This window comes from Centroberyx affinis, unplaced genomic scaffold, assembly GCF_046629955.1.
Source record: "Centroberyx affinis isolate AG114_WGS23_722 - 3 ecotype Tasmania unplaced genomic scaffold, CSIRO-AGI_Caff_v1 ptg003472l_1, whole genome shotgun sequence".
In the NCBI taxonomy this organism is placed as follows: domain Eukaryota; kingdom Metazoa; phylum Chordata; class Actinopteri; order Beryciformes; family Berycidae; genus Centroberyx; species Centroberyx affinis.
In genome coordinates, this window is record NW_027281433.1 from 5,972 (window position 1) to 78,060 (window position 72,089).

Below are 72,089 nucleotides of genomic sequence, written 5' to 3' on the forward strand. Positions count from 1 at the left end.
ATTCATGTTCCTGACAGCAGAATAACATGGAGCTGATATCACCATTCACACAGTAGGTATTTAGCTAACGCTCTAATCCAGAGCCACTTACAACTATAGGGCTGGGCAATAATTCAATATTATCGATTATCGTCATTCAGGGAAATCATATCATATGATATGATTTGACAAAATATCTTCACATCATCATATGATGATCATCATATGATGATGTGAAGATATTTTGTCATGACACACAATTTTACAATACAAGCACATTGTATTTCAAAACTCAGACAAAATGAAGTATAAACATTTGAAGGAATACTGGTTAATTTCTGTCTGTTTCTGACTGAACTGATCATTTCATCACTGATCCATCTGATTGATTTAGTGTTTAGATAATGTCAGCTTGTTAGCTAGCTAACCATAGCATCTGGTCAGCTAACCATCACTGTCTTGTTGTTAACACATCTGATTAGCACACTAGCTAACATAGCTAGTAGCAGCTAGCGTTAGCGTGTTCACATTAACATCAGTGTGTTTGCTGGCTAGTTAGCTAGCTAACAGTTTGTTCAGGTTAACTGAGCTGACTCTTCTCAAGCTCCAACTCTTCATGTTTTGGAGTAGAGACTAGGGCTAAAGACAAGACAGTTTACTGTGTCACAGTAACCTACATTTGGAAACAAATCCACCTTATCACACTATTCACTTTTACTGAGAACGTTACTGAATGGATCTACAGCCACACCACAACAAGCTGACTCAGCTGCTCTCTGCTGACAGCTGCTTCACACACATTTACACTTTATTCACTAACACACAGTTCACACTGTTCCTCCATCATGAGACTCAGCTGGTTGGTAGCAGATTTGTGACCTAATTGTAAAGCCTCTATATATTTCCATCTATGTTCCCCTGTAGTGACTGTCAGGGTGAACTGGTCCCTCCTGTTAACTCTTTAATCCCCTGGCTGGGAAACATCTGGCCTTGGTTGCCAGCAGAATTACACTCCAGCCAACGGTCGCACTCAGATGATTAAATCTCCCATGAACACTAAGTGCACTCAGTGCAATACATTAGACACTCAATGATTTATCTGTGGCTGAGAGGCCACCGTGCCGCTCAATATACACTCATCATAACTGTATTGTGCAGCCAGACACTGAAGGGCCGGAGCGTGTTAAGCTGCACGGGTTTATGAGTTAGATCCATCCTGAACACACACAACCTTCAACTGCCATCCTGTGAGGTTTGTCCAGCTGTATCAGGACCAGTCTGTACTGACACTGGGCCAAATACGCATGAGGTACAATCAGAGTCAGTATCATCTATAGAGACAGCTGCACTCTGTCAGTTTTGAATGGGAAAACCTGTAACACTAAAGACGCTAAAGACACTAAAGACACTAAAAACGCTAAAGACGCTAAAGACGCTAAAGACACTAAAGACGCTAAAGACGCCGACTTCTGACGTAAATTCATACACATTTCAGAAGCTAGGTATCAAATTTCATAAATATCTATACACATTTAAGCATATAAAACACTAAGTTACGAACTTAGTCACGAACAAGAAGCAGGAAGCCTTAAATCCCACTTTGGGCGACAGTTACTTCATGTAGAGAATCTGTATCGGCTGATAAATGGAAAAATAAGAGCTTTGAGTACAGAGCCTGCACTTCTTACAAGTATCTGTAACACTGGGAAGGTACAGGAAGGTTAATAAAGGGTTAATATGGAGTCTATGAATATACAGACACGGACAAAAGTAAGTGTCTGGAATTGGATACGAATTTTGAATCTCAAAAATAGGTGCTCTATCATCCATTTGCAGGGACTGGAAGAAAATCAATTGCAAGTTAAGGTAAAAGCGATATTGAACTTTAAAAAAGACAGATGGAGGATTGTTAATTTATGAGAAACTTCAGCGAAAACAGTACAGGATGAAATATATTGGTATATGATTGTGATTTTTTGGTCATATGCTGTCCGGAATTGGATACCCTGATGTTAGTTCCCGTCGAGTAATTTGATTGGACAAGAGGCATTCCATGAGTCCTGATATACAGCATAACAGCACTGGGACTTTTTACTGTACGTATCACTCCGCCTCACAGCTGGTCTAATGTAACCTGATCAGGCGGATCACACAGTCTGTCTGTGAGCAGAAAGCTGCCTGAGCTTCTTTGAGGAGAAATAAAAAGTGGATCACAACGTCATCTGATGTTAGCTGAGCAGCTGCTAGCCAGTGGTGGAAGAAGAACTGAGATGTTTTACTTCAGTAAAAGTAGCAATACAACAATGTAAAGATACTCCATTACAAGTAAAAGTCCTGCATTCAAAATCTTACTTAAGTAAAAGTACATAAGTATTGGCAGCAAAATGTACTTAGAGTATCAAAGTAAACGTACTCATTATGCAAACTGTCCCCATTTAGAGAGTTATATTTTTCATAAATTATTGGAATATTAATACTGATTTATTGACATACATGTACATGTAAGCAGCATTTTAAAGTTGTCAACGTGAAGCTAATCTTAATTAGCTTCACTTCAATTTTAACTTTAACTTAATTAATCTTAATCTAATTTAGCTATACTTTTGGGTAGTCTAATCTATAACAATGCAATTTTATAGTTATTTTATAAAGATGATCAGATGTTTTAAATATAAAATATTGATCTGAAAAGTAACTATAGCTGTGAAATAAATGTAATGGATTTCCCTCTAAAATGTAGTGGAGTATAAGTACAAAGTAGCATAAAATGGAAATAGTCAAGTAAAGTAGAAGTACCTCAAAATTGTACTTAAGTACAGTACTTGAGTAAATGTACTTAGTTACTGCTGCTAGCTAACAGCTGGTTAGCACTGCTAGCAGACAGTACAGTGTTGTGCAACAAACAAATGCTGACCAGATATTCCCAAAACACATCTACACTAAACTCTACCTTCATTCACAGCTAGCAGACAGCGACATGGAGACATTTGACCTGAAGTATGAACAGACAGAGGAGGAGGAGGGGGAAGGAAGCAGCTGAACTCGTCTGCTAGCCTCACAGCAGCAGCTAGCCTGCAGGCGGGAACAGCAACACCTGGCAGTGAATCCTGATGGAACTGATTCTGTTGAAAAAAAATCATCTGTTGTCTCAAATTACCATGACTTGATAAATAGCTTTGTTTATACATCTGTGATGATCTTCGGCCTACGATGGAATCACAGCCTGCTGATGTACACAACAGAACTCCCTCTCCTGTGATATTACTTACATAATATTTAGATTTTTTGTCAATATCTTTCAGCTCTAGTAATGATTTGTTGTGAGAAGCCTGTCTGTCTGTCTGTCTGTCTGTCTCTCTGTCTGTCTGTATCTCTACCTGTCTGTCTGTCTGTCTGTCTGTCTCTCTGCCTGTCTGTCTCTCTGTCTGTCTGTCTGTCTGTCTCTCTGTCTGTCTGTCTGTCTGTATCTCTACCTGTCTGTCTGTCTCTCTGTCTGTCTGTCTGTCTGTATCTCTACCTGTCTGTCTGTCTGTCTGTCTGTCTCTCTGCCTGTCTGTCTCTCTGTCTCTCTGTCTGTCTGTCTGTCTGTCTCTCTGCCTGTCTGTCTCTCTGTCTCTCTGTCTGTCTGTCTGTCTGTCTGTCTGTATCTCTACCCGTCTGTCTGTCTGTCTCTCTGTCTGTCTGTCTGTCTGTCTCTCTGTCTGTCTGTCTGTCTGTCTCTCTACCTGTCTGTCTCTCTGGCTGATACTGTCTCCCATCACTCAGATTACAGTCTGTCTGTCTCTTATTAGCTTCCTACAGTAACAGAAAATACAGCTTCTGCTATCAGAGGCTTGTAGCAACACATGATGTCATAACCTGTTAAAATGTAATAAAATCCCTCTAAATGGGTATAAAATGTAATAAAACCTGTTGATGTAATGAATTACCAAATAATATAAAAACATTATTACACCGTTACACTAACTGCTTAATCGCTGCTGTCGGGTGAAAACATCCCGCCTCCAAAATGTCAAGTTCTCATGCAGAAAACAGCTTTGATTTTAACTTAACGACCATGAAATCTGAGTTTATTTAATTGGTTTTGAAAACGTTTCATAAACCCGACGGTTGTCGAATTTTCTAAACTCTAAAGTCTCTAAATGCGACATTTAAGGAAAACATTTGATGAAAGTTTTGAACATTTATAAAATTAAATATTGAATTAAATTGTTTGCAACAGTATCAGAGTAGTATTGAAACTTTAGTTATTGTCACACGCTATAATAATACTAATACTACACGCAATACTACTACTATAATAATAATAATAATAATAATAATCCTGTAGCTCTTAAAAATGATCATAGCTTTTCAGTGCAAGCCAGTTTGGATAAGATCTTTGTCTAAATAGCAGCTGTTCTGTTGTGAATTCAGTCTCAGTCTCACAAAATTTGGTGAAATTAGCACAATGTCTAAAAATACAAATAAGTCGCTCTGTTCACAAAAAGTGTTAGACAGTCAGGACAGTCAGGGTGTGGAGGTCAGAGGTCGGAGGTCAGAGGTCGGAGGGCAGATGGTTCAACTCCCAACTCATGACAACAAGTTTTCATTAACTGAACCGTGAGCAAAACCTGAAGCTAACCTGAAGCACCTGAACTGTTTCAGCTGCTAAACTGAAGCATTAGCTAACCTGTTCATGAGACCAACAGGTGGAAATGTCCAGAACAATTCCTGCTGTTGGACCAGAATCCTTCACTGGAGGAGGAACCTGGTCTGAACTGGATTCCGATCTGAGGTTCATACTTCAGGCTCTCTTCACTAAATGTCCTGAGTCTGTTGTGTTGGTGTTGACAGCCGTCCGCCTGCTGGACTCATCAGCAGAACATCTGATCCAGCCGCCGGCGTGAAGTGAAACAGGCGGCGGCTGCTGACGTGCCGCTCATTAATAATTCACGGTGTGTGAGCGGAGCGTCTGTCGGCGGCCGCGGAGCCTCGTCTCTCCGCTGAGGGAAACGGCAGCTTGAGTTTTCCTCGCTCCGCTCCCCGAAGCGCCGCCGCTCTTTGTTAAATAACTCAGACAACTGGGTCTGACTTAATTATGAGGCGAGCGGTGACTGAACGGGTTCAGACCGTGACGAACGAGACCGAACCGTCCCGCTTCGCTCGGGCCGGCGTCCGAAAAACAACCGTGTGGTCGGGGTCGGGTGAAAACAAAATGTCAACTTTTCAGGAGCTAAGGACATCAGCCTCGTCCTCAGCCGGACCAGCAGGCAGTTCTGAGTTTATCTGAAGGGTTTTGGAGGAGTTTCATCAGCCTGAGTGTCGCAGAACGTTCTCAACCCATAGAGGAGCATGTTATCTTTCATTTTAAGTAAACAAAATCACCAAAACTGGAGTTACATGACAGCAGGACACACTCTGCCACCTGCAGAAACATGTTCAGACACTGTGGTACAGTTACTAATCACTGCTACTCTCAGAGCAGAAATAACATTTGCATTTACAGTGTGTCCCTCAGCGGAGTCATTCCTATGTTCCCAGGGTCCTATGTTCCCCAGATTTATATGGCACATAATGGGAACATGACAAAGGGTCCTATGTTCCCAAGGTCCTATGTTCCCCAGTTCTACATATGTGCTCTCCCAGGGTCCTATGTTCCCAGGGTCCTATGTTCCCCAGCTCTATATAGCACATAATGGGAACCTGAAAAAGATGTTCCCCAGCTCTGTATTCGCTTAATATGACATGGGCTATTGTGGGAACTCGTCAAAGGGGTTTTCTGTTCCCCAGCTCTGCCGTATGGCTCTCAATATAATAGGCCTACACTTGAGGGAACTTATCACTTATGGTTGGAGTCATGGAATCACCAAAGGTCATAGCTTAATGCTTCCTTAGATGAAAACTAGCCTAGTATATATATATATATAATACATGTTTTTGAATCTAACTCTCACACCACCCAGACTCTTTAATATTCTCTGCTGGGTCAGATTTGACCCGGAACACCACAGATGTAACAGAGACCTTCAAAATCAAATAAAATGAAAACCATTGGTTTTGTTGTGTTTATATAGCTGTTTTGAAGCCTTGTTCCAATAAAAAAAAACTGGATAATATTTATGAAATATTTTAACTTGAAACGGGTCAAATTTGACCCGAACACAATAGGAGGGTTAATGTGTGTTAACAGAATATTGAACTGGGGAACATAGGACCCTGGGAACATAGGACCTTGGGAACATAGGACCTTGGGAACATAGGACCCTGGGAACATAGGACCCTGGGAACATAGGACCCTGGGAACATAGGACCCTGGGAACATAGGACCTTGGGAACATAGGACCCTGGGAACATAGGACCTTGGGAACATAGGACCTTGGGAACATAGGACCTTGGGAACATAGGACCCTGGGAACATAGGACCCTGGGAACTTAGGACCCTGGGAACATAGGACCCTGGGAACTTAGGACCCTGGGAACATAGGACCCTGGGAACATAGGACCCTGGGAACTTAGGACCTTGGGAACATAGGACCCTGGGAACATAGGACCTTGGGAACATAGGACCTTGGGAACATAGGACCCTGGGAACTTAGGACCCTGGGAACATAGGACCCTGGGAACATAGGACCCTGGGAACTTAGGACCCTGGGAACATAGGACCCTGGGAACTTAGGACCCTGGGAACATAGGACCGTGGGAACATAGGACCTTGGGAACATAGGACCTTGGGAACATAGGACCCTGGTAACATAGAACCTTGGGAACATAGGACCTTGGGAACATAGGACCTTGGGAACATAGGACCCTGGGAACATAGATATGCTCCCCTTCAGCCCACAGTCTGATCCAGAGCGACTAGTGAGTGAGCAGGTCGGGGTCAGTGACCTGCAGCCTGGGAGGCCTCAAGTCTGAACTTAGTGAGAATGCATGGTGAACTCCGGTTCAGCTCCTGCAGGTGGAGTGAGGAAACAGGATGTGAACTGAACTGAATGACAGGAAACAGAACTGAATTCCATTAAATTCCATTTCTAAGAGAGTTTCTCTTGATATTCCGGCCTGAGATGTAATCTTAGTGATGTGAAATTTGAAAGTGTAATGATTGTAATGTAATGATGATTCGATGCAATAGAAAGAATATGAATTGTGTTTTAAGGTTTGAGGCTTCATGTATTACAGTACAGCAGAACTGGACAAAACAGCTCTGAGTTTATTTGATAGTTTCATTGTAAATTGAAATAGCTGAAGTTACATCAAATAACACCTGAAAAGCTGAAAGGTTCCTTTAACATTTTATGACATTCAGTATTGATAATATACTGTATACCACTATGTGTAATCTCAGATATGTGGTAAGAAAAAACAAAAAAAAACAGATAATTTCAGATAATTTCATTGAACTAAATTAAACTTCCTGACATTCCAATTCAATTCCAATTCTGTTTCCTGAAGGATTTTTCAAATTCCGATTCTAGTTCCTCAACTGAATTAGAATTGATGCCTTCAGTCATGAGTTGACCCAGGCTCTGGTAATCAGAAAGCGCAAAAACATAAAATCCAGATGTAAACGCACTGAAGATCTGATAATCCAAACCACCTCTGAAAGATCGAGACACATTTGACCTCATAAACAACAAAGTGTAAACAGAGTGATACTCCCGTCACACACAGGATCTACGAACACAGAAACAAACATTCGTCCAGCTGCATCTGATCATGGTGAGTAGATTATATTCTGCTTTTCAAATAAATAACTCCATGTTGAAACTGAGTGGAATATTGATTTAACCTCTGTGGCTGTTTCACACCATGAAGTCACGTGATGTTGTCTCTATTTTACAGCAGACGAGGAGTTTACTGTCAGTTTTAAGACAAAAAACAATGTTAGGAGAGGAAGTGACGGTGTCGGATGTCAGTGTAAATACTGGAGATGCATTTTAACATCAGAGTCTAATCCAGCTGCATCAGATCTAAACACCATCTGGATAGGAGACGCATGTTAAAGCAGGTGGAGCAGACTCTTCAGCAGGACACACGGCTGAAAAATCACTATAATATTCCTATAGGGATTTATAATGGAACTTTATTTAACTCTACATATCACTGATCATATAATGTAACTGTACTTAACACTTAACACTTAACACTGCACACTGCACACTGCTCATTGCACATATCGAGGGCTTGGAGCCAAAGGGGCCTAAGTGCGTTATAGTAGATTTTACAGGAGAGCAAAAACAAATTTTGATCAAACTTGGATCAGCTGCCGTTACCACATACTAAGCACAATATTTTAACTTGTTGTGTTATCATTGAACATTACTATAAAAACAATACTGCTACAGTTTAAGTTTAATTATATTTGTTAACGTTTTTAAAAATGGCAAAAGAGTGAAATACGCCTTTTTGGCACAAACATTGTCCCAATATGCAGAATATGGGCGTATGGAAGTAAACAATTGTAAAACACATTCATTTTAATACAAATCTAGCAATTACACTTCAATCAACACTGAAATATAAAACAAGATCAGAATGAATATCTTTATCTTGAAGTAATGCTCAGCAACTTTTCACCAAGGCCTTTAAAACTGTAGGAACATGGAACATATCAAATTGATTGATACATTTTTTCTGTTAAAAACTTTTAATAAACCTTTTTAATAAACCTCTATAGACATAAGAAACTACTTTTGATTCTAAACTACTGCTTTTTTTTTCTTTTGCTAGTATAACACATGTGTGTATGTGTCCCAGGACACATCACTTACTGAAGTGTCCTGGGACTCATTCAGACTGTAAAACTCCTCATAACACTGAGGGAGAACTTCAGCTCCCAGTCTGACTATCAGAGCTCATCTGGACCAGTTCACTCTCCTAACATTATAAAATAACATTTTGAATCTATAGGCCTAAGATTTTAATGGGAATATTAACATATTTACATTCATCTAATATTGAACTAGAATATTAACTAGGATATGAAAAGGATACTAAAAATGATGTGACCATGCTGCCATGTTAGCATTACTTATGTCAGCATGCATTTTGAGCTGACCTAAGTGCTGTTAGAGTCCTCTACCCACAATGCTGTTCAGTGTCAAAAGGGTTTTGCTAGGTGTCAAAAGGGCGTAAGTGCAGTTACACCCTTTTGACAGCAAACAAAACCCTACTTTTAAGTAGTAACCCTACTTTTAACCCAGTTTTTGTTTAATTAAAACTTATGGGTCATGATTTCAGTTGTGTCCTTTTGACACTGAAAAGATCTCACTGAGACCTTTCAATTGATATATAATACTCATATTCACCCAAAATCACACTTACGCCCCTTTGGCTCCAAGCTCTCGATATACACTACCAGTCAACAGTCTGGACACACCACATTTTTCTTTATTTTTTTACTATTTTCCACATTTCAGAATAACAGTAAAGACTCAAAACTATGAAATAACACAAACTGAATTATGCAGCGACCAAAAAAGTGTTAAACAAATCAAAACTATCTTGTATTTTAGATTATTTGCCTTGATGGAAAGGCAAAGGCTTTGGAAAGAAATTCATACATAGGATCAACTTCACTATTTATATTTGACTAAGAAACTCATTTCAAGACTTTAAGCAGAAAACTGAAGATCAGAATGAAACAGAACATTCAGTCAGGAGGGTCGAAATGTTTGACTAACTTTTGCACCAAGAGAAATGACTTGTACGTTGTATTTGGAGAATAAAGTTCTGATTCTGATTCTGATGATGCGTCTGTGATACTTAATATTAATTTTATAGTAACTGTACTTTGCTGTATTTTTTATGTCCTGTGGTATTACTGTAGTATTTTCTCTGGTATCGTCTCTTAACCCACAGCAGCTGCATGATAGTTTAATTTTTTGCTGTGATATCTGTATAGTATCCTTCTAAATTTACTATAGGATTACTGTAGCTGTTTTTCATGAAGGCTCAGCTGTGGCAGGGAGGAGTGATGACTGAATATTATCATTTATGGTCTTTCAGTGAATCATATGGTGATGATGTGGTGATTTTGGGGAAATCGTGACACAGAATTCTGCTGTCTGAACTGATGAGAACAAGCTTGTTTTATTTAAAAACTGACAAAATGAGGTATGAAACATTTTTAAAGGAACAGGCTATGATTTGAAAATTTGAGAGTTTTGTTTGACATCACACCGAACATTCAAAACAAACTGAACACCGGCACTCAGAACAATAGTCTTCTTATTTATTTTGGGATAAAAACAAACGCGTTTCAGCTAGAAGCATCATCAGCGTAATCAAAACAGCAGAAATGGTAATTTCTATAGACAGGTGAGCTTCACACACCAACCAGGAAAGAGAATACATAATTGCATGATAGGATCCATCTGTGAACGACCCGCCCAGATACAGCCTCTCTCTCCTAATGAAGCAGGTGTGACCACAACGATCAGGAAAAACAATGACTGGTGTCACAAGCTGGAAAGTAATGAATATAAAACTGAAGTCCCAAGACCGAGAGACTATATAAAAAGAGCTTTACAAACCAGATTAATAAATGAAGATGCACATAAATGCAGACTGCTACTTTTCACTATATCACACCTAACATTACCACTCAGTCCAATGGGATGAGCATCAATCTGAATGTCTAACATGTGATTTTGCACACATAAGCCATGATATATATACATATACTGTATACTGATATCGGGAAAAACTTGATTATTGTGATATCGATTTCAACCCGATCTAAGACAATCAGGGGAAACACATTTTCACAAAGTTTGGCACCTCATGGTCTTTAACCAGCAGGACACCAGACCAAGAAACTAAGCCGGCCTCAGGCTCTGGGTTCAGAGCAGACACAGGGAAAGGTCAAAGGTCAAAGGTCAAGGATCAAGCGGAAGAGTTTTGTTTTACTGCTGCAGGACATCTGGGAACAGATCTTCCTGCAGACTCACATCATCTCACCATTTCACTCTTTTATTCTGTGTATATACAGTATTATTTCGTTCTTATTCATTTTATATTTTTGAATCTTATACTCTATAGTGTTTATATTTTCTTATAGTTTTTATCCTTAATTAGGCATCTATAGGATTGCTCCAAACGACATTTCATTGTACTCGTACAGTGACAAGGTATCTATCTATCTATCTATCTATCTATCTATCTATCTATCTATCTATCTATCTATCTATCTATCTATCAGGTCTTTCTTGGAAAAGAGAGACAAGCTGGTAAAATAAAGATTAAATAAATGTCTTGTTCAGCTTTCAGAGCAGCACAGTGACTTCTGTCCATCTCAACAACAAACCTCTCTGTTGGTGTCAGACTTCATCACAGACAATAACCAATATCTGTGCAGGAGGGCTTTTTATTTTTGACCCCATACCTCCATATTGATAATGTGAGGATATTTTGGGTTTGAGTTCTGGTGCTTTCAGAAGATATTTTACACATGAGAACATTTTGGGAAGCGAGCTTTAGCAGGCTGATGTGGATCTGATGGAGAACCAGGTTTGAGGCGTTCACTGTTCACTTCACTCAGCTACAACCTAGAAACATATTTAAACTTATTCTAAATAAATGACTCATTTCTATCCTCTAATAACCTCTAATCCTGACTCTTCCTGAGGTCCAACACTTATCTGTATGCTATGGTGCTCTGGTGTGTTTGCATGTAAAATATCACCTTGCTCTCCTACATGTTGGTGTGCCAGCTGGTGTTTGTCAGACTGACTCATATCTGTTCAGTTGTCTGTCATGTTCTGTATCTGCATCCATACAAATGACTGCATGTTGTGTTTATATATGAACTTTTAACTTTAGTTTCTGGCAAATGCCATCTGGCCACAGGGAAATGAGCTCTGTCCCTGTTTAAAAACAAATAAATGAATGAATGAACTGAAATATCCACGTTACTTATTACTGATTACTAATAATCATTACTAATTTTCAAAATGTTCTTGTGTGTAAATATCTTATGAAAGCACAAATCCTCGTCCCCAAAATATCGCCACATCATCGATATCGAGGTATTCGGTCTAAAATATTGTGATATTTGATTTTGTCAACATCGCCCGGCCCTAGTCTGATGTTATCGATCAATATCATATTGATATATTGCCTACTGCCTGTCTGCTGTGCACAGGAGCCAATATTGCACCAATACAAAGCAGATAACACAGGAGTCCTGTCTGTGGCTCGGATCCAGACCGGACCGGCCTGCAGGAGGATCCTCCTGAACCTGAGAAACAAAACCAGGAGGATCCTCCGTCCTCCAGCTGCAGCATCACTTTCATCCTGATGATCTGATGAACATCTTCTGCTTTTCACTGATGTGATGCTGCATGTTACCATGACTCCCTGAGCACAGCTGCTGCTCAGTCACAAGGAGAATAAACTGACCTGCAGTCAGCGAGCAGCACAAGGCTGACAAACACCAATATGAACACAAATCATTCTATTATTAGGGATAAAAAATGATTTCTTAACGGTTTCCCCTCTTTAAAGGCCTCGTGCTCACACAACACACCGGGCTGATGCTGCCTGCTGTGATGCAGAATATGAATTTACACCATAAACATTAATGCAAGACTGTAAAAATGTAGTGAAACTCCATTCTGCCGTGAAAACAGGAGGCAGAGTGACTTCAGACGGGCTTCCCTGTCTGTCTGACACAATACAGGAATGAATGGAGCGTCTGTGAGTCTGAGCTGTCACCACCGACACACAGACATCCCGCTGCATCTGAGCCACCGACTGACGGGAAACGACGACAACCGACAAAATACTGAAACCGACCGAGTTTAACGGGGAAAATAAACGAAATAAAAGGCGTTTTAGCGGCGGCTCGCGCTGCGCTGCCGCCGGGCCTGCTCGGGACCCGCCGTGCGTTTTTGCACAAACCGACGCGTTTTTTCTGTCCGGTGTCTTTTGTCTGCGTGTTTTGTCGGTTGTATTTTCTCCGTTAAACGGCTGTGAGTCCCGGTGAACGGCGGTTTAACACGGAGATCTGCTGGATGCTCCACAGCCTGCAGCCGTTCCTCCCGCTGCAGACAGACAGGCTGACCGGGGGAACGGCGAGCTTTACCGTTAACCGGAGCTTTGGCTGGGTGATGTGTGTGTGTGTGTGTGTGTGTGTGTGTGTGTGTGTGTACCTGGTCCAGCGGCAGGTTGGTGATCTCGCTGACGGGCTGCAGCAGACTGGATCCAGTGCAGGCCGGAGATCTGCTGCCTTCAGCGGCCATGGTTCAGTCTGAGCTGCTGCCTCCTCCTCCTCTTCCTCCTCCTCCCTCTGCTCCTCCTCTTCCTCCTCCCTCTGCTCCTCCTCCTCTTCCTCCTCCCTCTGCTCGTCCTCTTTCTCCTCCTCCTGCTGCTCCTCCTCCTCTTCCTCTTCTTCCTCCTCCTCCCTCTGCTCTTCTTCTTCCTCCTCCTCCCTCTGCTCCTCCTCCTCTTCTTCCTCCTCCCCCCTCTGCTCCTCCTCTTCCTCCTCCTCCCTCTTCTCTTCCTCCTCTCTCTGCTCCTCCTCTTCCTCCTGCTCCTCTGCTCCTCCTCTTCCTCCTCCCTCTCTTTCCTCCTCCTCCCTCTTCTCTTCCTCCTCTCTCTGCTCCTCCTGCTCCTCTGCTCTTCCTCCTCCTCTTCCTTCTATTATCCTTCCTCCAATATCTCCTGCTCTTCTTCCTCCTCCTCCTCAACCTATCTGTCTCTCTTCCTCCTTCTATTCATCTGCTTCCTCCTCCTTCTGTCCTCTTCCTCCTGCTCTTCCTCCTCTTTCTTTCTTTTCCTCCTCTTCCTTCCCCTTCTGTCCTCTTCCTCCCTTTCTTCTTCCTTCTCCTCCTCCTCCTCCCCTTCTCCTCTACATTTTATCCCCATTTATATTTGCAGCAGTAGAGTTTTCCACATTTTGACCCTGACATGAATCATTATTAGATCCTTAATGATCTCTGTGGGGAAACTGGGTCGCTGCTGCAGCAGAGAGAAGCTCAGGGAGAAGAAGAAGAAGAAACAGTATAATAAAGAAAATAATTACAATATGTTGAAAATGATCCAGCAAATAAATCAATAATTTAATAGCATATCATTGCTGACAGATTTGCAGGTGGAGGTGGATGATGCAAATTCGATCACAATTCAAAAAGACTCACAACACTGTGGCAGCTCCCAATATTTTGCTCACTTTATTCTACATTAAAAAAACAGGTTCTTTGTCAGGTCGGTTTTGCAATGAATCAGACAGGTTCAGGGGTTCACCTTACAGAATGGATATAGGTCCCACCCACAGGTGTGATCATCAGAAATCCTGATTAACCATCGCTAGAAAAACCCCCAATTAATTTATATTTGAGTATAATTCACCTAAGTAGGTAGCATACTATACATATCAAAAAGCATTCACAGTATAAAGATGGGCCTATTTATTAATATAAATTAATTGGTTAATCAGGATTTCCGGGTTATATTTTTTTCTATTTTTTCTTTTTTATACTTTCACTGGTTTCTCCATGATCACACCTATGGGTCAGACCTATATCCATTCTGTAAATGAGGAACCCCTGAACCTGTGTGATTCATCGCAAAACCGACCTGATGAAGAACCTGTGAGGACTCGAAACGTTGTGTTTTTTTAATGTTGAATAAAGTAAGCAAAATACTGGGAGCTGCCACAGTGTTGCGAGTCTTTTTGAATTTGCATGAAGTAACTAGTAACTATTTCGACTCAGCACCTGGAAAAGAGATGTGTGTGTGCTCACTCTGACTTCAAATGTGCATCACTGACATTTCACATTATGGGGAATATGATGTTTATGTGATGATGCAGAAATGTGCTGCTGACATCATCAGGTGAGCAGATGGAGGAAACATGCAGAAATATGTTCAGAGTGTCGGCCGACACCTTCAGGACAGAAATGAGACCGTAATGCAAATGTGCATCGTTAGCATTAATGATATGCAAGATGTGTAGAGGAATCTGTGCAGGTCATGTGCAGAGATGCAGGCCAGTGGAAATACTGACATGAAGTCAAACCTGTATGACCTGAACTCATAGTAGAAATCGTAGTAAGTGAGATCAGACTGATGTAAGTTATATGAGGAGAGGCAGTGGTTCTCAACTTGGGGTCCGGGGACCACAAGGGGTCCTTGAGGGGGTTGCAGGGGGTCCCCAGCAAATTCATGAATTGTTAAACTTCAGCATTACTTCATTTACAAGAAGTGAACACAATTAGAGAATGTAGAAGAATGACTGTTTTCATCATAGTTTCACTGTTATCTCCTACAACACAGACAGTCATGAAATTCTGGACAAAATCATATCTAACAATACAAATATTCTCAAATTTGGGTTCGAGAGACAACATCTCATCAAATGGGGGTCCGTGGCCCTAATGTGGACTAAATTAGGGTCCTTGATATGAAAAAGGTTGAGAATCACTATTTTAAGGAAAAAAGAGGCATAAATTAGTGCTTTTCTGAAAATAAAATTTTTGGTTTATATTGGTGTTTGTTTGCTTTCTGATGATAGACCATCCAGAGTCCTGCAGAACACACAAACCAAAGTTAGCATATAGCCTAGCTACAGATCTGTTCTCACTTACTTGGATTTTGAATTAAACGTATAACATAATAATCCAAGTGTTGACATTTGACATAACTTTCTATTTCTGTCAGAACAATAAAAAGTGACTTGATTCAGGGTCACAAAATTGACAAAACAGGCCAAGCTAGCGGTAGCGCCCAGTGTCATCCTGTGAATCCTGCTTTAAAATGCCAGATATATTCTATTCACCTACAATTACACAAAACTCTCCAAATACAGACAATATATATAGAGAACATATGCTTTTGTCTCATTATGTGACCGACTTTTGTTAAATGTAGTTAGCCAGTTAGCATTTCAGTGGTTGAAGAATAAGATTTTAATAGTCATGGGATTGTTTCTAAACAATAACAACACAATATGTGACAGAAAAGACAAACATGTCGAATTTATTGTCAGAATACATGAAAAGTACGAGAGACTCAACAGGAGAAGAGGAAAGACGTGAATTTAGGAAATTAATGTATCTTTGTCTAACAAGATGGGCTGGAACAGGAAATGAAATCTTGATAGTTATTTCATCTTTGGCTCGTGCCGGGTGCGTGACACCGGTGCGTACGTGTTCCGTCCAACTTCCGGGTGTGAGTTTGTTGTGGTTGTCTTGGTAGCCGCTGTACACACCAAGCTAACAAGCTAACAAGCTAACATGTCTGCCGCGGAGGACGACACCGAGCTGCGGGATCTGCTGATCCAGAACCTGGAGAACAACGGAGTGCTGAACAAACTGAAGGTTTGAGTCTGATTTACATACCGGTCACGGTACCGAGCCGGTTATCTGGCGCGCGCTGCATCAGCTGACTAGACTGGCGACACTAGCTGGGCCTAGCTAAGCTAACGTCAGCTAACTAGCTAACAGCCTCCTGTCGGTTGGCTTTAGCTAACAAACTTCACTTTAATGATGCTCGCGCCAAATGAAGTTACTGAGAGTGATTTCGACAGTTCCAGAACAAAGAGGTTTATGTCTTCTACAGCTAGCTAGCACACCTAGCTATTCTGTCGTAGGCTAACGTTGTGGTTTCCAGCTAGCTAACTCTCCCACTTTCTTCAAGTTTAATTTAGCACTTAGCCCCTATGTGAGCTCTTTTCTCACATATGGAGTTAACATCTTGCCAACATACAATAACAGATCTATAATGGAACAAAGAAGAAAAACTGCAAAAAATGGTGCAAAGTGTCCAAAAAAAAAAACCTTCCAAAGAAGCTGCTGTTTGGTTTGGAGTGTAATTTAAGTGAAATCCAAGGCACTCTTCTTTGAAAAACTTTGGATAAGGTTTTCAAAGAGGAGGAGAAGAGTGCCTTGGACTTTTGTTTCATTAGATCTTTAATTGTAATGTTCCCTTCTTATGGGAATTAACATACGACCTGATTAGAACCTGACTCAAGACTGTGTGTGTGTTGGAAGTGAAGAGCGGCTGTTCATATTTCATGAAAGTTTTCGTGTGTGTGTGTGTGTGTGTGTGAGATCCCTAATGAGCGTTAAACTGCCAGATATTTGACAGGAGTTTGGTGAGACAGTGTTGTGTTTGTTTCTCACATCAGTCTCTCCTCCTCCTCCTCTCTCCCCTGCAGGCGGAGATGCGAGCTGCTGTGTTTCTGGCGATGGATGAGCAGGACAAGGTGGAGGTGAGTGATGGAGTCGGCCTCAGCTCCTGTCTGCTGTCAGCACCAACCTGCTCATGCTAACTTCCACTTCTTATTCTCGTTCTCCTCCTCAGAACAAAACTCCGCTCGTCAATGAAAACCTGAAGAAATGCCTCAGTACCAGAGAGGGTGAGTGGATCTCTGCCTGCCCGGCCTCCACAGGTCGGCTGATAACAGACACTTTATATCTGGCTCCTAACCGACCGACTTCGGCTGGTAAACAGTGAGTGGGCTAGTGAGCTGTAGGGTTTACTGGTGAACAGAAAGGTGAATTCTCTTCCCTGCTTCCCTCACTGTAGAGGTCTTCACGGGTCCAAAATGACGGACCCGAACCCGTAATGGACCTGGGAAATTCGTTTCGAGATCCGATTGGACCCGATGATTTTTAAAAATATATATATATATATACCGACCCGTTTCTGCCCGAGATATTACAGACCCGACCCGGTGCATGTCCGAGAGGAGAGAGACCCGACAAACCCGGTAATTAAAGTTGCTACTAAAAATGGCGTTCTCCTGCTAAAAGCGTTTATCATGTGGGATACAACATATGATAGGCTAATAAAAGGAGATCAAAATAACAGAAAGACTTGCCGAGTTGTGCCGTTCTACAGTTTGTCCAGTAGATGGCAGTGAGACTCTATAATGGAATCTAGCAGCTGAGTAGCTACAATAGGCTGAGTGACAAGGAAATTAAATTGCATGTTAAATGGATGATTAAAACAATAGTTGCAGGACATTGTTTCTATTGGTCAGTTTTGCGTTCCTGTGGTGATAAATTGGTCGTGATGTCACGTCTGGCTCTTCAGATGAGGAGGACCGAACTCCTGGCCGTCACGTGATCAGCGCTGATCACGGGTCTTCTGGGATCCACTCGGGTATTACACATAATGATAAACAGACCCGGGACCCGCGGTAATAGAACGGGACCCGACCCGGACCCGACTGACCATAATAAAACGTGGACCCGGGTCTCGGATCCTAGGGTCCGGGTGGACCTGTGAAGACCTCTACCTCACTGCGGTGTTCCGGGTGAAGGGGGGTTGGAGTCACTGTCTGGTCCAGCCGGCCTGGTCAGCTGAGGCTCGGTGCCTTGCTCAACAGGCACGCGGTCAATAGTTTCTCGTTCACTCCGTCATTTTCCTCAGGTGACGTTCTGCTCCGCAGCAGCTGAACATCAGACTGTCATGTCGGCTCAGGTCGCTCTGCTGGAGGTTTCCCCCCCGCTGATTTTCCATCCAGATGTTTTTTTTTTTTTTTTTTTATAATATTTTATAAATTTTTTTACACAACCAAACAAAGAACCAGACAACACAGATATTGCCAAATTGCAAAACAAGAATAAATAAATAAGTTTAAATGGGGTTGAAAAGTGAAAGTTTATTTGGTCTAAAATAGGTCTATACATAGCTGTAATGATCCTGGGCGATATGAGAGCTAAAGCATAGAGGAGACGTTGAAATCACGTCTTGTGCTCAGTGGGAAAGTGCGGGCGCCCCCTCTGCAGCAGGCCAACAACATCACCAGGAAGATGATCAAGGAAGGGCCAGATATTATAAAAGAAGTTGACATTACTCTTTAATGAAGCACTGAGGTGTTCCATAGGAAAAACCTTAAATGTTTCTCTGTCCCACTGTGTGAGTGAGGGAGGAGTCTCCCTGATCCACTGGAACAGAAGGCAGCACCTCGCTAGAAGCAGAAGTTTACCAGTAAAGTCATAAAGTCATAAAGTCATAAAGTCAGCTGTCCGGCATCTATCTATTTATCTATCTATCTATCTATCTATCTATCTATCTAAAGTCATAAAGACATAAAGTCATAAAGTCATAAAGTCAGCTGTCCGGCATCTATCTATCTATCTATCTATCTATCTATCTATCTAAAGTCATAAAGTCATAAAGTCATAAAGTCAGCTGTCCAGCAGAAAGAGAACTGCCCCGCAGGTTTAATCAAGAGAAACAAACCTGGTTCCATCCAGATGTTTTTTCTGTCTGAACTCTCTGGCTGCAGAGCAGCTGCTGCCTGGTGAACATTTTTATCCTCCAGCTGTGATCAGACTGGAGCGTCGCTGCTAACAGAGAGTGCAAGGTCAAAGGTCACAAGGATTCTGGTTGCTATGCAACACAAAGTCTGACAACAACAGGCGAGCCATCTAATTAGCATTAGGCTGTACGTCTTTTAGCCTAATTAATCGAGGCTGATGTGATGGCGGCCATTTTAAATGATCTAATCTCATCCAGTGAACTCGGCTCTTTGAACGCAGCCGGCTGATTTGTCAAACTTCTATTTTTATTTTATCTCGTGTTTTGAAACAAAGGGAACATGACTGGGGTCTAAACTGTGATGGGTCATGTGATGGGTCATGTGATGGGTCATGTGATGGGTCATGTGATCGGTCATGTGATCGGCCGCTCGGCTCCACAGCAGCTTCCACTGCAGCTGAGCCACAGAAAATAACTGAAGGAACAGAAACATTTCTTCACATGAAACACAAAACTGATGGGAGAGCAGCTGTGGGAGAACATTTCAGATAACTTAAATGTGCAAAAAAGATTTATTTACAATCAACTTTATTATTTTATTTACAATCACATCTATAGGCCATTTTGCCTATAGATGTGATTGTATAGGCAATCACATCATGCGATTTAGGTATTTAACTCATTTCATTGTGTAAATTATTCAAAATGGCGGGATATGATTTCTTCTTCCCTGTAAAGAGCCTCAGCCTGTGATTTCCCTCTCAGAGCCAAAAGGCTGTGACAACAAATCACAACTAAATCTAAAATATTCTCCAGACTGCTGAACCGAAACTAATCCCTGCTGGACTGAACCTGCTTCAAACACCTCAGGATCTGGACTAGTCTCATTATAACAGCTCCTTGATCCATCTGCTGCTCTGGAAGGAAAGAGCAGCTGTCCGGTGATGACGGGTTTTCACCGATATTAGAAGTATCAATCAATCAATCAATCAAACTTTATCTATATAGCACCTTTCAAACAAATCAAATGCAATTCAAAGTGCTTTACAAGTGACTGACAAAACGTTGGATGTTAAAAATGGATTCAGAGACTAATACACACCAAAACAACCAAAACCCCACAAAAAAGTTAATTGAATAAGACAACAATAAAAGATGGGTAGTTAAGATAATAAAAGATAAACAATAAAAGATAATACAAGCAATAAAAATAACAATAAAATTTAAATTATGAAATACTACACAAAATAAATTGATTATAGTAAAACAGTAAAATGTTAATAAAATAGAATAAATAAATAAATAATAATGATAATAAATAAAATAAGTATAAATACTAAAACCATAAAATTATAAAACACTATAAAAGCCAGACTGAATAGATGAGTTTTTAGTTTACGTTTAAAAATATCAATATGTTCAGATCCTCTCAGGCTGAAAGCAGCATCACCAAATTTCCAAAGCAGACTCCCTGGAGGTTTGTAAGTCTCTCAGATCCTGCAGCTGCACCTGGTTCAGGTCTCAGTTCGTCCCTCTCACCACAGGAGGGAGCCGTGGGGCCGTGGGGCTGCAGCTGATGTGAAGGAGACCGAATGTTCCTCTGAAGAAGTCTGACTGCACTCTGAACAAAGAGGGTTCTGTATAGCAGTGGTTCTCAACATGGGCTCCGGGGACCACCAGGGGTCCTTGAGGGAGTTCCAGGGGGTCCCCAGAAAATTGATGAATTGTTGTTGTTCATTTACAAGAAGTTAGAGAATGTAGAAGAATGACTATTTTGATCACAGTTTCACTGTTATCTCTCTAGCTACAATACAGATAGAAGTGGAATTCCAATAAAAATATTCTCAGATTTGGGTCAGAGAGACAAAATCTCTTCAAATGGGGGTCCGTGGACCTAATGTGGACTACATTAGGGGTCCTTGATATGAAAAAGGTTGAGAATCACTGCTGTATAGCACCAGAAAATGTCTCTTTAATGAATTCTACCACAGCAGAACCCTTTATGGTGCCGTAAAGAACCTGTTAAGAACGTATGAAACGTCCCAGTCCAGCCAGATTAAAAGAACCTTTTAACAGCCACACAGGGTTCTTTACTCTGATTTATCAAATTATTCATTTTAACAAATCAGACGGTTCTTTGAGTCGTTTTGGTTCCACGTAGAACCAGTAAGCTAACTAAAGAACGCTTGAAGAACCCTCTTTTTTCAGGGTGAAGCAGGTGCTGCCTCAGAGTAGGGCTGGGCGATATGGTTGAAATCAATATCATGATAATCATAAGGATTTTTCTCGATATCAATATATATCACGATATGGTTCATGTATGCAAAATCACGTTAAATAATCAAATTAATGTTCATCTCATTGAACCGGATGGTGTGTGAGAAATATTCCAATAATATTCCTACCATACCTCATTTTATCAGAGTTTTTACGTAAAATTTGCTTGTCATCATCAATTCAGACAGCAGAAATGTGTCACGATATCAAAATATCTTCATATCATCACCATATGATTCCACTGAAAGATGATAAATGATAATATTGAATTATCGCCCGGCCCTACTTCAGAAATTGAGATCACCAGCAGGAGAATCACCAAAACTGAAACCAGTCACTCTGATATAAAAGCTTCTCCTCCAGGGCTGGGTGCTGATGTCTTGTTTTTTAAACTGTGTTAAACTAAATTTGTACGTGAACGCACAGTAAAACTCAGCTGCTCTTGACATTCTTGAAATAGCTCTAAATGTGCCGTTTTGTTCTGGCTGGTTTGTTTCCCATCAGGCCATCTGGTCGCCAGTCTGATCATCGACTTCCTGCAGGTCTTCAGTCTGGACTTCACGCTCGCCGTCTTCCAGCCGGAGATCAACTCAGTGAGTTTCCAACTGCTGCTGTCTACTGAGGACAGTGGTGCTCAACGTGGGGTCCGGGAACCACCAGGGGTCCTTGAGGGGGTTCCAGGGGGTCCCCAGCAAACTGATGAATTGTTAAACATTGCCATTATTTCATTTACAAGAAGTTAACACAGTTAGAGAATGTAGAAGAATGACTGTTCTGATCATAGTTTCTCTGTTATCTCTCTGCCTACAATACAGACAGTCATGGAGTTCTGGACAAAATCAGATCTGACAATAAAAATATTCTCAGATTTGTGACAGATCAGACGAAGCTGTTTATCATGCTTTTGTCCAAATAGAAGATATTGTGATTTAGTCTAGTTCAGCTGGAGAAAGTCTCTCCTCCTCATCGTCCTCTGACTCCAGGTGTTTCTGTCCTCCTCCCTGCAGCTGAACGGTCTGGACAGCAGGGACCAGGTCTGCAGAGAGCTGGGCTTCTCCGAGTCCGAGGTGAACAGGAACTCTCCTCTGCTGCTGGAGCTGGCCAGGAGGGGAAGACACAAGGACAAGTCGGCCATCTTGAGCGAGGTGAGGCTCCGCCGCAGGGCCGACACGATGAGGCTCGAGTCCCGAGTGAGGTCAGAGGTCAGAGGTCAGAGGTCGGCAGGAGGATCAGATTCAGTTCCTAGATCAGTAACATTACAAGACGTGACTTGGACTCGAGTCACAGTTTGAATTGCTTGAGACTCGACTTGATGCATGAAGAGAAGACTTGAGACTGGACTTGACTTGGGTTCTGGTGCCTTGGGACTTGACTCTGACTTGTACTCTGATGACTTGAAAAGGTTTCTAAAGTCTTGACTTGAGATCTTGTGTTTGTGTAAATGACTTAGATTGAAAGTGATGAGATTTGTTCCAGCAGACGACTGAATTTAAATTCTGTTTTCTGAATTTGTATGGAATGATTGAATTTATTGAAGTTGAAACTGATTATAGAAATCAAACTCATGATGCTCTTACCAAGTTTTTATCCTATTAAAACCATATTGCATTGAAAAGTCCTAGATATTTAGTTTTCTTTAAGATATTAAATTGATACTGGACTCTTGATTTGTTCTGACTTGACTTGCTGTTCTACATTTAGACTTGAGACTTGACATTAATGACTTGGACTCGACTTGGTAATCTCCATTTAGACTTGGGACTTGACTTGAGACTTGTGCCTCAAGACTTGAGACTGACTTGGGACTCGAGCGAAGTTGACTTGGTCACTCCTCTGGATCGGTGAGTTTGAGGATGGAGTCAGAAAATATTAAATAAACAGTTGGTAATGAACGGCTGTTCTGAGGTCAGAGGTTTAATGCTGGTTCCCATGTCAACAAGGCTAATAATCATGATTTGTAATGAGATCATTTTAGCAATAATCATTCAGCCTTAACCTGTAGAGTTTGGGGATTTTTATTTTACTTCCATGTGCGTCAGCTCCCAGTTGTAGTGATAAAATGCTAAAACTGCTTTTCTTTGGAAACTTTACTATTATAAAAGTCTCATTTTGAACAGCAGCTGTAGCTGTGTGTGTTGGTGTGGCGTTTATCAGAATGTTTCCCCTGTCCCACTGCTGCATTAATGTCGTTAAAATTAATGTCATCTTAATTTCTCTATTGTTTTCTCTCTCTTTATGTGAACCTGACCCACTGATCTGTCAGCAGGGAGACAAGCCTGCACATATTCCCAAGGTGAGGTGTGTGTGTGTGTGTGTGTGTGTGTGTGTGCGCGCGTGTGTGTGTGTGTCTGTGTGTGTGTGTGTGTGTGTGTGTGTGTGTGTGGTTCAGCCCTGCAGGGTGGTATCTGGGTCAGCAGACAGCAGAGTGACGTTAGAGTGGAACTACTCAGATGAATGAGGCAGAGCGTGGGTTTCCTGTTGATCAGTCTGCCTGTCCTGCTTCTGTTCTGCTGTGAGGCAGCAGAGACTCTCATGGCTCCAAGATCACGATCAGCACTAATACTAACTGATAGTACTGTTACATCACTATCAATATAAATACTAACTACTAATCATCTTCAGATCACTGTCAGTACTAATACTAACTAATAATACTTTTCCCTACAAGGATTGTTAAAGCTTCTTCTTAACTTCTACTGTTACTAGTACTGATTCCACTACTGCTAGTACTACTGGAACTATTACAACTACTACTACTGCTGCTACTACTACTACTGCTACTACTTCTACTGGAGCTATTACTACTACTGCTACTACTACTACTACTGCTACTACTACTGCTACTACTACTGCTGGAACTATTACTACTACTACTGTTGCTACTACTGCTACTACTACTACTACTTCTACTGGAGCTATTACTACTACTACGACTACTACTACTCGTACTAGTACTGGTTATACTATTACTACTACTGCTAACAATGATAATACTACTGCTACTACTAGCACCTCTACAAATAATATTACCAATACTGTTACTACTAATAATAATATTAGCAATAATGTTACTACAACCATAATAATAATAGAAATAGTGCAGCAGGTTGGTTCAAACTGTGGTTCCCTGAGGTTTACTGTTACATCACAGTCTGACCTGCCTGACCTGACCTGACCTGACCTGACCTGACCTGACCTGACCTGACCTGACCTGCCTGACCTGACCTGACCTGCCTGACCTGCCTGACCTGTCTGTCACCTGCTGCACCGACAGCCTGTCAGCTCACAGCCACAGTCTGCTTCCACTATGAGAAATCCATCTGAACAATGTGACACCGACTCTGACAAAATGACTGTTGACACCATGAAAGGAAAACTCAAATCTTTACGTTACTGAAGTTATCAGCCATTTTCAGTCCATAACTGTGGACTCAAAACATGTTAAAGGTTGTATTATTATTTCTCAATTTTTTATATTGAGAAATGAACATGAAGTAACATTTTTTTTTTTCAAAATGGATATATAGCATTTTAGATGTATACTGCTGTCAGTATTATTGCCTTGACATGAACCTTCTTCCCTTTTTGTCCCCATATAGGAACTTTCCCCAAAACAGACCGCAGACGCCAGGAAGAAGTTTGACTCTTACGACAGGGTGAATGTCCAAAACCTTAAACTGTGTGTGTGTGTGTGTGTGTGTGTGTGTGTGTTTGGGTGACTTTGGCTGATCTAATCAGTCGTCTTCTGGCCAATCACAGCCCGGTTTGTTGAGGAGTTGATTTGTGTCTGTCTCTTACAGGACAGAAGTGGCTCAGTTGGACAACAAGACCTGAAATCTGTCTTCACAGATCTGTTCCCCAGTTTTAGCAAGTAGGTCTACAGCAGTATGATAGATAGATAGATATGATATTAAGATATGTATGCAAACAATAAGGTAATTTAATTGTGTAGTACATGTTGTTAGCATGTAGTAGGTAGTTTGGGTTCATGTGATCTTGGTTTGAAGGCTAGTACCAATGCTTTGTTCTGATTCAGTATCTTTAAAACTGATCATTTTCATGGCAAAATATTCAGTGTTTCCTCCAGAGTTTTCTGCTTCTCAGGCTGGAAAAGCTGACACTAAACTCTAAACTAAACTAAAACTCTCCACTGAAACAAGGCTTCCCATAGACAGCCAGTACAGCACTGATCAGTTGTACAGTAATGCAACATTAGTCTAGTCCTGTTCTCACCATGCAGTGTGTTGTCTGTCTGTAACCTGCAGGAACATGCTGGAGAGGTTCATCAGTGATGAGCTCAGAGCTGCAGACAAATCCTTCAGTAAAAGTAAGTTTGGAGTAGTATTTTAATTAGTACTACTACCTTCTACTGTACAGTGAGTGTTTTTAGCTCCTACTTATGACTGTCCTAAAGATGCGTTCAGATTACAGGCTACACAAGCTGCCAGTCTGCTGTACCGAGCTGAAGGAGAGTAATTATCACGTAGGTGCGAGGCTATCAGAAAACTGTGTAACGCCTGCACACTCGCTCCACGCCACAAAGATTTAATAGTGATAAACGTTTCGATCCTACTTGGATCTTCGTCAGGTCATGTTTGAAAAATGGAAACCACGCCCATATTTATACACCATGCACACCCATAGGCTGACAAGCTCTATGATGGCAGGTGTGGTTAACCATCCAAACCGCCCAGGGTGATAAACATCCAAAAATAATTAACAATTCAATAAAGTAGAGTAGAGCAGAGTAAACTTTATTGTCCCCGAGGGGAAATTTGTCTCGGGCACAGTGCTACAATCCGTTGCTTCACATAAAATAACATCATAAAGACATGAAAAAAAAAAGGAAGACATTTTACTATACATTTGACATTGACAACACCACAGCTTAAAAAGAAACTAGGAATTAAAGTGCAAAAGTGCCAAGTGCTAAAGTGCTTGTGTATTTATTGCACATTGCTCTGTTGCACTAAGATTCAGTGTTAGAGTTCAGCAGCTTGATGGAGGCTGGAACAAACGAGAGCTTCAGAGGTTTGATTTGCACTTTGACACACAGACTCTTCCTCCTGATGGCAGAGGTTTGTATTCAGAGAAGAGGATGCTGAGAGTCCGCAGTGATTTTTCTCTTGCTTGTTTCATGACTGCCTACTAAGTAGTTTTCTAAAGTACATAGAAAACAGATACATAGAGAAAAAAACAGTAGTACAAAAGCCATACTTCAAAAATATCAGATACAACATCCCATATATCAAAATCTACATCACCTACGTTCAAAAATATTGTATTAAGTTAGAGGAAAAGAAGAAATCTTAAATTTATGTAAGAAATTGGGTCTTAACACCCTTCTATAAAAAGTCAGCTAGATCAAATCACAATAAGGAAAAAAAACCACAATAAGGAAAAAAGAGAAAAAAGTCAGCAACTAATAATGTCATACTGTGGTAGCTTTGTTTTTTTCTCGTTTTGATTTCATTTGGCAAATAATCGTTCTTGTTAACTGAAATAATTCATCAAGTAAATAACAATAAAGTAAATACTAAGACTGCAAGTGGTCACGGACGGGCCGGCCGGATGCAGCGTTAAGAGGAAAGAGAGTTACAGCAAACAAAGCACATTTACTCAGGATCATCCAGGACTTGAACTCACAACCTTTGACACCAAGAGCAAGTCATGAACTTATCTGTCTGTGGTCTGAAGAGAGGAGGCGTCACATGACTGAGGCAGCCAGCAGGGTGCATGATAAGATCTGCCCATATTAAGGCAGAGTTCAAACTTGTGTCAAATATTCAGTTTTCAAGATAAGATTCTGAGAATCTGCATATTTTATCTAGACAACATAAAGATATCTGTACTTTTGTACGTTTCATCTACCAAGACAGGAAAATATTTACTATGTTTTTAAATGAAGATTGGACATCAAGTAAGCAGCAATAAACCGTGGCTGTGTACAATACCATTTACAGTCAGACATTTTGATGAGCTGTTGGCTCAATTTTTGATTAAATGAAAAACCCAACGATAGTTTTATTTGGGCAGGTCTTATGATGCTCTGTAGTGATTTTCATGTAATTTGTGCAAAGTATGTGGTATCTAGTTAGATTTAATTAGTTTTACAGTTTTTAATAAAAACAGAGTGGTGGACTTCATAATTTAGTCTAGGTACCAGTGTATGAAAGTTTTGGGCTGTTAACCTCAGAAAATTACACAGCTGTATGGATTGTTGATTTTTTATGATTTTTTAATCAAGTTTTGAACTTTAGACCGCTGCTGTAGCGCCACCATCTGGACTGTTTGCCCCAGACTTTACTGAGTGTAGTCTGGCAGGGAACTGGAGCTAAGTTTGGTGATTTTTCATGCATGGGAAGGCAGTTTTAGTAAGAAAGATAGAATAATAATAATACCTACAAACACAATAAACCCCTAATTACTACCCTACTCTGATTGGTTCGTGCTTCATTGCATCATCAGAGCGTGGAAAAAAGTTGAAGCAGCTGAACTTCAGTTTGTAGCTGCTACATTTTACACTCTGGAGTTTGTAGTTTGAATATGAATGACTTCCTGCTGCTTTGTAGCCTGAAATCTGACTGAACCATGAGAGTAACTGTGTTTAGCTGTTCTAATACTTAAATCTGCACTGAGTGTCTGCTGCCAGAAACTCTTTCAGCTTTAGCTCCGTTTGCTCTGGCAGAACAGAACCTCTTCCTGTTTTGTGCCGTAAAGCGATCCAGCAGATTTCCCTCCAGATCCACCAGGTGGAGAAACCATGGAGGATGCAGAGTAGAGGCCTTTTCTAAATTAATGTGCTGATGACTAATCAATGTATGTGTATATATATATTTTTAAAATGATGTCTGCAGTTGGTTCTCATGGTGATAATCCTCTGGTTTCTCCACAGCGATAGACTTCCAGGAGTTTCTGGGGTTGTATCAGCGTCTCTTCACTCAGTGCAGAAGCGTGGTGAGATTCAGACCGTGATATATTGCTTTGTCATGTTGATTCCAGACTGTCATGGTGTTTTCTTAAAGCCTTCATATACTCTATAAATCTATTATGCAGCTATTAATACTTGAAAAGTATCAGCTGTCCTAAGAATTGTTTGATTGGCCTGTGAATTTTTTTAAATCCATCAGCTTGTGTAGCTTGTGGATATACAGTATATGTGTTTCCTGCCCTGGTAGTGTCTCACGGTGCCGTCCCTCCTCAGGTGGTTCAGGACTCTGCTGAGCTCAGCCATCCTCCCAGCCGCTTCACGGAGGAGAAGATCGCCACATCGCTCGCCAGTAAGGTGCGTTTGGTTAAACCGCCCGATGTTAGAGTCCAAGTATCAGCTGTCTTTCATCACCGCTCTGTTGCTGTGTCATGAAATAACTCCTTTAATCCCCTGTGTACGGCCCTATGATCTCTATTTATCCCCATTTCTGAATTTATTTTGCCCGGGTTTGCTTTGTGTTTTTACACTCTAACGATGCCTGTAATCATTTGTCTGTCCTTTTTCATGTCTGAAATCCATTTTTAAACCTTTATTCCTCTTTTCCGCTAAAAGGACAACATAGGGCCCTACAGCTGAGGCTTTACTGTTGCATGCAGGAGTGCATCATGGGAACTGAACTGATACTGTTAAACATGATTGGGATGTTATTTTCTCAACTGCTTTGAGATTTTATATTCAAAAAAATACAAAGGTCTGGGTAACACTTTGCTTGAAGCGTTGCTCAAAAAGCATTATAAGGCTTCATAAGCACATTATGAGATTATGACTTATCGTATAAGTCAGGGTTAAGGTACAACGAGTCGGTCATTATCACAAAATAAGTCTCAACAGGTGAATCAAGACCCCAACGTGAAGCAAAGACTCGCTGTACATTATCCTGCTTATTACACAGCAAATGACCAAAGACATAAATTATTTGACACGAAATGTTGATTTAAAATTATTTTTCTACAAGCTAAAACAGTTTGCTAGCTTGACATGCAGTAACCAAGCAGTGATCCCTTTTGCTATAAGGAGGTACCAGATAGTTAATTTGATTAAAAATCAACAAATTGCACTGGACTATTCAGAAATAACAGACCTCAGAATGTCTTCATTGGCCAATCAGAATTGAGTATAAAGCAAAACAAAACAAAGTCATTTAATAATATGCTGTAATGCGCACACTGCTGTACATGTCTTAATACATTACAATGCAGGTACATTTCTGATCATGTGAGAGTAATGCCTATAGTCTTAAAGTATGACTGGCTTCATGAAAGAAGTGAAGTGTCACCAAGGTTTGTGCTGTAATCTCCCTGATACCAGATCCAACTTACTGCAGTAATGATGCAAGAGAAACAAATCTGCTGTAACATCTGCAAAGAATCAAGTCCGAAAGGCTTTTTAAGACTCTGTTGATGTTAAAAGAACCCTTTGTTTCCATGCTCTCTGAGGCAGGAAGAAGAGGTCAGTGAACTGTAGTTTTCCTGTAGTTTGCCTCAAACCCAAGGCTCTGCTTTAGCAAGCTACTGCTCTGTGGCTTCTAGAAGCTGATAGTTTCTGTGTGGTTTCTAGAAGCTGATAGTCACTGTGTGGTCTCTACACGTTAAGTCACTGTAAGATTTCTAGAAGATCAAATTCAATTTAAGGTTTCTAGAAGCTGAAAGTCATTCTGTGGTTTCTAGAAGCTGATAGTCACTTTAAGGTTTCTAGAAGCTGATAGTCACTCTGGTTTCTAGAAGCTGATAGTCACTTTAAGGTTTCTAGAAGCTGATAGTCACTCTGGTTTCTAGAAGCTGCTGGTCACTGTAAGGTTTCCAGAATCTGATAGTCACTTTAAGGTTTCTAGAAGCTGATAGTCACTCTGGTTTCTAGAAGCTGCTGGTCACTGTAAGGTTTCCAGAATCTGATGGTCACTTTAAGGTTTCTAGAAGCTGATAGTCACTCTGGTTTCTAGAAGCTGATAGTCACTTTAAGGTTTCTAGAAGCTGATAGTCACTCTGGTTTCTAGAAGCTGCTGGTCACTGTAAGGTTTCCAGAATCTGATAGTCACTTTAAGGTTTCTAGAAGCTGATAGTCACTCTGGTTTCTAGAAGCTGATAGTCACTTTAAGGTTTCTAGAAGATGATAGTCACTTTAAGGTTTCTAGAAGCTGATAGTCACTCTGGTTTCTAGAAGCTGATAGTCACTTTAAGGTTTCTAGAAGCTGATAGTCGCTCTGGTTTCTAGAAGCTGATAGTCACTCTGGTTTCTAGAAGCTGATGGTCACTGTAAGGTTTCTAGAAGCTGATAGTCACTCTGGTTTCTAGAAGCTGATAGTCACTTTAAGGTTTCTAGAAGCTGATAGTCACTCTGGTTTCTAGAAGCTGATGGTCACTGTAAGGTTTCCAGAATCTGATAGTCACTTTAAGGTTTCTAGAAGCTGATAGTCACTCTGGTTTCTAGAAGCTGATAGTCACTTTAAGGTTTCTAGAAGATGATAGTCACTTTAAGGTTTCTAGAAGCTGATAGTCGCTCTGGTTTCTAGAAGCTGATAGTCACTCTGGTTTCTAGAAGCTGATGGTCACTGTAAGGTTTCTAGAAGCTGATAGTCGCTCTGGTTTCTAGAAGCTGATAGTCACTCTGGTTTCTAGAAGCTGATGGTCACTGTAAGGTTTCCAGAATCTGATAGTCACTTTAAGGTTTCTAGAAGCTGATAGTCACTCTAGTTTCTCGAAGCTGATAGTCACTTTAAGGTTTCTAGAAGCTGATGGTCACTGTAAGGTTTCCAGAATCTGATAGTCACTTTAAGGTTTCTAGAAGCTGATAGTCACTCTAGTTTCTCGAAGCTGATAGTCACTGTAAGGTTTCTAGAAGCTGATAGTCACTTTAAGGTTTCTAGAAGCTGATAGTCACTTTAAGGTTTCTAGAAGCTGATAGTCACTTTAAGGTTTCTAGAAGCTGATAGTCACTTTAAGGTTTCTAGAAGCTGATGGTCACTGTAAGGTTTCTAGAAGCTGATAGTCACTGTAAGGTTTCCAGAATCTGATAGCTGCCTTGTCACTCTCATGCCCAGATCCCCAGGTATAAAGGCCATAAGCAGAGAGGACAGGAACAGAGAGCTGCCAAGGTAAATAGCATGAAGAGTAGAGTAGAGGTATTAGCAGCTCAACCTTGGGATTCTCAGTACTGTGCTGTTAGTCACTGTCACAACAAAAATCACTTGCTGCCTAGTGGTGAAAACAGAGTGAACAGAGAGTGAAAACAATCCAAATCACTGATAATTAATTTGATAATTTCCAGGCTTTGAAAAGTTTGTGAATTGTCCAAAAAGGTAAAAGTACAGTAAATCTTATTCAGTCCCCATACCAATGACTGCACGTTTTATTTAGATGTTTTTTCATTTCACAAATTGTGATATTATTGGGGAGAACAATCATCTATAGAATAATATGGCCTAGTTGACAGTTGCCCAGACGCTATTAGCAGACATCATACTGAACACTGCCCTAAATATTCAAATCATTTTCAGAAATTAAGATGTGGGGGTAATTTAGAGAAAGAGAGTGTGTAGGAAGGCTGCCGAGTGATGATGTATATGCCCACAGTGCTCAGTCCCATGGTTGACCTGATTTGCTGTTGCTATAAAACCAATGAGCTGGCTGTCTCAGTGATATTAATCATACACGCACATACAGATAAATGCTCTCCACTGCCGAGATTCACCACAAATGTACCTCATGTGCATGTCTTACTAACTACTCCACTAGGGCTGCACAATTAATTGTAGATAATGGTATACTGTGATTTTATCTTTTCATGATTTTATGATTGTGTGATTCTGCAATATATTTCCAATTCCCCTGACAGTCCCAGTGTGGTATATCAAGTGCTTCCATCACTCCTGACCAATCACATCCCTTGAATGCTCAGTGTGCATCATGTGACGAAAACCAAAGTTCAGATGGAGAAGCGGCAGAGAAATCTTACATAGAGCTTTGGAATAACGGAGCGATGAGCAAAGTGAAAAAGAACGGATCAGCCCGACGTTGGAGAGGAAAATACTGAAAAAGTTTTAGTTCCTAATAGTGGATCATTGTCTGGCATCTGGAAAGTAATAAAGTAATTACGCCCCAAAGTAATAACGTAGTTCTTATTTATCATTGCATTCAGTAAATGTCAATTTAGTAAATAAGGACACAATAAGAACAGTAAGACAGTAAGAGTGAAAACAAGACTTTCTAGCTGCTGCTACTTTTAGAAATACTGTACTGAAAAAAGTGAAAATAAGTTGCAAAAATGTAATAAGATTCTGAATCTGAGACAAATTAGCATGATTAATAATTGTGATCACAATATTTAGCAAAATTATTGGGATTATCATTTTTGCCATAATTGTGCAGCCCTATATTCCACTTAACTTTGCTAAGACTGGTTTGGGAAAGCAGAACACTAGACCCAAGTCACTTATGATGGGGATCTGTAATATTTTTCATCACCTGCAACACTAACCTGCCTGTTTGGATAGTTCACGCAGTTCAATCTTCGCAACAAACGCCAAAACCCATGATTTACACGCAACACTTCAAGGCAATGTAGATCGGCAAACAGCAACAGGGATTTGGATTTACAACTGTGACAAAATCTATATGAATAATTGCAATAATCCCATGACCCATCATTGTGTTGCTACTGAAACGTTTTCTCCAAAGAAGTGTACATACATAAGAAAACAGGAAACCATGGGCTCCATGGTTATCACAAGAGTTAGCATAGCAACCAGTAAAGGGAATTATCAGCATGGTTGGAATGTGTCTTTGACCTCACAGATTACTTGGTTGAAACTAACCGTTGTGTAAAATCTATCTGGCTTTATTAACAAGTATGTCATGAAAAATATCGGTCATAGTTGCTGACAAAGTTTATCAACTACCTTGACACAAATTGCTGCCTGTAGATCATGGGCCTGAAGGCAGTGATGCACAGTGCAACGTTTTGGGCAACGCTGTTGGGCAACAGTTCCCAAGTTACTTTAATCCTATAGCAGCATCTTGTTACCAAGAAAAGTCTGGATAGATTTTCAACCCTGTGGCTCACTTTGTTGCTTGTTGCTAGGATCGCTACCCATCTACATTACCTTAAAGGTTGCCAAATGTATGACCATTGCAACACTTGAACATGAACCTACTCTGTTGTATGTGTTGCATGTTGTGTTGTCGTGCTGCTGAGCAGGGCATGGAGTTGAACCGCGGCGACAGCAGTGTAAACTCTCTGGGTAAAGGAGACTTCCAGCTGGGATCCAGGCACAGCGAGGCGTCTGGAGACAGCAGAAATTCCTCCACCGGCCTGAAGAGGGTGCTGGACCTGGAGCTGGAGGTGGAGGAGGACCCAGACGATGGAGATTCCTTCTTCGACGACCCCCTGCCCAAACCACAGAAGACCTACGGCTGGTGAGGAGATCTGAATGGTTTGGCCTCCAGGAGAACAAATAAGAACCAACTATGGCTGTGTTCACACTATTGCACATATTTGTCATAAAAAACACTGCCTCAATTGCATTTTGTGCAGGTTTGTCATGACAAGTAGCTGTAGCCACTACTATCAGCAAGCAGTATTTATGTCTGGCTGTCATACGCTTAGAAAAGAAACTACTACAACACAGTGAAAGTGAATCTGTAAGACATGACAGCAAACCATGCAAGCTTGTTTTTTCTGCTGAGTGCCTCCTCTCTTAGGATCAATATACAATTTACTGGTGGCAAATACCTAACCGACAATAATGGAAGTTTATCTTGAATGCAGTGGTATTGAGCAAATCACAGTCAGCATTTATGAAAGCAGAGCTAATTTTAATTTCTAAATAGGTGTTTTAGCCAGCATTTCTCTTTCTCGGATACATAGAGAAGCAAAATTCAGTCCCAGATCTACTCACTGTCTGGTCTATAAAGATTAAGGGTGAGATTTTCTGTTCTGTTTTCCATTGCCGCCTATGGAAGCAGTACTTCTCCCTCGGGAGACAAGGATACATCCGTGAGAACAAACAGTCAGAAAGAGTAAGTATCTTATTGTAAAATCACAGGACATTATCATGGGCAGAAAATAAAAAAAAGGAGGTAGATGTTTGTATGACATCTGTACCTCAGTAGTACAGGATGTCTGCAGGTCCTGAAAAGTTTTTAAATGTCTGAAATCATAATTAAAATTAAAAGTTGTGTTTCATTCTAACTGGCCTTAAAAAGTCTTGTATTTACCTTGATGAAACCTGCAGACGCCCTGTTATATGAAGCAGCCCGTCCCTTAGCTGGAGCCAGGTTTGGGAGGACTATGTTCCAAATTGATCCATTGCAAATCATTAATTACCTCCTGAAAACATTCGCAATTAGTCACGTAATCCGTAGCTAAGGCGGAACTTTGACGCAGAAGTATAAATTGGCCTATAATCTCTTGACTGCGTTTTTGTACTTTGTACCTGATCACAGTTGTCATTTTTTGTAATCAGATTATAGGAATCCCATTACATTAAATCTGATCCTGCCCAGTCCTGGTCAGAGCTCGGCTCCGTTCTGTTCTGTTGTACCTTCTCTGTAGTTTGGACTTTCCTACCTGTGCTATCTCCCTTCTTTTCTCTTCTTCTGTCTTCCCTTCCCTTTCCCTATTCTCTGTTTCTCTGTCTTGTCCTTACCTGACTTACTTTTCCCCTTACCTGTCCTCCCTGGCTCCCAACCTCTGTCCTTGTGTCCTTGCCTTGTCTTATATCCCTACGTCTCCCTACCTGTACCCCTGAGCCCTTACCTTGTCCTGCCTGTCATCTTGTGTCCCTACCTTGTCTTACCTGTTGCTGTATCCCTACCTTGTCCTACCTGTCCCTGTATCCTTGTTTTACCTGTCCTATCTGGCTCCCAACCTTATCGTACCTGTCCTTGTGTCCTTGCCTCGTCTTACCTTTCCTTATATCTCTCTGTCCCCATACCTGTATCCCCGAGTCCTTATCTTGTCCTCCATGTCATCTTGTACCTAGTCTTACATGTTGCTGTATCCCTACCTTGTCCTACCTGTCTCTGTATCCATGTCTTGTCTTACCTGTCCTGCCTGGTTCCGCATCTCATCCTGTCTTCCTGTGTCCCTGACTTGTCTTAAACATCCTGTCTCTACTTGTCCTACCTGTCCTTGTCGCCCTGTGTCCTTAACTTGTCCTACCTGTCTTCCTGACTCCCTGCTTTGTCCTGTCCCCGTCTCCCTCTCGTCCTCACTGTCCCTCTCTACCTTGTCTTGCGTAATTGACCATATGTCCCTACCTTGTCCTACCTGTCCTTGTATCCCTACCTCATCCTACCTGTTGCCCCGATTCCCTACCTTGTGTTACCGGTATTTCTGTCTATACCTTATGTTACCTGTCCCCGTAATCCTACCTTGTCTTCCTTGTCTCCCTGTATGCATACCTTGTCTTACCCGTCCTACCTGGCTCCCAACCTTATCTGTATTTGTCCCTTCCTTGTCTCCCTTTCTTTCTACCTCATCCCCTCTGCCTCCCTACCATGTCTTATTATAACTAACTATTATACTATTATAGTATTACTACTATTATACTACTCTTATAACTAACTTATCCTCCCTGTGGCCTGTATCCTTGTCTGACCTGTCCCTGTGTTATCTTATCCTACCTATCTTCCTTGTCCCGGTTTCCCTGCCTCTCTGGTTTCCTTCCTTGTCTTACCTTATCCTCTCTGTGTCCTGATCTTGTCTCACCTGTCTTTTTATCCCTGCCTTGCCCTACCTGTGTTCCTGAGTCCTTAACTTGTCCTACCTGTCTTCCTGACTCCCTACTCTTGCCTACCTGTCCTTTCCTCCCTGTGTCTCTACCTTGTCTTACTTTATCCTTTCTGTTTCCTTGCCTCGTCTTACCTGTCCTACCTGGTTCTGCACCTCATCCTGTTTCCGTGTCCCCACTTTATTGTCCATGTTCTTGTTTCTCTACCTTTTCTTACCTACCTTTTCTTACCTATCTACCTGTCTGCCCTTTCTCCCTGTGTCCCTACCTCATCCTCTCTGTATCCTTACCTCGTCTCACCTGTCCCTACCTTATCCTTCCTGCCTTGTTCTACCTGTCCCTCACCCTTCCTAACCCTACAGTGTTGTGTCTCTGAGGGAGGAGTGTTTCTCTGGGCCAGTCGTCTCCCCCATGAGGCGAGGCACTAGCCTCAACGAGTGAGTCTGCACGGTCGACCCGTCCACCGTCCAATCGGACGACTCGCATCTTAGCATGGCAGGAAGTTAAATTAATGTAATTAACAACACAGTGGGTGGTCGATTCCAAAACGCACCAGCCACTTTCCCTATTTTAGCAGCCAACTAGATGTTTAAATTTGACTAGATATTGGTTACTTGTAGTGTTGACTAACTTACCAACTGCAAACATTTGCCATCATTTGTGTTATGTCTGCTATTGATTGATTTCCCAGCATGCATTTGAGAAGGGGGGGCAGTTTGGGCCATTTGCCTGCTGCTTTAAAAACGAGTCATCGGTTTTTATGTTGTGATTTGTCTGCGTAGAAATGGAACAGATTGTTCACAGCTACCATGCAGTTAAAGTGACATTCCACCCTAAAATTATATCTGCTATTCCTTAGTATCTGCTATGAGACTCTAATTAAGAGACAAAACCTGAAGCTGCTCCATTGGTGGTGAATGACTGTTTTGTGGATTCACATGAACAAACACATGGTTTGTTTGAGGTTGTGAATCAAAAGATCAAAAGAGAAACATGTGTCCATATCAGTGTAAAATCCCCCTGGAGGCTCTCACTTTCTCCACCGAGTCAGATTACCATTCACTGCCAACGAGATGAAACTTTAATGATCCCTGTGGGGAAACTGGATCGCTGCAGCAGCAGAGAAGATGATACAGGATATAGATGAGAAGATAAACAAATACACAGTGTTGAAGCAGCTCTAGGATTTGTCTCACTCTCGTTTTTCACTTTGCGAACACGAACAACTCTCTGCCGAACACTCAACTGTCCCGGATGGCAGGAATAACATGAATTCAGATTTTTAGAGTGGAGTTTCCCTTTAACTAACCTTCTGACTTCCACCTAAACTTACTTTCTGCATGGGTGTGCATAGTAGCTTAGTACTCTGTGTGTGTGTGAGTATGTGTGTGTGTGTGTGTGTGTGTTTTTGAGTGTTTACTTTGTTCTTATGTCTTGTCTCTCTCTGTATCTCTGTCTCTCTCTGTCTCTCTCTCTCTGGGCTCAGTCTGTCTGTCCTGGCCAGTGACTCAGAGGGTGAGAAGGACGATCCTCTCTCTGAACACAGTCACAAACAGAGCCATGAGCCCAGGTGAGCTACAGGTGTCCCTCTCTCTACCTGTCTCTCTCTCTCTCTCCTTCTCTCTCTCTAACTATGTGAAATTTACCTGAACTTTTCAATTGTCGCAAATCAGATGCGTTTCCGTCAGCTGTGTTGAAGCAATGAAAAACGGAGCTACAATTGAAAACTCATCCATCGGAAAAATGGAATGGGTCTTTAATGAATTGATTAGTACTGGGAAAATTGCATTTTATTGCAATATGCTGTTTCCGTTCACTTAAGACACTTAATACACTTTATTTGTCATTGTAGGCATACAACAAAATTATGTTTGGTAACTCTCAGTGACCAGCAGCAATAGAGAACAAGATAAAAACAAGATAACAAGATAAAAACAAGATAATAAAAATGTATTGCACAACAAGTTACATGTATGTAATGGAGGCTACAGCTCTGGGGAAAAAGCTGTTCTTCAGTCTGTTTGTTCGGGCTTTGATGTTCAGCTTTTCTAATTCAATACATCATAATTCACACAAAAATCCTTGGATGGAGACCCAACCACAGATTTTCACTGTTTTCCGTCAGTTGGAGGCCATTTAGTTGTCGGTGGAGCTAGCAGCTGTGTGTGTTTGCCCAGACTGAAGCAGAGTTTGTGCTGGTTGTTTCCCAGGAGGATGGAGGCGTCCGGGGCCAGAGAGAGTCCGGCGGGCTCCCTGTCAGAGCCGGACGGCCCGAGGCCCGGAGGGGCCGGCAGCACCTCCGAGCCCAGCCACAGCCGCAACGGTGAGAATAAAACCACACACACTGATTTATTTAAAATAGTCTTAACAGTTTAAATAGAAGAACTGGGTAGTTAGTAGGAGTGGTACTGTGCTCTGTTCTCTTCTGTTCTACTCAGCTCTACTGTAGCCTGTCTGCTCTCCTCCATCCTACTCGAGTCTATTCTACCCGCCTCTACTTGACTCTACTCAAGTCTATCATTCTCTGCTCTACTGTACTCTTTTCACATCTACCCTGCTCTACCGTAGTCTATTCTACTGTGTTCTATGCCATCTTCTTTATTCTTTCCTTCTCTGCTCCACCTTACTCTAACCTACCGTCTTCTACTCTATTCTACTCTACTCGACTCTATTCTGCTCTACTCTACTCGCCTCTACGCTGGCCCACTCTACCCTGCTCTACTGTACTCTGCTCAAATCTACCCAACTCTATCATAGTCTATTCTACTCTGTTCTGTGCCGTCTTCTTTATTCTTCTCTGCTCCACCTTATCCGTCCTCTACTCTACTCTACTGGTCCTGTTTTTGAGGCTGTTTGAGTGCATCCTTATTGCTTTATGCTACAGTACCCATTTTCAGAAATTCTGACAAAAAGCTGCTGATTGTGGTCAAGTAAAATCTGGTTTAAAGAAAGCAAAGTGTTGGATTCTGTTGTTGCACAGACTTGCTGTGTGTTCTGCAGGAGCAGGTATGGGTAGGTTGTGTCTTATCTTAACTGGACCAAACTTGTCTCGACCTTCCCAGTCTGACGTTTTCTTCCTGTCTTGGCTCCTTGTAGGAAACTCAAACTCCAGAGAGAAGGGAGCCAGAGACTTGAAGGCGATGAACGATAAAACTGGATCTCTGCTTTTGGGTACGCTGGGCCGGTTTGGCTGTTTAGTGCTCGACTTATTTAATGTAAACCCAGTTCAGTCTCAGTGACATGAAAGTGTATTGGCCTCCTGTCTGATTTCCTGTATTTTTCCACAGTCTGGACATAGACTAGCACTGCTACTACTATTTGAGACTATTTCAAAGAGACTGATCCTCAATACAGTGGTTGTATTTTCCTTTACTGTTAAACAAATGAATACTAAAACAGAATCAAGACTGAAGATTACTTGTCCCTAGGGAAATTTGTCTTGGACATAAAGGCTGCCAAATAAAAATACATACAATTATAGTGCAGTAACAGACAAAGTGCATAGCACAAACAAGTGCAGACATAAGTGCATTCAAGTACCTGCAACACAGCCCCTCATTCCACCCCCTCCTTATGTCCTGAGTTTAGGAGATTCACTGATAGAGGGATGAAAGGAGTTTTATACATATTCAGGTATCTTTTCCTGTATTTACCTGATGGGATCAGTTTGTATTCTGGATACAGGACATGGGAGGCGTCAGCGATAATTTTCCTAGCCTGTTTAACTACAGTCTTCTCAAAGAGCATTTGGAGGGAGGGACGCTCCCTCACCCCCATCACTTTCATTGCTGTGTGGACCAGTCTATTTATTTGTGATTTTAACTTAACTGATATGTTACCAAACCAAGCTAAGATTCCGTAACGTAATATACTCTCTATCACAGCATGATAAAATAACATCACTACCCTCTGTCCAACCCCAAACACCCTGAGTCTTCGCAAGAAGTAGAGTCACTGTTGGATCCTAGTGCATAGAGAATTCACATGGACATTCCAGGACAGATTACAGTCAATATGTACACCCAAGTGTTTGTAAGAATGAACCTGGGTAATACAAGCGTTATGGACCAGTAGTGGAGAATGATCCCCCAGATGTCCTGGATCAAAAATAATTTCTTCTGTTTTCTTAGTGTTTACAATGAGATGATGGTCATCACACCATTGTACAAACTTTTTAACCTCCAAACTATAGCCAGAAATGTCAGTGTTTGTATCCATGAGTCCCAAGATGGCAGTCTAACCCTTGTACAATCATTTGTATATAATGTAAACAGAATTGGGGAACTCACACATCCTTGAGGAACACCTGTGTTGATGACTTTAGACTCAGATGATGTCTGGTTCACTCGGACCTGCTGGGTCCTGTTGGTAAAAAATGAGTAGACTACAGTGAAGAGTTGCCTTACGTTCCTGTTGACACACTGAATATTTCTTTACACGCCGTTTTTTAAAACTCTTCTTTCTACCACAGATGACGATGTTGAATATGACGATGACTTTAACAGGTAAGGCTGGCCTAATGTCATTTTTCAATGCTTTTGCATGTTTTTACATAGAGTTTAGGGTGTAATTCCTAGCACATATGAAACTGATATGACACTGAGAAAAAAAAATCACTCATGCCGGTGAGATGGAAAGACCCAAGATGCTTATAAAACCATCTCACACAAAAGAAACAAAGCAAGTCGGAGTACCAGATGCCAGTCATGGGAGTGCTGGCCGGACCGGTCTGACGGTGTGTTTTTGGTTTCCTGCAGTCATCGCTCGGATCTCTCCAAGAGCGAGCTGAGCATCGGGGAGGAGATCGAGGAGGTTTCCATCGAGGGACCGGACAACAGCGAGAAGGTGACCAGACCCTGAAATTAATCCAGTCACCCAGTGGGGATTTGCTTAACCCTCATCCCACCAACATATTTAACATACAAGGACTACTGACTGAATAAACTACTGTAAGAAACAACCATCATAGCAAAACGTTAACTTATTTCTTCTCAAAACATTATTAGTTATATAATTAATGTCATCTGAAAAAAAAACTGATTATTATTATTATAGGAAAGTTACAGTTAATTAAATGATGTATTGTATTTGTGACTTTGAACATCATCTGACCTTAGGAAGAGCAGTATTTAGGGTCACAGAGCACATGAGGAAATCTGTGTCTGCTGCATCTGTCTGTCTCCTTCAAAATGACTGACAGAGTGCCCCCCCCCCCCCCCATTAGTGTGTGCTACTTTAAATTAGGACCCATGGCAAACATGAACTCAGTAAATAGTTCCATCTATTAAAACTGCATAGGTGGAATTGGGTGCTTTTGACTGGACTCCAATACATTGGTATTTTTAAAAAGCACTAATTAAAACAGAAACAGAAAACAATGATATTAAGTCATTAGGAACAAATTGATTGACATAGTCATGAAACATTGGAATGATAGAATAAAGCACCTGTGAGATATGACAAAAAGTATAGCTCTGGGGTCTGTGGGTCCCCAGAGGGAGGAGGAGGGTTAAATGTTCTCTGTGTATCATGATGATCAATATGTCACTGTCAAATATTGCTATCTTGGTATACTGACTGTAAACCAGTGAGAGCCTGGTGGAGGTGATTGTTCTCCTCTATCTCACTCCAGTAGTATTGTTAGTTCTAGTGTTTCTCCACATTAAGACTACATTTCCCATCAGCCCCGTTGCTTCCTATAGTTGTATAGTTGTTGAACAGCATGGTGGAACAACTAAATGGTGGCTAAATATAAGTTTTAACTTTAACATTAATATTTAACTGAACTGTTAAATGGCCACAGGTGTTCATCAGGTACTTTACAGTCGCTTCCACCATGTTTCAGCCAATCAGAAACGAGGATATTTTTTCAATCGTTAAATAAGAAGAAAAAAAAATTTAAAGTAAAAATTTGACTGTCTGTTTTGAATTTCAGTTTGATGAAAGCACCCAGGACCTGAGCGTCTCTCAGCTCAGTCAGAGCCACGGAGCCGACTACATGGAGGAGGTGGCCTGACCTTCCCTTCCCATCAGCCACCTCACCTCACCTTCCCATCATGCACCTCTTTCTACTGTCAATATTTATGTCTGTACAGATTCATGGAGCTAATAAAATGACTGCTGTTTGAGAGGATGGTTTTAGCAGACTGTTATTTCATTGATTTTATGAAAACTATATAACTTAGTTTTTTTCTTACTTGAATGTAAAGTATTTTGAGCGAGTTTCACGGTATCTGGGTTATTGAACTCTGTTAATCCTGTTGTATAATTTCAAAAACATGGACATCGGTAAGACAACACCTCTTCTCCTCTTCCTTCCTGAAACAAGCACTTAACTCATGATAAGCTGCAACCAGTTTGGCTGTTTGGGAAGGCGTGGCGTCACGTCAGTCAGTGTCTTCTGTTCCTGGTACAGTAAACAGACTCCAGGCTCCAGGCTCCAGGCTCCAGACTCCAGACTCCAGGCTCCAGACTCCAGACTCCAGACTCCAGACTCCAGACTCCAGGCTCCAGGCTCCAGGCTCCAGGCTCCAGGCTCCAGGCTCCAGACTCCAGGCTCTAGGCTCTAGGCTCTAGGCTCTAGGCTCCAGACTCCAGACTCCAGACTCCAGGCTCTAGGCTCTAGGCTCTAGGCTCCAGGCTCCAGACTCCAGGCTCCAGGCTCTAGGCTCTAGGCTCCAGACTCCAGACTCCAGACTCTATTAATTTACAGACACACAGCTGACACAGAGACAGATAACACACTACAGAGCAGCTGAACAGAGGAAAACAGGTAGGCAACATAAAAAAAATAAATCACGGTAACACTTTACAGTAAGGGTCACTAAGTTAAGGGTTAAATTAATTAACAGTTATCTAATGTTAATTAACAGACTTAACTAATCTTAATTAACAGTTAACTAATGTCTCTGGAAATCATTTACTAATGCTGTTCATGTTAACTAAGGTATTAATTTATACATTATTTAATAGTCATCTTTATAAACTTAAATCATGTATAAATTAATACCTTAGTTAACATGAACATCATTAGTAAATTACACATTAGTTAACTGTTAATTAAGGGTTAGTTAATACTTATTAAGCATTAACTAACCCTTATTAAGCATTAACTAACCCTTAACTTCGTGACCCTTATTGTAAAGTGTTAGCAAAATCACTATAATATTCCTGTAGTATTACTATAGGGACTTAGCATGTCTATGGTACTCTTATAGTTAATTTATAATAATAATATTTATTTATAAAGCACTTTTCATACAAATTATCATTCATCAAAATACACCACAAAGCATTACAATTGCATAATGTTTTCTAAACAGATTACAGCAAAATAAAAGGGTATCGATGCTGAAGTACTTCAGCTAGAAACAGACTTGACAGATCAACATTCATGTGACAGCAATTATGAAAAGTATGTCTTGATTTGTGCAGACTGTATCTAGATTTGAAAGTATTTATAGAGGAAGTGTTGATGTGGTCTGGCTGCATTCCAGAGTCTGGCGGCATAAAACGAAAATGAAAACCTCTTCATTTCCTCCTCTTTTCTTGTAAGGGAAGAGTTTTAAAATGTATCCTAAAGCAAGTTAAGGATCCAAGAATTGGAGGAATATGAGCCTGTTCTTAAGTTTTGGTTAAAACTGTTCCGGCTGCATTTTTAACTTATTGCAGCTGGTTCATGCTCTTTTGTGGAAGAGCTGTGAGGAGACTGCAGTCAGGTTAAAGCATGCGTTAACCTCTGCATCAGCCTGCTGGACAAAACATCACAGTTCTGCTATTGTCCTTAGATCAGTGGTTCTCAACGTGGGGTCCGGGAACCACCAGGGGTCCTTGAGGGGGTTCCAGGGGGTCCCCCAGCAAACTCATGAATTGTTAATGAATGACTGTTCTGATCATAGTTTCTCTGTTATCTTAGTTATTCTCAGATTTGGGTCCGAGAGACAAAATCTCATCATGGGGGTCTGTGGCTCCAATGTGGACTAAATAGGGGTCCTTGATATGAAAAAGGTTGAGAGTAACTGCCTTAGATGATAGAATGCATTTTGGTTTTTGCCTCCTTATTACAATTTGGTAACATTTTTCCCATGGTGGAGAGAAATGTTTCTCTCTGGATTAGGTCCAATGACTCCGTTTTATCATCATTTAACTCGAGGAGATTTTTGCTCATCCAAAGTTTGAGCAGAGAGATTGAGACTCAGTGACACTGAAATATACAGCTGGATATCATCAGCATAGCTGTGAAAATTGACACCATGTCTTCACATAATGTTACTGAAAGGAAGCATATAGAGGGAAAAGAAGTGGAGCAAGGACTGAACCTTGAGGAACCCCGTCAGTAAAGCTGGTGTCTGACTCCCATAACAGAAAAATGTCTCTCAGATAGATCAGTTCACAGTGAGTGGGGAGCATCATTTATTCATTGGTTTCAGTCAGGGAACTAAAATTTTGGTGCAATAAATAAAGATATGTATAAATAAATAAGATATATTGATTTTCTACGTCTTTATTATGTATAGATACATCCACAAGTCAAAATCGTGTTTCCGTGCTTCGCAGATGCAAATAGACCAGAAGAAGAACGGAATGACAGAAAATTCTGTGCGCCTGATTAGTTAAGAATTTATTAATCATCATTTAATGATTAACAACTACTTGATTAGTTCATTTCCTAGTGTTGATTAATGAATTCAATGTGAATTAATCATATATTTTATCATAACTGAACAAATTAAATCAGTGATTTTGATTGCTGTAGTTAGTTTCTTAATTTATTCTACAGTTTAAACACTTAAATACTTCAGTATTCATAAATGTCAAACAAATAATATGTAAAACAGAATCATGTGGGCCCTTTATCAAGCTGTCACCGGTGTTTAACGATTCATCATAAATTAGTTGTTACTTAACCATTACTGATAAGGAGTAAATGTCAAATAAATATGAATTCACATTTATTAATGATGGTTATATTTGCTCTTTGTTCCCTCTGAGTCATTCAGAAGCTGCTTTGTTATTTCATGGTGTGAAACCTCAGAAGATAAGAGGGAAACCACAGAGTCGTAGGAGTGCAGAGTGGATCTCACCTCGGTACTGTATGACTGTATGACCTGCTTCACCCACAGCTGTGCTGCAGCTGCTCTCCACAGGGGGCGCTGTGCTGTGCTGTCTGTCTGCCAGGCAGCAGGGATCTGACTGCACAGTGTCACCTAAAGATAACCAAAAATCATCTCATTACAAATATGTCAAGTGAATGTAGTGTTAATACTACTACTACTATACTACTACTACACTACTGCTGCTATATGTAAGCTCCGCCCCTGGTTCCACTTTGCAGTCACTGTGGTTCTTCTGAGTTCTGTGGTGTACTTTTATCTGATAAACAGCTCCACTCAACACTGATTTTGTAATTTTAGACAAATATTGAATAGAAACATTTCAAATTAAGAATTAAACATCAATTGGAGAACGCCTGTTCACTTCACTACACCCTGCTTTTAGTCCTTTGTAGTTTTTCACTGTTTTATCAGAGAATTAGAAAACTCAGTTTAACTGCTCCATGTAAAACAGTGTTAGCTTGTATAGCTTTGTCCTGCTTCATGATGCTAATTGTGGTTCCACTGGGTTCCACTGGGTTCCACTGGGTTCCACTGGTGAATTGCTAAAGAGTGGAACCCGCCTCTACTCTGTCATGTCATAGGAAGTTAACGTTACTTTTGTCAGACATAGCTTATTGCTGGTAGTGTTCCTACTGCTACTATTAGCATACTAGTACTACTACTCCTACTGCTACTACTAGTCCTACTACTGCTACTACTGCCATTACTACTACTACTACTACTACTACTACTACTCCTAGGCTCCTGCTAGTACTAGTATTACTGCTGCTTTTACTACTACTGCTACTAGCTAGCCTACTTAGCTAGCTCACGCATTTTCTCCAGGAAATGTGCTTTTCTTTAGTTACAATGCTGCTTATTATATTATCATATTATATCAAATGCTAAATACCTAATATTTATTTATTATTTCAGTATGACCCTAGGGGGCGCTCTGTACTGTGATTATCGGTGCTGTGTTCAGGTGTGAGGTACGGATGAGTACTGTCGTTGTTCACAGTAAAGAGCGCCCTCTAGAGGATTATGGCCTTTATTCAGCAGTTACCAACACAAGTACTGAGTACTGAGTACTGTGTAGCCTACTGAATACTGTGTACTGTGTACTGAGTACTGCGTGAGACGTTTTTCTGGTAACACTTTACATTAAGGGTCACTAAGTTAAGGATTAGTTAATGCTTAATAAGCATTAACTAACCCTTAATTAACAGTTAACTAATGTGTCTGGTAATCATTTACTAATGGTGTTCATGTTAACTAAGGTATTAATTTATACATTATTTAAGTCATCTTTATAAACTATTAAATAATGTATAAATTAATACCTTAGTTAACATGAACACCATTAGTAAATTACACATTAGTAACTGTTATTAAGCATTAACTAGCCCTTAACTTAGTGACCCTTATTGTAAAGTGTTACCGTTTTTCTTAAGTAGTGAACAAACATAAGAACGAAAAACAAGAGAAAACAACAAAGATGGCGGCTCACCACAAGAGTTTGCATAACAACTAATAAACCAGAGCAGGTTAGCATCAGCAGCAGGTTGCTCAGCTGAAACTACCTGTTGTATAAAAGAGATCCTCATTATTACTTTAATCAAATTATCTCACTACTCTGCTGCCAGATACATTTGCTGATTTCAATAAATTGTATTTATTTGACTCATGTCAGTATGATTTATTTCAAGCAGTAATCATAAAAAAAAGGAATTAACTCCTGAAACAAGTTGATTTCTTTTTTTTTTCCACAACAGCAAAATTAGTGAAATAAGTCTGGACAAAAAAAAAAAAATCCCTTGTGTAGATGCCATGTTGTTGTTTTTTGCAGTTTATACATTTATGCTGTCTAGTGAAGCAGAAAGTGTTAATCTGACTCATATAATTTTTTATTAAGATGTGATTGTCATTATTGCAGAGAGAGAGAGAGAGAGAGAGAGAAAGAGTGGGTGAGCGGGGAAAACCTTCGAGGTTTCAGAACACGCACACACACGCACACACACACTCACACACACACACACACACACACACACACACACACACACACACACACACACACACACACACACACACACACACACACACACACACACACACACACACACCCTTCCCTCTGTCGGGGAGCAGCCTCTCCTGTCTGACCTGCAGCAGCTCGACGCCTCGCCTGTAACACCGGAGAGGAAAAGCATCTGGATAAACACATCAGACCGGTAAGTTCTGGTTTTGGTATTTGTTTTTGTTTTTTTTTGCTTTTCATACTGTGGAAATTGACTAAATATCTCAAGACTAAATGTTTTTAGTCTTGTAGTAAAAACCTCTCCGTCTCTCTGCCACTTCTTATTTCTCTCTTTTCACTTCTCTATCATCTAGCAGGCTACCATTCTCAGTTTACAGAACTATTTTCTCCATCTATTATCAGGCTTTCACCTCCTTCTTACCGCTGACCTGTAATGTTGCTGATCTACGAGTCAAAGCTTATTCTTCTGCCTCTGTCGGCTAAATGTAATGTGATCTAAATGTCAGGTTTGTTTTTTGATCTCTAGCAGTAGAAACTGTTTTTGTTTGATCTTGGTAAAAATGTATTTGCAGATTGCAGAGTCGCTGCTGTGAGTCTCAGCCTGCTGCATCCTGCAGGCTCAGCAGCTCAAAATGTAATCTGATTACAGATTACTGATTAAAAAGGTCAAAACATTTGTAGTATATAGAACAACTTTATTGTTAGACACACGCGTTTCGTCTTGTGGCCTTCATCAGGGTCATCCAGATTACTGATTACCTCGTTCAAATAGTTGCGGATACTGAAATCTGCTGTAACAGTCACAGTCAGCATCACAGTCTTCTTACCTTGAGTTACTTTTGTGTTATATGTATGTTAAAGTGATAATGTATTTCTATATTCAGACTGTTATTCAAACAATGCTGTAGAGCGACGTGTTTCTCTGTGACCTCACAGATAAAATGTCTTTAACCATCATCAAACATTTTCAAAAGTCTTTACACTCTGGTTTCAGGTGCTAAACATTATAGTAGTTACTGTTTTTAATCAAATTACATGGAATCTGATTACAATAATCTGCTCCTCCTCAACCCTGAGTTTACTGGATCCTTATAGATGTGTTTGTTTTACTTATATATATTATCTGTGTATTTGTTTTATTGTAGGTTTTTTTTTTACCCTTAATATAGAAACACATCAATGCAAAAATATTGAATCAAAACACAGTTCCACCCTGCAGTCTGTCTCGGCTCAGTTCAGTTCAGTTCAGTTCAGTTCAGTTCAGTTCAGTCCAGTCTGCTTTGCTTCCCATGGAGCTCACTGAAGTCTTTCTGTTGGTATTTCTCACTGTCTCAGTTGTAATAGTGGATGTGGATGAAGTGTTTGTTTTGAAAGTAAAATGAAGACGACCCAATCCAAAATGTTAAAAAGTTTATTTCAGTGGCTGAAGCATGACCTGTCAGATTAAAAGCTGCACTGAAGCGTTGTGGGGCATGCTGGCCTTCCTCAGGCAGCAAACTGTTAGCTGATTGGTCAGATAACCTGAAACTTCACATCCAATACAGAACATATGACATTCATATCATATAAAAAAGAAGAAGCCCCAACACAGAGAACAAAGAAAAACTAACAGAACAGAAATAAAATGCATCAGTGACCAACACAGAGAAGGAGTGTAATCCTTATTAATATATTCATAAATTATTAATACTTACTGTAAGTCACTTTGGACATCTGCTAAATGACATAGTGTAATAAATGACATAATGTAATGTAATCCAACTGTTCATTCACACCCGGACAGACATCAGGCTTCAGTTTTGCGATCCAGAAAGTCTCACATTTCAGTCCGTCCTCTTTTTTTCTTTTTTTTTTTATTATTGTTATTTTTTGGGCTATTTTTGCCTTTATTTGGAAGTTGACAGTAGAGAGAGACAGGAAAGACTGGGAGAGAGAGCGGGATGACATGCGACAAAGGTCCTGGGCCGGATTCGGACCCGGGACGTCACCTCAGACCACCGACCCACCGGGACGCCCCGTCCCCCCTCTGAACCTGAGGCTCCACCAAGTTATGATGTTTACCAGTCAACAGTTTGGACACACCACATTTTTCTTTATTTTTTACTATTTTTCACATTTTAGAATAACAGTAAAGACTCAAAACTATGAAATAACACAAACTGAATTATGCAGCGACCAAAAAAGTGTTAAACAAATCAAAACTATCTTATATTTTAGATTCTTTGCCTTGATGGAAAGGCAAAGGCTTTGGAAAGAAATTCATACATAGGATCAACTTCACTATTTATATTTGTCTTAGAAACTCATTTCAAGCATTTAAGCAGAAGACTGAAGATCAGAATGAAACACAGAACATTCAGTCAGGAGGGTCCAGACTGTGGACTGTAGTGTATCTACAGTATCTATGTGGACTGATCATTGTGCTGCAGTAAACACACTGAGCTCCTGCTAACTTGCAGTGTCTCTAAAAGAAGAAGAAGAAGAAGAAGAAGGATTTGTTTCTCTTTAACTCTGAATGCTCAAACTTCCTGTGAGTGAGGCTGAGTCAGCGTTCTTCCTCAGGGCCGATCAGAGTGTTGCGGTCAACGTTTACACACCGTTGTTTCTCTGCGTCTGCCTCCGGAGCTCCAAGTGACATTTCAATAAGGGAAGTCAGTGAGGACGCAGCCAGTTTGGTGTTTATTCTGCTGGGACGTCTCACCAAGCAGAAGTTCACAGCAGGAACCCGCAGCGTTTGAGGAACAGTCTGCCGGCATGTCATATACTGTCACATATAATATAATGTTTTCTCCGTCTGTGTGGCAGAAGCTCCAGAGTAAAACTGGTTGCACTGGTCAGCTCTTGTTTGCCTGTTCCCCAATGGCTTTACTGTAAAAAAAAAGAATCACGCTGCGTTCAGGTGCTGCTGGGAGAGTCGGACATCCAGGACTTCCAAGTCGGCTGTTAATTAGCGTTGCGTTCATGTGCTGTTTTGTCAGAAAGTCCAGTTTATTTCTAGTTTATCTTTACAGAGAACGAGCCAACCTACATCTAACTGAACTATCAATCACAAAACAAAATTAAAGCAGCAAGCAGCCTCGCCCAGCACAGCGGCCGCCTCTGAAAATCACTCCGCCCGGTGTGAGAAGCGTCTACAAGCCATCGGGAGTGAATGCGAGTCACCGTTTACGAGGAGATGCTGTTAATGTGTGATTTCGAGCATTAGCGGCTAGCTTAGCACAAATTGAAATTGGTATTGTGTTGTCGTCGTTTGGCCTATCAACACCAAACTTCCCACTGAGCAAAAGACGTGATTTCAACGTCTCCTCTATGCTTTAGCTCTCATATAGCCCAGGATCATTACAGCTATGTATAGACCTATTTTAGACCAAGCAGTAAATACATTATTACAATGAATAAACATCTGTAAATACCAAAAATATGCACCAGAGAAGTCCTGTAGACTAGCCTACAAGATAATTATCTGAGCACAAGAAGTCATTTCAACATTGCGTCTATGCGTAGCTCTCATATAGTCCAGGATAATATTGTCTATGTATAGACATCTAATAAACTTTCACTTTTCAACCCCATTTAAACTTAATTTAGCCTAGATGGCTATGGGCCATTTAGACGTGTTTTAAACATCTAATCAACGTAAAATTGCTCAGTGGGTTGGTACAGTCCCTAAGGGTGCAGTCACCAATGTGCCCACCGAGTTTCAAGGTCATAGGCCACTGAAATTTGTTCAGCAGACCAAATGACAGCTATATACCAAGTTTCAAGTGTGTAGGTCAAACAGGGCGGCCGGGGTGACCGCTTAAGTTTCGCTGCATGTTATAGCGCCCCTTGTGGCCCAAATGCTACAAAACCAGTTGGACACCTGCTTACCGCAGTTTGCCATGTGTGCGCCAAATTTGAAAACTTTTGACCAACAATCAGACTCTGAGCTAGAGCCATTTACAATAGGCGAAGAATAATAATAAGAATCTGACCAAAAACAATAGGTATAATGATGTAATACTAGGGATGCACCGGTCGTTATTTGTTTCTTTGAGGCCGATATAGGATATTCAATATTTTCCCAGCCGTATGAGCCAATACTGACACGCACTTCTGTGAGAATCTTAGTACAAATCTTAGTACAGGTTAGGCTTTTCAGACAGGCCGATATTAAGATAATCAAGTGGTTTTGAAACAAAACACTGTGTCAGTTTTATTCTGCTGCTAATTTGACAGTTGTATTAATTGACCTAGAAAAAATATGAATGATATATTGGTGCAAACCTATATGTAATACAGTCTGCAACAAGACAGAAAACAGCATGTTGGAGACAGACCCGAGAGCCTCAGAGAGCAGGCCGTCCTGCAGCTTAACGAGCTAATTTAATGAAATTCATTTAAACAATTGTTAGTCATAATGGTTAGTCTGCTAGCTACAGACCTGTAATAAAGCTGCGTGGCTATAGAAGTGTTTTCTTACTGCTGACACTAAACTTCATTTTTCCACCGTGTTGAGAAGGTTTCTGCGTCATAACTTGAAAACTCGGGTATCAAAACTTTCTCTGAGTTTCCGACTTCATCGTCCGATTTTGAATGGCGTGTGAAATTTCCAAGTGGAAAATTAGTTTTTTTTCGATATATCTGAGAACATGTGAATGCAGGGCGAGTTTTTAACTGGAAATACTCAACTCGCCTGGTTAAGATTAGATGAAACTTTATTGATCCTGTGGGGAAATCGGGTCGCTGCAGGAGCAAAAGTAACAGAACAAAGAAAAATATAATATGAATATAAGAATAGAGCAACATGGGGGAGTTAAACATGAGGCACCTGTTTATGCTTGAAGAATGTTTATTATTTTATTACATTTAATTTATTTTACTGTTGCACTAACTGTAAGTCACTCCGGATAAGAGCGTCTGCTAAACGCCTAAATTGTAAATTCAAAATTTTATGCTTGAATCTGTAAAACCAACATTACGCATGAAGCTCCACCGCAGGTTTTGTTCTGCTGGATGAACTGGGTCAGTCTGCTCATTCTGGGGTTAACTGGCCTCATTCTCTGCAAACTTCCTCTCAGTATACAGACACCTGAGAACAAACCAGAGATATTCAAATGAACCACCTAAATCAACCACAACTGGAACATTCCCATATGAAAAATGAACAATATTTACCAGTAAGATAACTTTGTACCTTCTGTTATACAAATAATGCTAACCAAACCAGCAAAAAAAAAAAACCATGATGATGCTTGTGGCACAGTTTCATGTGATTTAAATATCCTGTCTAGTGTCTTTCATGATGTTTCTTACGAGACTGAGTTTCTCCAGATTGCATTCAAACTGAAAATAATGAACACGCTATAGACTTAATACTGTAGAAGGTGTTCTTTACTGTGATTACATGTATGACGGTGATGTAGATAATAAATCATAAAAGTGCTCAAAGATATTAATTGCTTTCACACAGTGGTGGAATGTAAATAAGTGCATTTACTCAAGTACTGTACTTAAGTACAATTTAGAGGTACTTGTACTTTACTTGAGTATTTCCATTTCATGCTACTTTATACTTCTACTCCACTACATTTCAGAGGGAAATATTGTACTTTTTACTCCACTACATTTATTTGACATCTTTAGTTACTAGTTACTTTGCAGATTTAGATTATTAATACGTAAGATATATTAATAAGTACGATTTTGAACGCAGGACTTTTACTTGTAACAAAGTATTTTTACACTGTGGTATTGCTATTTTTCCTTCAAGTCAAAGATCTGAATACTTCTTCCACCACCGGCTACTAACGTTGTGTACTGTTTGAAAAGTTTTCTTCAAAGTTGTGTACATGCATGCGTCTTAATGGGAATTATCAGTATGGTTGTAACGCCAAATGACCAGTCAGGTTATCACATAGCTGAAATGATCTGCTGTTTAAATATAGGCCTGTATCATCGCCATCAGGTGAAAACATCTTTGAGTTGAGAAACCTCTGTGACCCTCGGCTTTATGAAACCTTTTCAGAACCAATTAGATAAACTCAAAATGGTGTTCAAGCTAAAAACAAAGCAGTTTTTCTTAGTTACTGAAAAGTTGACATTTTGGAGTTGCCGTTTTCACCTGACAACAGCGATATGTTGGAAGATTCAAGATTCAATACTTTATTGCCATGTTAACAGAGCTGATAGGAGTTTGTCTTAATGAGCTCGAATTGAAATGGATAAAACCATAAAAGAAGACAACAGAGCAACATTACAACAGATTCACGTTCCACTAAAGAATATTAAACAGATTTGCACAATTTTTCTTGCCCCGGCTCCACACTCTGTCCCTCCTGCAGTTTACAGATGGATTGGATGAGCTGCGCGTTTTGGTGCGACGACTCGATCTAATCGTGACTCTGTTTCTCAAAAGCAACTAGCAACAAATCTAGTGAATTTTTCAGACAATTGGGAAAAGTGTTAATTTTTCTCTCAAAGCATTTGGTGACAAATCTATACAGCGGATTCCGATGCATGTACATTTTGTGCTACTTGTCCAAATCCAAGTAAAGGTAAAGGTAATCCAAAGAAGTCTGATGATCACAGCACTTACCACGCACAGTTTAGCTCCTCCCACATCTGGACACTTGTTGCGACTTCTGAGCAGCCAATAGCTACTTTCCTTGGAAGGGAGTTTGTCTAATCATCTTCTTCTGTTCTGTCTTTGTTCGCAGCAGAAGAGGAAGTGATGAACGACCTATCAGAGGGCGCCGGTGTGAACATCACCAACAACACCTTCAGCCTAGAGGACTATGATATGATATATGGTGATTATGATGTGACTGGGCCATGCACGTTCAACAACACTCAGAGCATGGAGCTGGTGGTGGGACCGTACATCCACTCCATCATCTGCATCCTGGGCCTGGTGGGCAACAGCCTGGTGATCGTCACCTACGCCTTCTACAAGAGGGCCAAGTCCATGACCGATGTTTACCTGCTGAACGTCGCCATCGCGGACCTGCTGTTCGTGGCGGCGCTGCCTCTCATCATCTACAACGAGCACTCGCACTGGCAGATGGGGACGGCGGCCTGCAAGCTGCTGCGCGGCGCCTACAGCGTGAACCTGTACAGCGGCATGCTGCTGCTGGCCTGCATCAGCACCGACCGCTACATCGCCATCGTCCAGGCCCGCCGCAGCTTCCGGCTGCGCTCCCTCGTCTACAGCCGGATCATCTGCGCCATCGTCTGGGTCTGCGCCTTGCTCCTCTCCATCCCCACCTTGTACTACTACGAGAGGTACCTGCCCTCCCACGGCCCGGCGGACTACGACGCAGAGATGTACGGTGTCATCAGTCCACTCGGCGAAGAGACGGAGGCGACGTATAAGAACGTTAACGAGACCTTGGAGTACGTCTGTGAGTTCAGGTTCGCGGACAACGCGACGGCGTGGAGGGTAAAGGTTCTCGTCCCGAGCACCCAGATGGCCGTGGGTTTCTTCCTGCCTCTGCTGATCATGGTCTTCTGCTACACCAGCGTCATCGCCACCCTGCTGCGCGCCAAGAACTTCCAGAGGCACAAGGCGGTGCGGGTGGTGCTGGCGGTGGTGGCGGTGTTCATCGCCTGCCACATGCCCTACAACCTCGCCCTGTTCTACGAGACCGTGGTCATGTTCTTCGAGCAGGAGTGCGGGCCTGCCGACGACCTGCAAGTGGCCAAGACCATCACCAAGACCTTCGCTTACCTGCACTGCTGCCTGAACCCGGTGCTGTACGCCTTCATCGGGGTGAAGTTCAGGAACCACTTCAGGAAGATCGTCCAGGACCTGTGGTGCCTGGGGAAGAGGTACATCGCCCCGCGGCGCTTCTCCAGGGTCACCTCCGAAATCTACGTGTCCACTCGCCGGTCTGTGGACGGATCCAGCGACGGGTCGTCCTTCACCATGTGAGCCGGCCTGGGGTTCGTTTGAGGAGCGGTGAAACGGGGTTCGCCTTTGGCTCGCTTTTCTTTTACAAGATTTACAAGATTTTTTGGGGGGAAAAATCTATTTACCTCGGAGTTTGAGTCTTGCCTAAAACTTTGACCCAAGCCTGAAAAAATTCCTAGCCAAACTTGACCTGTGCTCATGCTGATTTTTACGAGTCCAAATCTTAATTTAACTGATTGAAGTCTAGGAATAATTTTTTAACGATATGTTGCTAAAAACATATTAGCATCAAATATTTTCTTTTTCGCCATTATTAGACCGTTCGGAGTCGAGAGAGACAGGAAATGATTGGGAGAGAGAAAGAGAGGGATGATATGTGACAAAGGTCCTGCATCAGATTCAAACCCAAGACGTCACGCCTACATGGTAAGCGTCTTAGGCCAATGAGCCACCAGGACGCCCCAGCATAAAATATTTTCAACCAGTAATTTCAAACCTGGGGGCGTCCTGGCTCAGTTGACTAAGGCATTTAAGATGAAACCACAATATGCCGAGTTCGAATCTGGCCTGCGACCCTTGTTGCACATCACCCCCCACTCCCAAATACCCCCTTTAAAGTGGATACAGACAACTTTTCAACTTTCCCCCCGTTGTCCCCCCCTAGCGTTTCCAAGTGGTTTTGTTGTTTGCGCCACTGTCACAAAGACAACCGGATCGCTTTCCGTTAGAGCCTAGCTCCGCGAAGAAATAATCAACACCACTATGGAAATAACAAAGAAAGATAGATGTTTGTTTCTGGCTGGTCCTGGCTTCCTTGTAGCTCCTGGTTCGTTTTCTGGCTGCTAGCGGTAGCGTTAGCCAGCAGCCTGGTTACTGTCCAAAGCAAGAAACAACTGTAAGAATCCCAGTTTGAACTAGAAACCTCGATCTCAGTGCTATGATAAAGGCAGAGTAAAACATCCGGTAGTATTAATAAGTAGGCAGGTTGTGTTACTTACTGATCCAGTAGAAAGAATGCCAACTGAATGTCGGTTTTGGACCCTCTCAAGTCCCGGAGCCGTCTCCATCGAGTGAACGCCTGTCCGAGGTTCACTCTTGTTTTACCTCTATTTCTATCACTCTCCCTCTTCACCTTCTTTGCCTCCTCCGTCAACAGGGTTTTTTTTCTCTTGCCGGGTTTTAGAGTTTCCACCGTCACTTCGATTTTTCCACCGTCCGCCATTTCCGCTGCTGGGGATAGCTACCGATAGCTACCGGGGAAAACCTATCCTATTGCTCTTTTGGTTGCGCAGTGGATGACACACTTCCTTTGTGCCATAAATGGAGCCTTCATTCTCCCGGGAGATCGTACCCGGTGGCAGGCAGAATTGCATAGTGAAAGTGATGCTCATAGGGAACCAATCTAAACGCCGATGGTGTCATTATTCTATAGCCATCACACTGTGCAATCAACATTTACTTCATATGATAAGTTAAAGCAAAAAGGTTGTCTATAGGGTCTTTAAATAATTTCAAACCTGAGCCTGATCCAAAATTGAGCAAATGAAATGTGTGAAATTCAGTCACACTTGACCTGAGCCCATCCGGTCTTTGCTGATTAAACCTAGTCTTGTTATTGTAGAGTCAGCAGACAACAATCACACCTAAAGTCTCACCAGCAGTCCGCCTCAGGTAGGTAGGTACACAGGTAGTTCCCCTTTGCTCTGAACGTTGTATTATCTCTCTGTTGGTGTATGCTTCTGTTCATTACGGTGGATTTTGGAGGAAAACTGTGGAAAAGTGTCAGTTTACCTGAAAATCTGAGCCCAGACTGGCATGAACTGGAAAACCTGAACTGAGCCACAAGGGAAAAGCAATCCGGACTAAAGCCTGATGTGCTCATCATCTTCTAATGATGATTCTATGATGATTCCATGTTTCAGTATAGATACATATCAGTAAAAAAAAAAGTGATAAACTGGGTGCTGGTAAGTGCTGCAAAGTATTAATTCTTCAGTGTGTTGAGGAGAGTTGCCCGCACACTGACAAAGAATACAAAAGAGGCTCCTCAGATGCAAAAAAAGGGAAAAGATTTATTTACATAGAGCCCGGCTAAAAAGAGGCAGAAGTGCAGTGAACAAACAAAAGGTGAAGATTTTGGTCATAAAACCGTCCTCAGCACCATACAGAGACTCATTATACTATATTTGCTTGTCCTACGCACCTGACTTACATTTTTGATAACCGTTTGTGCTGAAGACTCCCCTACTTGACCAAAGTATTGATTCTTGCCGCACACCAAATCTCTAGAAAAGGTTCCTTTATTTTACGTGAGATGAAAAAAGTTTCGCTTCCTGCTCCTTCAGGTTTATGAACCTGCGGCAAGAATTAAGACTTCACAACATAGATATATATCAGTACACGCAGTACTTTGTATTTTCAAGTATATTTTTTTCTTATTGAGCTCAAGCTCTAAACCGACCAGCGGCTGAGGAAGCCCGCTCTGGTCCGTCCAGCTCCTCGTCTGCTTCTGCTTCAGTCGACTTTCTGTGGAAATCCAGCAGAGTCAATTCCCTTTAAACTTCATGAATTCAGGCATTATTTTCAGGAGCACCTGATGCAGAGAGCTTCTTATGTTAGTCTATTGATACATTATTAGAGATGATAGCTCAATAATCAAGAAATTTGTTTAAATTTACAGTTTGAAGTGTGAGATTTTAAGGTGAATTGTCCCAAACCCCGATACCCGCTGAGCGACTACTGAACCTCTTTGCTTTCTATCAGGGTCAGATTGTATTTTCAGCCTTTTTTCTTCCTCAAAAGTACGTTTTTCTGTTTTTAGTTTTGTCTTGATCACTCCCTGTGATATTTAAGTTAGTGATGTCCACTGAAGGCTGTGTCTGTATATTTTATACTTAATATTTTTTTATGAATAATTTAGTTAATATGGAATGTGCCAGTTGAAACAGTTGAATATAATATTAGTGTTAATTCTTATAATCTACAGTAAACAGATGTATACATAATGCTTGATGTATTTTACATGGCTAAATAAATGTTTTTTTCTGTGTTTTTGATCAATATTTATTATGTTAAATATTTGACTACTATTTACCAGAGGTGTGACCAAGTCAGCTTTGCTCGAGCCCCAAGTCAGTCTCAAGTCTTGAGACACAAGTCTCAAGTCTAAATGTAGAACAGCAAGTCAAGTCAGAACAAATCAAGAGTCCAGTATCAATTTAATATCTTAAAGAAAACTAAATATCTAGGACTTTTCAATGCAATATGGTTTTAATAGGATAAAAACTTGGTAAGAGCATCATGAGTTTGATTTCTATAATCAGTTTCGACTTCAATAAATTCAATCATTCCATACAAATTCAGAAAACAGAATTTAAATTCAGTCGTCTGCTGGAACAAATCTCATCACTTTCAATCTAAGTCATTTACACAAACACAAGATCTCAAGTCAAGACTTTAGAAACCTTTTCAAGTCATCAGAGTACAAGTCAGAGTCAAGTCCCAAGTCACCAGAACCCAAGTCAAGTCGAGTCTCAAGTCTTCTCTTCATGCATCAAGTCTCAAGCGATTAAAGCTGACTTGGGTCTAAGTCATGTGACTCAAGTCCCCACCTCTGCTATTTACAATCAATAAGTACAATCAGTTAAAACCACTAATTACCACACACACACACACACACACACACACACACACACACACACACACACACACACACACACACACACACACTGTACCAACTGTAGTTCTCAGTCTAAACACAAGATGACGCCATTCACACTTTTTACTTGGTTTTGGCCATAGATATCAGTCAGTATGTGCTCAGTGATTGGTGGCTTCACAAGTGCGGCCTCTGGCATCCATCAGGTGTTACTACAGAGGTCAGAGGTCAGAGGTCAGGGTCAGGGTCAGGGTCAGGGTCTGGCTCGAGGACACTTCAGCAAGGCAAGGCAGCTTTATTTGTATAGCTCATTTCATACACAGGCAATTCAAAGTGCTTTACAGAGTAATAAAAAATACAGTAAAGGTAAAAAATTTACAATTAAAAAGTGCAAAAGTACAGAAAAAGACAGTGCAAGAGGATTAGAAAAGTGAAAAGTGCATTAAAATCACATTTAAAAGAAAATAAAAAAGATATAAATAAATAAATATTCCAGTGCAGATGAGTGTTGCCCTAGATTTCTTAAAAAGCCCTGCATGGCGAACTGATTTAAAAGATTGTAAATTGGAGGCAGACCTCAGATCAGTTCTGGAAGTTTGTTCCAGGCCTGAGGAGCATAAAGACTAAAAGCTGCTTCTCCAGGCTTTGTTCTGACCCTGGAACAGTAAGCAGACCAGCACCTGAAGACCTGAGGGGGCTGGAGGGTTCATAACATTCATAACAGGACAGATGTCTGCTGTCAAAGATGCTTATTAGTTTCTGCCTGGTTGTTGAATGATCTAACTTTGTGGTGAAAGTGAAGCGGCTGGACCAGGATCCTGCTGCCGGTACAAAGACTCTTCTGTTGTGAGACACTCGACTTCTGTGTGACAACCAGGAAGAGGAATCTGACACTGCTAAGACACAATCCACTGTTGTTTCTGCTCCGTGAAAACTCTGGTGCAATTTAGTGAAATCAACTTTAATAACTAACTCAACTAGAATTTGTAACCTCCTCCTCTCCTCTCCTCTCCTCTCCTCTCCTCTCCTCTCCTCTCCTTGTCTCCTCTCCTCTCCTCCTTTCCTCTCCTTGTCTTGTCTCCTCTCTCCCTCTCGTCTCCTCTCCTCTTCTCTCCTTGTCTCCCCTCTGCCTCTTGTCTCGTCTCCTCTCCTCTTCTCCTCTCCTCTCTCCCTCTTGTCTCGTCTCCTCTCCTCTCCTTGTCTCCTCTCCTCTCCTCATCTCCTCTCCTCTCCTCTCCTCTCCTCTCCTCTCCTCTCCTCTCCTCTCCTCTCCTCTCCTCTCCTTGTTTCCTCTCCTCTCCTCTCCTCCTCTCCCCTTGTCTCCTCTCCTCCTCTCCCCTTGTCTCCTCTCCTCTCCTCTCCTTGTTTCCTCTCCTCTCCTTGTCTCCTCTCCTCCTCTCCATGGTTGGAAACACAAACACACAAACCTCTCTCCAGTTATAGCAGTGGGATGTAAACAGATGAGGTTTTCAATTTCAAGTTACTGTTATTGGTTTAAAAAGCTTCCTGTAATAATAATAATCACAAGTTCATGACTTGTGACTTGAAACAATTTATTACCAAGCGTTCACTAACCTGATCATATAACTGTAATAAGGAACATGAATTATATTGGCTTATTAGCAGACTTCCCAGCATGCATTGTGTTACGACCCCTAAACGTTAGGCTCGTTTGAGATGACTTCCTGCTCGCCTGGGAAACAGACCAGAGCAGCCGAGTGCAGACAGGCGAGGAGTCAACAAGCCTTCTTCTTCTTCTTCTTCTTCTTCTTCTTCTTCTTCTTCTTCTTCTTCTTCTTCTTCTTCTTCTTCTTCTTCTTCTGGTTGACAAACAGTTTTAAAGATGCGTTACCTCCACACACACTCACTTCTCTAACCACCCAGACCTTCACGTTACTTATTTTTATTTATTTTAATGCAGGCATTACAGGTGGCATTTACGGAAAATATTACATAGCGTTCTAATAAAATAATATACGGCCTGCTCATGGAGTGACCTCTTGGAAGAGATATATATATTTTTTAAATTTTATAATTTTTCCCTTTATTTTACAGACTGGACATTAAACACAGACATTACATACAGACACAATGCATACACAAATGACATACAAAAAAACACAGAACATCATATGTGCACAAAAGCAAACAAAGGAATATGAGGAAAGGGGGGGGGGGGGCATCAATAAATACTTAATGTAGCTGTTTTTTTTTTTTTTTTTAACAAAAGATCCTTGAAAATCTTCTTGTTGTAGCTCATCATATTATACACCATTACACATAATCCGGTAAGGAGTTCAAATATGACTTTATTGTATCCCACAATCCCTCTAGGCCCAGATCAAGGTGCCTTAGTGTGTCTTGGAACAGATTTTAAAAACTGAAGTTGCGTGTGATACAGCTGTGATGAACCAATCAGCACTCAGCTCGAGGCGTTTCCCATGATCCTTGGCGCTGTGCGGATGAGAATATTTTTATTGTTAGATATGATTTTATCCAGAATCCCATGACTGTCTGTATTGTAGGTGGAGAGATAACAGAGAAACTATGATCAGAACAGTCATTCTTCTACATTCTCTAATTGTGTTCACTTCTTGTAAATTAAATAATGCTGAAGTTTAACAATTCATCAATTTGCTGGGGACCCCCTGGAACCCCCTCAAGGACCCCTGGTGGTCCCCGGACCCCACGTTGAGAACCACTGGTCTAGGGTACCAAGGGGGTAACATAAACTAAGTCCAAGAAAAAAGGAGCCAAAGCGGAATAAACTGAACAAAAGAGAATTTATTTTACAAAAGGCTCAGTCAGTAAGTCAAAGGAAGCTTTAAAAGGCTTCAGGGTGGCCAAGAACAAAATAATAAACAAAACAACCCACACTGCCTAGAAATAAAAGAACTAAACTGGGTTAAACCAAAAGTACAATTCTGAACTCCCTGACTGACCAAACAGGAGAAAAACAAACGGCAGCACAGAGCTGCAGATCAAACAGGAAAACAGGAAAACAGCAACACATGAGCTCAGGGGAAGGCTGAGGAGCAGCCGAGTCACAGGGACCGGAGCTTCTCTCCGGCTTTTATACTCTGGTCCTGATTGCCGACGAGCTCCAGGTTCGGCCGCCTGACCTCACGCACCAATCGCTGAGTCGAAGGGGGCGGGGCCTGCAGCAGAGAGACAGACAGCAACGCCCCGGACCACGGCCAGGATTTGGCACACGGGCCGTAACACACCGGGTGCATCCCAAGTCTCTTATCTGATATTTCCTCGCTCCTCGATCCTCGCTTGAACCGGAAGTCGTTCTGGTCCGTCATTTTGAAGGTCGTCCCAAAGCTCTTATTTCTGCTCCGAGGAGGGAGGAGGGAGGAGGCAGGAGGGAGGAGGCAGGAGCGAGGAGGGAGGAGCGAGGAGGGAGGAGGCAGGAGCGAGGAGGGAGGAGCGAGGAGGGAGGAGGGAGGAGTGAGGAGACACAGAGCAGCCTTCCTTCCCGGAAGACTTTCAGCTGAACGCCATGACGTCAATTCTCCTCCTCTACATCTGGCAAATTCGAACGAGATGCAGAGAAACAGTACGAGTGTAAATGTCCGTTATTTTATGCTTTTTGATATATAACGTTAATGAAAGAACATTGGGAACCTAAATTAGGTTTATTTCATCCACAACCCGTTCTGTCTGCAGAAACGGACGTCGCTTCACATGACGCTTCAGAGGAAAGAACGTCTCATTTCTCTAAAAACATATTTCCTTGTTTCCTCTCTCCTCGCATGGTTTCCTTGTTTCCTCTCTCCTCGCATGGTTTCCTTGTTTCCTCTCTCCTCCACGCAAGTGAGGGAAACATGGATGCAATTTAAGAGACTTGGGATGCGCCCACTGCATTAGAGATGCAATGTGTTTCTCTACAGAAAACCTTCCTTCTTCTTCTTGTTTGCATAAAGCTCCAAGATGGAACAGACTGATGGAGAAATGAAAGAAATTATAACCATGATGAAAATCTGTGTGCATTTTAATATTTAAACCTGATGCTCAACATATTTGATGTGTTTTTTTATTTAAAAAAAAAGTTTTTTTGCACACTTGCTGTTCTACTTTTAGAACACCAAGACTTGAGACTTGTGCCTCAAGACTTGAGACTGACTTGGGACTCGAGCAAGTTGACTTGGTCACAGCTCTGACTTCCTGACTAGTGACAGAATAAATATAACTGGAAAGCTGATCATCAATCAGCAGATTCAACAGATTTGATATTTACTGATTCTTAAGTTTATTCTGTGAGTTTTACAACATCAGAGCAACTAATGAACTTTGACCCAGCTGTTATATAACATTTCAGTCCAGTTCTAATTTCAAAGCAGTGATGAAACGTATTATATTTCCAAGTTGAAGTGCCTTGATGTTTTTTACAGTGCAGTGAAGGAATGTGTTCAGCAGCCAAACCCCTCTGAGCCGCTGAAAGGTTTTAATATCTTCTGTTTCTGAAGCTTTGGCAACCGGATCCTGTTGGCATTTGGAAACGCAAGTCAGAGAGGAAGGAAACCGTTTGTGAACGTTGCAACAAACCTGCTGCAGTGAGAGAGACTGTAACCATTTCAACAGTCTGAGGCCTGAAAGAGAAACTGCTTTTGTTCTCCATCGACTTCTGCTGGCATCAGTATCAAACAGACAGGAAGCTGGAGCCAAATTATTAGACAGAAAACACTAATATAAAAGCTTTCACATTAAAGCTCCATCTCCTCCAATGTCCTGAGTTTTATTTAGTGTCTTTCTGTCCATTCAAAGCTGTGTGTGTGGTGTCATGAACCAAAAACACTCTCAATCCATTTCTCCACGTTCATTTTCCAGCATCTCTCTGAGCCTTACCAAGAACAGGCCGTTTCTGTCTCCGTGTCTTTAAGGCTCATTAATATTAACGACCCCTCCGTTCCGATCGGCTAACCGTTTCCAGAGTGAAACGTGAGACGCCGCGGCCCGGCGGCTACAGGTAGGGAAAACTCTCCGGTAATAAACGACGACAACCGCTCAACCGCTTTGAAAAAAACACTTTGTTAGTCTGTTATTTCTTACAAAAATGATAATGAGCGAACCTTTGTGACGTCACAAAGTTACGGAAGTCCAAACGGCTCGTTTAGAGGCTCGCTGCACTAATATGGATTGTGTGGATTTAGTTTTGATACTTTCACCATGTTTAGATAGACCATCCAACTCCTTTATCACCACAGAGGAGAGGGGAGTCCTGCTTTACATGATGTGGACCTTTAAAAACCTGTTTCAGAGGTTCAGAAACACGATGACTGACAGGTGCTGAGGCAGGAATTTTAGGGGCGGGACTAAGAATACACAGAAAATTACTGAAAATTACTAAAATTGTGTGTTCATGTGCTGCTGGGAAAGTTCAACAAGCAGGACTATCGACCCGGCTGCTTTCACATGCGATTTAGTCAGAAAATCAAACCTGGAAGACAAAAAATAAACAAACATGGCCGTCCTGCAGCGTGACAAGCTAATCTGACAAAATTCATTCAAACAAATGTTAGTTGCATTGCATCATACATTTTCTCAGATTTTCCGATTCATCATCCAATTTTGGAAGGCGTTCGTGTGAAAGCAGCTCATTTGTTTTTCAGATATATCCGAGAGCAGATAAATGCACAAAACATGTTGCAGCTTTAAAACATTTTGAATCTCTGAAGAGGAGAACTGACCTGTCAGCAGCACAGACTCGTGAGATTTCTGAACTTTCCCTTGAAAACAGTTTCCTGGTCCAGTCCTCCAGCTCTGCTCTTGCACACCTGATCCAGTGAAGCGCTTCATGCTGATTGGCTGAGCGGTGGAAACAGATCCACCTGAGCTGGGTCACGTTCAGTCGCCCCGACACACAGCGAACAGGACAGGACGTTTATAAGGAACGTCCCGCTGCAAAGTGTTTGTTAGCTTGTTATCGGCTGAGACGGAGATTCTGTCGGTTCTCCTCGAAGTGTGACGGGTGTTTGTACACAGCCAATGAAAATGCAGAATCTCCCTGAACGGGATCAAACGGACCTGGGCTAGTGTGTCGTCCTTAAATGGATCAGAGGCCCGTCTCACAAAGTGAGATTAGTGGGTTAGCGAGCTAACTTTGGGTTTAACCCTGGCTTCTCGGTCTCACGATGGTGGTTCACTTTTAACCGGGGCAGATCACCATGGACCAATCAGCTCTCTGGAAACAGGGAGTCACCATTCCTACAGGATCCCGATATGAACAAATATACAAATGAAAATCACAATAAAAAAATGAAAACTGTTAGGCTATTTTTGAATTAACAGACAGTAAGAAGTGCTCTTCTACGGAGCCCCTGTGGGGTCACATGGTAGAAAAAAAACCTCAATGTGTAAATCCGTGCGAACGGATTTCTAAACCGTGCCCTCGGATTCACAATCCGTGCGAACGATTTTGTAAACTGTGCGAACGGAAACGGTTTACAAATCCGTTCACACGGATTTGCACATTGAGGTTTTTTTTTCTACCATGTGACCCCAGAGGGGCTCCGTAGTTCACAGCCGGGCGACGTGTTTACAGACCAGTAGAATCACGTTGTTTTCCATGATAACTTAATTGATCATATTATTAATGGATTAAAGTTACTGTTGCATATATTAATTGCGCTGACTTTATTTAATTGGGTTCCCGACAGTGTTTGGTTCAATGTCGGCTATTTCATATTCCATTACCGCAGCCCCGAAGAACATGAGGCCGACTTTATGAATAGAAAATCTTTTTACAGCCTCAGTGTGCCACAAACTATTTTATCAATGAAAAATATTCCCACTGTGTCCTGATGACAGACAGTTCCTCCAGTAATCCTCTCTAGCCTTGGAAGCAGAAACAACTTCTACAAACCCGCCTCTTTCATGTGAACGCGCTCATAGCTGATAGGTCAATCCTGGGTTGACAGAGCCAGTTGAGAACCAGGGGGTCTCACTTTATTACTGTCACTATTGTCACTGTTTTTATTTTTATATGATACATACATTGGTGTATATTTTATAACAATGTGGAATATGCCTGTCCAACCCTGGGAACTTTTATTGAGAATCTCAATAAAAAGATTTTGAAAAGAAAGAACTTGTTTCGCAGTACAGGCCCCAGGTGTGCAGAGTGAAGATGGAACAAAAACCTGCAGAACAAAGGATTTGAGGACAAAGTGAGGTGAGAAGCAGCTGACCTCATCAGCTGTGAACCAGCAGCTTCACAAACCTCCTGAGTTCAGTTCACTCACCTTTTCATTTGCAGACTTTTCTTTGTTTTTCATCTTTATGGGTAAATATTTTCACATTAATGCAAATCACATGAGGGTCACTTAAGGAAAAACTGATATTTGTTCACATTGGTTGTTTTCCTGATAATGAAGCCTGACTGCAGGTCAGTTCACCCGCAGCATTCAGTACATTCATGTTTTATCTCGACCATAAAATAAAATTAACAAGCTCAACAAACTTCCACTTACAGTATATTCAGCCTGACTGTGAACTCTGCAGCTTCTGAATAAAAAACTGCATTAAATCCTCCAACGTATTAATATTCCAGTCACACATGGAGTCCAGGCCCGCTGTAGGCATTTACACACACACACACGCACGCACGCACGCACGCACGCACGCACGCACGCACGCACGCACACACACACACACACACACACACCCCCACGGAGCAGGATTCATATCAGTGTGTGTGCTGTTGGCTCACAGTTAGATCGCTGTCATATTGCAAATAAAATATGCATAGCTGCCGCTCGCAGCGACGCGCGACACAATCGAGGCTTTCAGATCATAAAGACGTGGAAACAGTCAGCAAGCAGCCGGCCGCCCTGCAGGAGCGCTCCGTTCAACTGCTTCAGTCACATGAAGACCCAGAATCCATCAGTGTATCAGCAGCCAGTCAGACAGCCACAGATAAACCCACAGGCTCCCAACGGCTTCACATCAAACAGCTGAAGCAATATTCAACAGTTTTTGTTCAAAATGCCAATACAAATATTTATACTATGCTCTGGGTGAATACTCGATTCTGATTGGCTGCAGGGTGTCCATTAATTCCTGATAATGGACACCTACTAAGTAGTTCCAGTGAAAGTGAACAACGTTTCCGTTGCATAAGAACCTTATGGGACGGTAATGATTGTTCCAGGTATTAGTCAAACCCTCAGGTGTTACCAGGGAAACTGAGTTATGGCTTGTGAAAAACTTCAGATTTTCATTACAAAACGCATGAAAATATAAATGAATGGTCTTAATTTTTTTTTCTTTGGCAAGTCACCATGGTATAAGCGGAATAATGCCCTTCGAGGAGTCCATAATCAGGAATTAATGGACTCCCCGTCGTCCATTAATTCCTGATAACGGACACCTCGTCAGGCATTATCCCTTACATGTACAATAATAAAATAATAAATATAGCCGCATGGCATTGGTCAATAACATTTTTGCCCGATTCCTTAGCTCCAAATTAAAGTTCAGTCTGAGAAGCCTGCAGAGCAAACTTGGTGTCGTTCTGACTCGTGTTTCATAAGAAGACATTTTTTACGTTTTTTCAAGAAACCCAAACTGGCAGCAAATGTTTTTCGGCAAACTTTATGGATCCTAGAGGCAAAACTGTTCATCATGATCAGATACATATCTGCATCTGTAAGACTAACAGGACTTGGGGTTTTCAGAGTTAGACATACAGCTGAAAATAGGAAAAATAATTTTCAATGCAGATATAGAGAAAACATGAAAAAAAAAGAAAAAAAAAAGAAAAAATGGATATACATGAGAACAGAGATAAAAGATAATTTCTCATTTAGGAACGAAAGTCTTAATTTGGCCTGAATTCATCATCAGTCACATGAAGAGTTTCTGCTGATCATTTTAAATCAACAGATTTTAAAGATCACTCAAACGTTTCTGTCGCCAGTCATCATTATGAAGAAAGTGTATGAAGTTAATCAACAGTCTATTTACTGATGAGGTTTGGTGTTACAGGTCCGGCTTCAGCCTGGTTCAGACTCCTGAGTCTCGTCCTCCACTCTTCAGATTTGGTCGAGCGATTCAGAGTCTGGTGTTGCTCTAGAGCCTAAGCCCCGCCCCTTCCCCTGTCCCCCATGGGACCTTATTTCAGAAAAAATATGTACGGTAGTCAACGGCGAGAGCGAAATTACACATATGATGTTTTGTCAATTTAAAAGATAATTTTGCAAGTCAAGAAAGTGGTGGAAGGGGAGGGGCTTAGGCTCTCTATTCAATGGCGATTTCTCGATCGGAAAAACAATCGGGCCAATCAGCACCTTTGTGGGCGGGACTAAACCATGACTGAACCATTCGTGCAATGGTTTTTCATTGGCGCTTCGGCAGAATAATATTTGTTGAAATCACCTCCTTAACCAACAGATTTTTTGTCAAAAACGACCAACATTCATTTTAAAGTTAGTAAATACGTCCAGCATCATGTGACAGAAGTGACATCAGAGCGGCCGATACGTCGGTCACTAGTGATTGGCTCAGGGAAAATCAACCCCCCCCCCCCACACACACACACACACACAGACAGAAAATGGCTAATAAGGAGGAAATCTCAGACTGAGTAATGGGGTGGGAGTGAATCTCAGGCTGGTCCGGCCTGATCTCAGCTCAGTTTTCAGTTTTCTGCTGTTTAATCTCTAGATGATTAAAACAACATGCGGTCGTGTTTTTCCAGCAGGAGATCAGATCTGTGGAAACCCAGCCAGGTTTGTTACTGAATGAGACACATAAGACCACATAAGGTTTAAATATCCTACACCCAGAAAAACAAGGGTTCTTCAAGGGTTCTTTGGTTCTGTGTAGACTCAAAGAACAATCTGGTTTCTTAAAATAAATAATTGCACAATCATAATAAAAACCCCAGTGCTGTTCTTAAAAAAACCCCATATTTTAATCCTGCTGGTTTGGAGCATTTCGGCCATGGAACAAACCTAAAGAACCATTTTCTGGTTCTCCCAAGAACCTTTTTTGTTACGAGTATGACATCATTTACACTGAAACAGGCTTATACAGGTAGAAGAGAAATGACAGGCTCAGTTTCAAAGGGAAACACAGTGACCTTCCAGACAAAACCAACGAGCAGATGGAGCCACCAAGACCTGGCAGCAAGTCAGACTCACAGGGTGTGTGTGAGTGTTTGTGAGTGTGTGTGTGTGTGAGAGAGAGAGAGAGAAAGAGAGAGAGAGAGAGAGAGAGAGAGAGAAGAAAGAGAGAGAGAGAGAGAGAGAGAGACTCAATTACATTTGTCTTTGCTACACAGCCAGCCAGGTCATATCGAGGCTTTGTAGTTTCATCACAAATCTTCTACCAACCGCCATGATGGAGGAACATGGAGAACTGTGTGTTAGTGAATAAAGTGTAAATGTGTGTGAAGCAGCTGTCAGCAGAGAGCAGCTGAGTCAGCTTGTTGTGGTGTGGCTGTAGATCCATTCAGTAACGTTCTCAGTAAAAGTGAATAGTGTGATAAGGTGGATTTGTTTCCAAATGTAGGTTACTGTGACACAGTAAACTGTCTTGTCTTTAGCCCTAGTCTCTACTCCAAAACATGAAGAGTTGGAGCTTGAGAAGAGTCAGCTCAGTTAACCTGAACAAACTGTTAGCTAGCTAACTAGCTGGCAAACACACTGATGTTAATATCAACACGCTAAGGCTAGCTGCTACTAGCTACGTTAGCTAGTGTGCTAATCAGATGATGGTTAGCTGACCAGATGCTATGGTTAGCTAGCTAACAAGCTGACATTACCTAAACACTAAATCAATCAGATGGATCAGTGATGAAATGATCAGTTCAGTCAGAAACAGACAGAAATGAACCGTCTGTTCAATTCTGTTGAGACAGAAACACAGTCAGCTGTTCACAGAGCTGAGGACCTCCAAGATGGCCGCCAGAGGAGGGGTGACATCACCTGATGTCCCTCGATTCCCATCCTGCCGAGTGTTTCTCCTTGTTTCTGCAGTGAATGATCTTGTCTTTGTCTCTGCAGGTTGACTGAAGGACAGACAAGAACAAATCCCTCTGATCTGCTGCCATGACATGAACATCATCTCCTCTGTTGAAGAAAGGCTGATCAGGAGAACGAGGTTTCAGCCTCAGACACGTTCACTGTGTTTTTCTTGTTCTCAGTGAGTTTTCAGAAGCTCTCTGAGTTTCCTGATCGGCTTTGGTCGCAAGACAATGAAGCTCTTTCATTTGTTTTCAACAACATTTTAGTCATACAGTATTTTTGATTCTCAGGCGTTCAGTTCAGCGAGGTCTTACTGTATTTCACATTAATAACTGTCATATCTCTCTCTCCTGCCTACATGTTTTTCTCATGCACATTTGGATCTTTATTTGTTGATGTGGGGAGGACAAGTTGTATTTAGCCAACTGCTGTACAAACAGGTCAGTGTCATTTTCTCCCTGCTACTTTTATATTTTGGACAAAAACTGCTGCCTGATGCTCTTGGATGATTTAGTCTTCTAACATGTTGCTGTTTTGTCAGTAAAGAGCTCAGGACAGATAATAACTTTACTAAATACTGAGTTTTATTCCTCCAGGCATTTTCAATTCAATTCAGTGTAGCTGTCAAATTCTTCCAATAGTGCAGAACTGACAGAGTGCATGCAGGGAAATAACAGTAAGGTTATGTAAGGGATAATGCCCGACGAGGTGTCCATTATCAGGAATTAATGGACGACGGGGAGTCCATTAATTCCTGATTATGGACACCTCGAAGGACATTCTGCTTATACCATGGTGACTTGCCAAAGAAAAAAAATTAAGACCATTAATTTATATTTTCATGCGTTTTATAATCAAAATCTAAAGTTTTTCACAAGCCATAACTCAGTTTCCCTGGTAACACCTGAGGGTTTGACTAATACCTGGAACAATCATTACCGTCCCATAAGGTTCTTATGCAACGGAAACGTTGTTCACTGCTCCAGTAAATAGGACGAACCTTAGATAGGACTTGGCAGCAGGAGATATTTCTAGTCCGCTCAGCTCATAGAACCCTTTGGCTCAGCTAGGAGCCAGAAAGCTAACGTTATGCCATTATCAGGAATTAATGGACACCCTGCAGCCAATCAGAATCGAGTATTCACCCAGACCATGGTATAATTGCCTGGTAATGATTATCCTGTGGGGAAGCTCACTCTAATAATTACAAGTAAGGTTGATCTGGAACAAGACTGAAATCACTGAGTCACTCCAGTAAAAAACATTACCAGACCTCCTCTAGTAGATACTGTAATACAGATTTTTTTTACCAGAATAACCAGAGAAAATCCTGGTAAAAACTTCCGTCTGAACCACAACTGTCCCTGGATCTGGTCCAGAGGATCTGGTCACATGACTTCACAGGGAGAGGTGTTGGTTAAATGTGAGAACTGCAGCGCTGCAGAACCTGCAGACTCAGCAGTCTGTGAGTCTCTCAGTGTTGCAGCTTCCTCAGCGAGCGGTCTGCAGCCTCATCAGTCACACACACACACACACACACACACACCACACACACACACACACACACACACACACACACACACACACACACACACACGCACACACACACAGCTGCAGAGCGGAGAGACTCTACCTGCTCTCATACAGCGTTCATATCATATCTGACCAAACTGTTATGATCTTGACTCCCACCTGTTGCCTCCTGTCACCTGTCACTGAAACAGCTGAGGTTAAACTCACAATGAAACGGCATTTTGGGAGCATCTTGCTTCCTTAATGTGATGTATTTCCTGTTGAAACAGGATGTTGCGGCGGGAGATAACATGGGGAGGAGTCATTCAAAAGTCTAAACCAATGGGAGATCAGCTAGGGAGAGGAAGGCAGTTTTATTGGATGGGAGGGGCAGAGGGGCGGGACTGTTGACAGAGTTTTTATTTCTGCCTCCTGGTGCAGGATGATGTCACCATTAAAGATACTCTGTTTTCCAGGAAGGAAAGTGATGGGATTTTTAAATCAAAATACATTAAAACAATTTTTTATCATGTTTTTGGCAGAAATTGTCAAATATATGTATGATAGAATGAGCTAAAGAGGCGAGAAATAATGTTTTCCTCCAAGTGTGACTTTAAGGTTAGCTAACAGTTTAACAGTTTAGCAGCTGAAACAGTTAGCTTCAGGTTAGCTTCAGGTTTTGCTCACAGTTCAATAATGAAAACTTGTTGTCATGAGTTTGGCCTCTTTATTCAAATAACAATGCATTTTGC

General features: G+C 41.4%; 2 protein-coding genes across 7 annotated transcripts; both read left to right on the forward strand.

Moving 5' to 3' along the window:
* The first annotated feature begins 16,151 nt into the window (after window positions 1-16,151).
* Window positions 16,152-42,301, forward strand: cep43 (centrosomal protein 43). 4 transcript variants are annotated; one of them, XM_071539566.1, is made up of 20 exons: window positions 16,152-16,283; window positions 17,123-17,176; window positions 17,269-17,323; window positions 21,958-22,046; window positions 22,461-22,598; window positions 23,717-23,746; window positions 25,053-25,109; window positions 25,254-25,324; window positions 25,719-25,780; window positions 28,349-28,410; window positions 28,658-28,738; window positions 31,482-31,535; window positions 33,638-33,855; window positions 34,405-34,458; window positions 37,660-37,743; window positions 38,384-38,496; window positions 39,270-39,344; window positions 40,645-40,678; window positions 40,931-41,018; window positions 42,109-42,301. In XM_071539566.1, exons 1-20 carry the CDS (start codon window positions 16,200-16,202, stop codon window positions 42,187-42,189), a joined length of 1,584 nt encoding a protein of 527 aa, XP_071395667.1. In that variant the 5' UTR covers window positions 16,152-16,199; the 3' UTR covers window positions 42,190-42,301. The 4 variants fall into 4 exon arrangements, with proteins under 4 accessions (XP_071395667.1, XP_071395669.1, XP_071395668.1 ...); XM_071539568.1 differs by lacking the exon at window positions 37,660-37,743; XM_071539567.1 differs by lacking the exon at window positions 34,405-34,458.
* Window positions 42,302-42,869: 568 nt separating this feature from the next.
* ccr6a (chemokine (C-C motif) receptor 6a) lies at window positions 42,870-58,243 on the forward strand. 3 transcript variants are annotated; one of them, XM_071539570.1, is made up of 4 exons: window positions 42,870-42,945; window positions 45,173-45,260; window positions 47,205-47,496; window positions 54,002-58,243. In XM_071539570.1, the coding sequence occupies exon 4, from the start codon at window positions 54,016-54,018 to the stop codon at window positions 55,213-55,215; it is 1,200 nt and encodes a 399-aa protein (XP_071395671.1). In that variant the 5' UTR covers window positions 42,870-42,945; window positions 45,173-45,260; window positions 47,205-47,496; window positions 54,002-54,015; the 3' UTR covers window positions 55,216-58,243. The 3 variants fall into 3 exon arrangements, with proteins under 3 accessions (XP_071395671.1, XP_071395673.1, XP_071395674.1); XM_071539572.1 differs by having other exon boundaries at window positions 54,005-58,243; XM_071539573.1 differs by lacking the exon at window positions 42,870-42,945 and having other exon boundaries at window positions 45,142-45,260; window positions 47,207-47,496.
* The last annotated feature ends 13,846 nt before the right edge of the window (window positions 58,244-72,089 follow it).

Bases quoted from the DNA above. Each gene is read 5' to 3' on its own strand.
- cep43 (XM_071539566.1), top strand. From the start codon at position 16,200: ATGTCTGCCGCGGAGGACGACACCGAGCTGCGGGATCTGCTGATCCAG. The intron at 25,325-25,718 runs GTAGGTCTACAG...TGTAACCTGCAG, and splicing joins CTGTTCCCCAGTTTTAGCAA to GAACATGCTGGAGAGGTTCA. The intron at 40,679-40,930 runs GTAAGGCTGGCC...GGTTTCCTGCAG, and splicing joins TATGACGATGACTTTAACAG to TCATCGCTCGGATCTCTCCA.
- ccr6a (XM_071539570.1), top strand. From the start codon at position 54,016: ATGAACGACCTATCAGAGGGCGCCGGTGTGAACATCACCAACAACACC.